The 55,578-nt window shown below is 39.1% G+C and overlaps 3 protein-coding genes and 1 pseudogene across 3 annotated transcripts; all 4 read left to right on the plus strand.

Moving 5' to 3' along the window:
• The first annotated feature begins 2,562 nt into the window (after positions 1-2,562).
• Positions 2,563-6,244, plus strand: LOC131314325 (putative receptor-like protein kinase At3g47110). Its single transcript, XM_058342876.1, has 2 exons — positions 2,563-5,406; positions 5,581-6,244. Exons 1-2 carry the CDS (start codon positions 2,706-2,708, stop codon positions 5,943-5,945), a joined length of 3,066 nt encoding a protein of 1,021 aa, XP_058198859.1. The 5' UTR covers positions 2,563-2,705; the 3' UTR covers positions 5,946-6,244.
• An 8,305-nt stretch (positions 6,245-14,549) lies between these two features.
• Positions 14,550-18,521, plus strand: LOC131314324 (putative receptor-like protein kinase At3g47110). The gene is made up of 3 exons (XM_058342875.1): positions 14,550-17,352; positions 17,820-18,244; positions 18,331-18,521. The coding sequence occupies exons 1-2, from the start codon at positions 14,646-14,648 to the stop codon at positions 18,239-18,241; spliced, it is 3,129 nt and encodes a 1,042-aa protein (XP_058198858.1). The 5' UTR covers positions 14,550-14,645; the 3' UTR covers positions 18,242-18,244; positions 18,331-18,521.
• A 9,649-nt stretch (positions 18,522-28,170) lies between these two features.
• On the plus strand, positions 28,171-28,689 carry LOC131313838 (probable LRR receptor-like serine/threonine-protein kinase At3g47570). Its single transcript, XM_058342340.1, has 2 exons — positions 28,171-28,305; positions 28,520-28,689. Exons 1-2 carry the CDS (start codon positions 28,185-28,187, stop codon positions 28,687-28,689), a joined length of 291 nt encoding a protein of 96 aa, XP_058198323.1. The 5' UTR covers positions 28,171-28,184.
• Positions 28,690-29,554: 865 nt separating this feature from the next.
• On the plus strand, positions 29,555-33,247 carry LOC131313839 (putative receptor-like protein kinase At3g47110; annotated as a pseudogene).
• Positions 33,248-55,578: the final 22,331 nt, after the last annotated feature.

A 55,578-nucleotide genomic window follows, 5' to 3' on the forward strand; every position in this document is an offset into this window, starting at 1 on the left:
CTGTATTCTCTCTATACACATCTCCCTAAAATATCTGTACTTTTTACTCCTAATATTTAGAAAAAGGAGTAACAGAGAGGCCATTAAATGGCTAGTGAGTCTCCTCCAAGGTCTCCTCAGGTCACTTCCGTAGTCCCCTCACAACTTGGGAACAAAAAATTCTTTCTGAATGGCAGTGAATAAACGTACACACTCGCGCAATTGGCTTCCATGCGCAACCCTCCTGAAGCTCTTTCCTATTCCACCAGCCTTGTCAACATGAGAAAACTAACAAGAAGCTTCATCCTTGCTTGCATTGTCTTGTTCATGTACCCAAATCATTCAAAACCTTCTACAATAGACCACACTGTCGTGATGTAGCCGCTAGAAAATTTGATGGAATCTGTATGACATCATCAAATCCTAATTACAACCAACCACACTGTTCTTTTGTTGCTTGAGAGAGGTTGCAAAGGTGAGAAATTAGCCTTTTCAGAAGTAGAAAAAGACACGTTGGTCAGCTCTAATTAGATAATGATACACAAATTCCATCGAACGACCTGGAGGCTGCATTATGACAAGGGAGAAATTTGTTTGGAGAGAGGGGGTATTTTGTAATTTCTCAAACGTGAGGTGGGCAATCTGTAATTTGTAGAAACCTCAGGGTAGTTTTGGTAATTTTCTCAAAATAACTACGTAGGGTACTTTTGTTGGAACACGGAAGTGCCAAGATCATTACACAACACGCGTTTCACTCCTGTGTTTGTGAAATTTTCGAAAAAAATAATTTTTCCGAGAAGTTAATAGAATGGCATAAACGGAACTTCAATGAATTTTACAGAATATGGCATGGGCAGCGAGGTCTCAACTCTAGGAGATGTATGTACGTACAGCTATGGAGTTCTCTTGTTTGATCAGCTTTTCACCGGACGAAGACCCACACATGATTCATATAAAGATAATCTAGACCTCCACAAACTTTGTCAAAATGGCATTGCGCAGTAAAATAAGGGAGATTGGACCAATCAGCTGAACATAATTCCGAAGATACCGAAGTTGGATGTTCGACTGACCTGAGAAGTGAACTGAGCGATCTTGCTTGCTCGGTTTCAGTTCCCCAAATTGGACTTGAGTGCTAGCTCATCAAATTCTCCACACGACAGATTAAACATGAGAAATATCATTCTATAGTCTACTTCGAGTGGCATATCTGTGGACTATATTCATATATCTTCTTGCATAACCGATCGATAGAGAATGATATCGATACGCGTCTTTTACTTAAACCTTTTGGCCTGCGTGAAACTTGGAAATGGTATCAAACCGAGTCTTATGCTTCAATCAATTGGAGTCGGCTACATGAATTTTTTTTCTCCATTGAGCTCTGTCCAATTGCTACTTGTTCACTCAAACCCATTAAACTCATATCTCTATGCACAACAATAGGCCTCTCAATGGTTCGGATCTTACAAATCTGAATCCGATCCGAATCCGATAAGACTCGAATCCAATAGTGGTAATTCGAGTCTCAAAAATTCGGATCCGATCCGAAAACTTTTTTACTTCAAAAATTTTAGCCAAAAAAAATATATATTTCCCAAAATAAAAATAAAAATAAAAATACAACTTCTTGAACATTTTTTTTCAAAATAAAAAATTTACAGTTTTTTTAAAAGAATTTAAAAAAATTCGGATCGGATTGATAACGGATTTAATCCAATCCGTATTTGGATTACCGAATTCGGATTATCAAATTGACGTTATCGGATTCAGATAGGATTTTTCGGATCGGATCCGGATCAGATCCGATCCATTGACAGGCCTACACAGCAGCATCTAATGTCAATTTAGGTCTAAAATTATCCTATTAGCTCACTTAACTATTGCATCTAACAGTCTACTGTAGACATGCCAAAATCACTTTAGCCTATTTTTTCTCAACTTCTCATCTATAAGTGATACATCTACTATCTCACAGACCTTTTCATTTATAATCATGTCTCGTCTAGTCTTACCATATATCCACCTCAATATTCTTATTTCTGCTACGCTCATCTTGCTAATTTGTTTCTTAATAAGCCAACATTATGTCCTTTTCATTTACAATCATGTCTTGTCTAGTCTTACCATACATCCACCTCAATATTCTTATTTCTGCTACGCTCATCTTGCTCATTTATTTCTTAATAGGCCAACATTATGTCCCTTAAAACATCACTAGTTTTATGATGATCAAGAAAATTTTGATATTTTTCAGTTGTTACAGGCATTTTTTTGGACTGATTGAATGAGTTTCTTGCAAAACACATTGTGGCAGAAGCAAAACCAACTGCCAAAAAAAATCTTCGAAAAATTATTCAAATGAGGAGAATCTTTGGTGCAAAAATTTCCAATAAAATCTTCCCCGCTTTTTCCAACTCTAGATTGAAACAACCCTTTCAAATGTTGAAAAACAGAGTGCCAACTTTTTGATCGTGGTCCACTTTGAACTCATTCGATGATTTAAAAGTCAAATTTGCAGCCTCTTGCAACCATTCGCACTCCATAATAATATGATAGTTAGACTCTGGATTTAGTAGTCTTATCAGTACTTAATACATAGTCCAATACAATTACATACCGTACAAGTGTATACCTACACACAATTGCGTGAGCAGTTGGCTTCCACGCGCAACCTCCTCTCTCTAGCTCTTTTTCCCACTCCACCAGAGATCAGCCTTGTCAAGATGAGAAAACTAATAACAAGCTTCATCCTTGCTTACATTGCCCTCTTCCTATACTCAGCAAATTTAAAACCTTCTTCAGTAGCTGCTGCATTGTCAATCGGGAACGAAACCGACAGACTTGCGTTGCTTGCCTTCAAGGACAGAATAACCCAAGACCCACTCAATCTCATAACCTCATGGAACGCCTCAACCCATTTCTGCAAGTGGCAGGGTGTTTCATGCAGCGTCCGACATCCCGGCAGAGTCACCGTCCTAAATTTAGCAGGCATGAAGTTGACGGGATCATTACCTCATCACTTGGGAAACCTCAGCTTTCTCAGACGGATCAATCTCCAAAACAACGGTTTTCAAGGCATCATTCCACAAGAGCTTGGTCGTTTGTCGAGGCTCAAGGATCTCGATCTCACAAGCAACGCATTCCAAGGGGAGATCCCAACCAACTTGTCCTACTGTTCTGAGATTCAAGTCATCCGCTTGGCCTACAACAATCTAGTTGGCAAAATTCCGGAGGAGCTGAGCTCTTTATCAACAAACAAACTCAAGAGGTTTCAGGTATCTGTTAATGGACTCACCGGCAGCATTCCACGTTGGTTAGGAAATGCGTCTTCTCTGATTTTCTTGTTCATGTCAGTAAACTACTTCCAAGGAACCATTCCATCCGAACTAGGGAGACTACTGAATTTGACATACTTACAGATCAGTGAAAACAATCTATCGGGGGTGGTTCCTCCTTCTATCTACAACATTTCATCTCTCGGTCATTTAGATTTCACCTACAACCAATTTGACGGGAAAATCCCACAAGATATCGGCTTCACTCTTCCCAATCTTCTCGGCCTCTATCTTGGAGGAAACCAGTTCACCGGTCACCTGCCGATTTCTTTATCAAATGCCTCTGGACTACAAGAATCTAATTTTGCTGAAAATAATTTTACAGGAACCATGCTTACAAATCTCGGAAGCTTAAAAGACCTAGTAAGGCTCACAGTTGCCGGAAATCAACTAGAGATAGATAAGGCAGAAGGATTCAGCTTTCTAACATCTTTAACTAACTGCAGCAACCTACAAGCACTAAACATAGCAACGAACAGGTTCCAAGGTGAATTACCTGCTTCAATCGCTAATTTTTCATCTGCTCTACAGCAGCTCATCGTAGCAACAAACCCGATATCAGGGAGCATACCAGAAGGAGTCACAAGTTTAATCGGCCTCACAAGATTGGTGATTTCCCAAAGCTCCATTACCGGAGAAATTCCTGCGGGTATAGGCACACTTCAAAGACTGGAGGATCTTCAAATGTATAGTAACAGAATTTCAGGGGCAATTCCTGAAACAATTGGAAACATCACACAACTGTTGCAATTATATTTGTTCGGAAATAACTTGAGTGGAAACATTCCTCCTAGCTTGGGAAATTGCAAGCGACTTGAGGTACTACACCTGTTCGGCAACAACTTAACCGGTTTCATACCAGAGGAAGTTGCTAGAGTTTCTACTACTGTTTCTTTCAAGTTGGCTCAGAATTCTCTGACTGGACCCTTGCCCATGGAGGTCGGTAACATGAGCAAACTCATCGTACTGGATGTTTCGGATAACAGATTGTCCGGAGAAATTCCAAGTACTCTTTCCAAGTGTATAATGTTGGAGTCCCTTAGTTTGGGGGATAACTTCTTGGAAGGGAGAATTCCTCCATCTTTGAGCACTCTAAAGAGCCTTCATTTCCTCAATCTTTCCAGAAACAAATTGTCAAGTCAAATTCCAGGCTACTTGCAGAATTTCACTCTTCTACAATATCTAAATTTGTCTTACAATAACCTCGACGGTGAGGTGCCACAAGGAGGGGTTTTCAGAAACATAAGCGCGTTTTCAATTGTTGGGAACAGAAAACTCTGCGGAGGCATAAAGAGTCTAGGACTTTCTTCTTGTCAAGTACTTGTAAAACAGAAAAGAGGAACATCTCTTGCTGTCAAAATAACAATTCCAGTAGCTATTTCATGTCTAGTTCTGCTGGCATTTTTGTTAGTCTGTTTAAGCAGGAAGAAGGGATCTGAGAGCAGCCCTTCGATCATGTTGCCAACAGATGAGCAGTTTAGACAGGTTTCTTATTTAGAGCTTGTCCAAGCAACTAACCAGTTCTCTTCATCTAACTTGATTGGTGAAGGACATTACGGTTTTGTCTATAGAGGTGTTTTGGGTAATGAAGGAATGGCTGTGGCGGTGAAGGTGCTCAAGCTTACGGAGAAAGGAGCTGCCAAGAGTTTTATGGCTGAATGCAATGCACTGAGAAATATTCGACACCGGAACCTCATCAAGATAATTACCACTTGTTCAAGTATCGATTCCAAAGGGAACGATTTCAAGGCGCTAATTTTCGAGTTCATGCCAAATGGAAGCCTTGACGAGTGGCTGCACCAAAGTGAAGGTGATCAAAATGAACACCCAAGAAGTTTAAGTCTGACTCAGAGACTAAGCATAGCAATTGATATGGCATCTGCGCTAGAGTATCTTCACCATCACTGCCAAGCAGCGATTATTCACGGTGATCTGAAGCCAAGTAATATTCTGCTTGGTCATGACATGACCGCTCGTGTGGGTGATTTTGGATTAGCGAGCTTTTTATCAGATGGCCTCCTACCCACTGTTTCTCAAACTGAAAGAAGTTCAACGGGGATAAGAGGAACCATTGGCTACGTTGCTCCTGGTAACTAAGCTAATCTATCTCATACACATGGAATGATTATTTCATTTCTTTTCTTTATTACAGATGCTTATGATATGTCAAAATCATTGTTAATTAATTTAAACCAACCTGAAGTCTAAAATCCTATGGCAACTAACATGATTTGTCATGATTGTTCGTTGTGTATATACATAGAGTATGGCATGGGAAGTAAGGGATCGATTCGGGGAGATGTCTATAGCTTCGGAATTCTCTTACTGGAGATGTTTACAGGAAGAAAACCTACAAATACGACATTTGAGGATGGTCAGAACATACATCAGTATACTAAAGCTGCATTGCCCGATAGAGTGATGGAGATTGCTGAACCTTCTCTGTTTTCAGAAGTTAGCGGTGAAGACGATGACAACAAAACGAGGGAAGGAAAAATCAAGGATTGCTTGGTTGCAGTGTTGAAAATTGGAGTTTCTTGCTCAATGGAAGCACCAGGGGAACGAATGGACATGAGAGATGTGGTAGCAGAATTGTGTAGAATTAGGACCAAAACTTTTTGCCATTAGGAAATTGATTGTGATGAAAGAGAAAAGAAGGTAACAAGGAAAATGATTTTCTCCCTCTTGTTCTGATGCCGGTCAAAGTCCTTGAAGCCATTGAGTCGATCGATGAGTCTATGTAAGTTTCTAAGTGTTTCAACTTTTCAAGAGTCTTCCTAGTTTTTTCAAAGTCAATTGTCTTTATTTTTCATTAAGTTGTAATCTTGAAAATCTAAGTTTATTTTCCCTATGTTGGAGGGATGTTCCAACAAGTCCTATATATATCATTTGCTATGAATGAAATATGTAGTTTTGAGTGTGTTTTGGGAAAGTCTTTGGCTTATCTTCTTGTTTACTCTTATCTCTTAGGTGGATTCCTTGGAGTGACAAGTATATCCAGCTCTATATCCCTCGTTAAATCCCAATGAACAGAATCACAATCATACCCACAATTACAAGAGAAATTTCTAATACAGTGAGCAGTAATGGAACTCAGCAGTTAAAGACACTTAGCATATGAATCTGATCAATTTCTTTTTAACGAGTTCATTGAGTTCTCAAAGCAAAGTGAAAGCCAAAAAGAGTCCAGGTGATGATCAATCATGAACCAAGAAACTGGACTTCATTTATTAATTTTTTTGGTTCACGTTTGGAGGCGATGGCCGTGATGTTTATGGTTCACTTCAGTGATTTCTATTGCCCTGCAAGATATCATTCTACTGTCTGCTTCGAGTGGCATATTTGTGGACTATATTTATATATCTCAAAGCAACAAACTCTTTCATAACTGGTAGAGAATGATATCGAGACACGTATTTTACTTAAATCTTTTGGCCTGGGTGAAACTTGGAAATGATAATCGAGCAAAGATCGATATTTTGCAGTTGTTACAGGCACTTTTTTGGACTGATTTAATGAGTTTCTTGCAAACACAAGGTAGCAGATGCAAGACTGACTGCGAAAAAATCTTTGGAAAGTTAATCAAATGAGGAGAATCTTTGGTGCAAAAATTTCCAATAAAACCTTCCCCTGTTTTTCCAACTCTAGATTGAAACAACCCTTTCAAATGTTGAAAAACAGAGTGCCAACTTTTTGATCTATCTACACTGCTCCACCTTGAACTTATTCGGTGATTTAAAAGTCAAATTTCAAGCCTCTTGCAACCATTCGCACTCCATAATATTGGTGCAAAAGATCACAAAGCATCTGAAGAAAAAAAAGAAGAAGAAGAAAGAGGTGGTATCATTGGATTAGACATGAATATGATAGGTACATATGACTCGATTAGTCAAGGGAAAAATCTCCTTAAAAATCATGATTTTTTCCCCAAGCATCAGGAAAATATCTTATTGCTAATGGAAGAGCCTCCACCACTACCACTCGCACTTTGAAAGTCCTAATGGATGAACATTTCTTCTTTCAGTCCAAAATGGTGGCGGATCTCATGGCTAGTAACGCTTGTTACTTTGTGAACCAAAGTTGTTAAGAAAAGCGAAATGATGTATTATTGATCGTGTTCAAACCATAACCCTAACATTCCTTTATATAGGCTACAAAACTTGGTGACTAAGAAACTAATTAACCAACAAGGAAACTGACTAATTAGGAAACATAAATAACAATCTGCCTAAACAGAAAACATAATAATAATAAACCCCCTAATCCTGCTGGTTTTACTGTGTTTTCTGCTTTGGAGGCTATCAAACTTAAACTCCCTCTCCAGCCATGGGCTAGTGTTGTCTGGTATAGTAGAAATGTTCCTCGATGGTCTTTTGTGTTGTGATTAGCTGTGCAGCAAAAATTAAGTACTACGGACAGGTTATTGAGCTGGGGTACGAGTGTGGAGGATGGTTTTGTGTTTTGTAGTAATGCCCAGGAGTCCCATAGACATTTGTTTTTCCAATGTGCATTCTCTCAATCAGTTTGGAAGGCTGTTTTGCAAAACTGCTTGACTGATCAAATCCCTTCCTCCTTACCTGTTGTGGTTGAATGGTTTACCGTATATTCAGAATGTTAAAGGGTCTGGTCTTAAAAGTTGGCTTTTGAAAAGTGTGTTAGCTGCTTGTATCTATAACCTTTGGCTGGAGCGGAATTAGAGGATTTTTCAGCACAAGGTTTCTTCCCATGATCAAGTCATCCTCAAGAGTGTAACTTCAATTTGGGACTTGCTGAACTTGAAAAGGGGTGTTAAGCAAACCCACAAGAACATAGAGTTGTGTTGTAGTTGGGCCTCTCAACTAGAGTTTTTTTGAAGTCCCACTAATTGGTATAGGAGAACTTGTATAGAGTTGATTGGTTCCTTATTTTCTTAAATGTCTCTTGTCAGTCTTGTGGTGTACTGAGGCTTTGAGGCTTGTCTCAGTTACCATGTTTTTTCGGGGGAATGCTCCTTAGAATTTGTACATGAGTTTTGAGCTTCATAAAAGGAAAATGCTTATCCAAAAAACAAAAAAAACATCCACACTGAATTTTCTCAAAAACAAAAGGTCGTATCAATAATCAACGGGAAATTCCTGGCCGGTCCCATATTTTGCTTAGAGTTCCATGCAAACCCCTTTTTGTAGAGCTATTCCATCCAACCCCTTTTTAAAGATGTTTTTACTATTTTATCCTTGTCACTTTTCAACACTCTTAGAATTCACACCCCTCATATCCACAGAATTCACACCTCATAGAATTTTTTTTTTTTTGATCTGCACCTCATAGAATTCACACCCGACAAAATTCACACCTCACAGAATTCACACCTTTGGAATTCACACCACTTTGCAGAATTTACACCTCATTTTTACTATTCATTTCTCTTTGCAGAATTCACACCCATTTGCAAGAGTTCACATCCCCGAATTGACACTCCTTTGCAAGAATTCACACCTCACAGAATTCACACCTCCAGAATTCACACATTTCAAAATTCACACCATTTGCAGAATTCACACGCAAAGAATTCATACCACTTTGCGTGTGAATTCTTTCTTTTTCGAAAGTGTGAATTCTTCATTTGGAGAATTCACGCCTCATTGCAGAATTCACACACATCTGCACAATTTACACCTCTCAAATTACACAATTCACACCAAAAAATTCACAATTCACAATTCACACCCATCCTTTTTCTTTTTCCTTCATTCAGAACTTTAACAAAGTAGGAGTAAACCTATTTTTCGTCTAACCAAAAAAAGCATCCAAATAAAGCAAAAAATCCACTCCTTGTGTGTTCTGTCAATGATCGGAGCCTTAGCCCTCGTCGCCGCCAACTTCTTCCTCACCAGACTCTTCCACCACTCCTCATCCTTCTTATCTTTCTGCAACTCCTCCTCCGCCGTCGACGGGCCCCGACGTAGATACGGGTCTTAACTCTCCCTCAAGATCTACATCTGCGACGATCGAGCTCGAGATTGGCAGCCTTACGTCGTTGATGTACAACCGCGACGGCAAGATCTCCCCCGAGACGATCACATCGCAAATTCCAGTGCATCTTCCATTGTTCATTAATAACACTTGGGACAAATTCACAAAACACAAAAAATCCTAAACACATGTTACAGGTAAACACATGTTACGCGCACATATGTATGCAGATTCAAATACGTGTGGATGTCTGTATGTATACGTGTGGCGGCGGCCGTCGCGAATATGGAGGTGGAGGAGGGAGACGAGGGGAGATTAGCGGTGGGGCGATGGCTGTTGTGGCCAAGAAGAGCGGAGCCACAGTTGTGGCGGAGAAGGGCGGAAGGCCGAGAACAAGAAACAAGAAAGAAGAAAGAATCTGGGGGAGTGGAAGGCGAGAAGGAGGAGAGCGGGGGTATACTGGACAGATTACTTAAAACGGGGCTTACATGGATAGGATTTGACATTGGATGGGACTGGACGGACAGGCAAAGACCAAACGGGGCCGGCCTGTCAGAACCCCAATAATCAATGGATTAGGCATGAATACAATAGGTACATATGACGCGATTAATAACAAGAAAAATCTCCCTAAAAAGTCGTGGAACTATCGAAAGACTTCCGCTCGCACTTTGAAATTCGGAAAATCCTAATGGTAATGGATGCAAGTTACATGGCTACGTTCTTATAAACTTAACTTAAATCTAAGAGTTTTGTCTTTATTTGAATTTTTTTCGTATTTGTTAATTTTGTGCCAAATTTTTGTGTGTTATTGATTTGTCTCGATGAGAGGAATCGAAAAAGTAAAATCTTTTACTTTTACCCAAGTATTTTAAGAAATAAACACTTTTTAGCACACACAAAAAAAGTCAGTTTTTGAGCTAAAAAGTGGTTATTTCTCAAAATATTTGAGTAAAAGTAAAAAAAAAAATACTTTTTCAATTCCTCGTTGAGCCGAATCAATAACCTACAAAATTTGGCGCAAAATTAACAAATGCGAAAAAATTCAAATAATGACAAAATTCTCAGATTTAAGTTAAGTTCATTAGAACATAGCCTCAGTCCAAAATGGTGGTGATTCTCATGGCCAATATTGCTTGTTACTTTATAGCACCAGTAAAAATCTTTAGAGATTTATGCATAATGCATTTTACAACAGGAATAGTGTTTGAGAGATATGTGCAAAATACATTTTTGTAGGTCATTTATGTTACCAAAATAGAGAAAGTGGAAAATAAGAAGTTAAAAAACTCTTCTCCCCCTATTTTTGCCTTTTGTTCTCTAACATCAAAAATCAAAAATGCATTTTCATGGAGCCTCTCTAACCCATGGCTTCAAATTGGAGATATCAAATTTTTTTTAAGGCTTATGTGGCATTTTGATATCTCCAATTTGACATCAAGCTCTCCCACTCTAACCCTTATGTCAAATTATTTTATTTTTTACATTTTGAAATTTTTTGAACTCTAATAATTGTATTTGCCAAAATTTTATTTATACATGCAAACTTAACCATTATATGCAAGTGTTTGACATAAAACTTTAAAAATCAAAGAATTTCTACAATAACTTTTTTATTAACTAAAAAACAGAATCTCGCTACATCAAGTATTTTAAATAAAAACAAAAAAAATAGCAATAAATAATGCCATAGTGAATCACATGGCACTAATTGGCCCCCCGAAATCGCCACAAATGCTCTACTAGATCTTCTTTGAGATGAGTATGTGTTTCTTTATCACGAATGCACAAGTGATTGCGGACCAAAACTTGAAATTCCGGAGTATGATCATGTGAAACCTCAAAGGCACTATTTTCGCCCTCTCTCACATCACAAGTAAGTTGTAGACTTTTACCACGTTCATCTTCAATAATCATGTTGGGTGCATAATAAGACATGTCTTCATTATATTTTGAAGCGTATGTCGATCCCAGAAACGAGCAGGACCACGAACAATTGAAAACAAGCTTGAAGCACTCCAAATGGTCGCTCCGTCCTTTCTTGCAGACTCCTTTCATGCCGTTTGAGATTGTGATATCTCAATAGAATATTGAGACTGTTACGTGGAAAAGAAAGAAAATTGAGAGTGTGCAGAATCTATAATGTGAATTGAGTACATTGTGGCACCAACAAATTTGTATAATTCTCTCCAAATATTAAACCTTATGTTTAACACATGAAAATATTCTTGCGATCACGGATTTGTGGGAGTGATGGTAACTCCCTGCACAAATCCTGATCTGAACACGATCTAAGAAAAATAATGGAAGCTCATTGGATGTGCAGAATATGGAATGGGCGGTATGGTTTTGGCTCAAGGAGATGTGTACAGCTACGGAGTTCTCTTGTTGGAAATGTTCACCGGTAGGAGACCCACAGATGACCAATTCAAAGATAATTGTAACCTTCACAATTTCATCACACTCTCGTTGCCAGATCAAGTAATGGGGATTGTGGATCAAGTCTGCTCTGCATAATCAAGTAGTAGGAGAAGCTGCAAGTATTACTTCATTTTGGAGTGGCCTGAGAAGTGAACAGGTTAATAAGTGCGTGGTTTCTGTCTTTCAAATCGGAGTTGCATGTTCAGCAGAATTTCCGCACGACAGAATGGACATGAAGCAAGTTTTGATGGAACTGCTTTCATTTGCTTGGAAATAGATCGCTTAATATAGCAAATTGACAGTCCTGTTATCATATTGGTTATATGTCACAGGCACTGTTTCTAAACGTAAGGACAACATAGTATTCTCAATTATTTTGAAATTCAGGAGTTAAATATTTGTATAGCTTGTAGTCACTATGTACGTTAATTTAAGTATTTAATAGTAAAGATTAGGTCTACAACTAACATACGGACTTTCGTGAGGGAAAAGAAATAAAAAAGAAGAAGAAGAAGAAGAAGAAGAAGCGTCTGCATCCAATCTACCCACTTGCTTCTGCCTTGATCTTCTAGATATCATATACGTGGATACTATCCGTTTTGGAATCTCAAAATCCTTGGGCACGGTCTCCGTTAAATTTTCTCTATCCATCTCTCTTCATTCGTTACTCTCAAAACTCAAATCGGACGGGGACATTTTGGGTTGAAGTTATTGATACGGTTGGCAGCCTCAACGACACATCCTTCTCATTCTCTTCCCGTTGAAGTCTAAAGCCTACATAAAAGTCTCTCATTTCTGCTTGTCGTATATACATGTACACATATACACTTTCTCATTTCACAAAGCATACAAAATCAATATGGACAGTCGGACACAATCAGTGTGATTCTAAGGGCAAAGAGTGGGATGGGGGTTATCATTTGGCTTTGTTCGGTTTTGTTTTGTTTTGTTTTTCAATCATTACCCTACTTCTTTCTTCAATCATTACCCTATTTTTCTAATTATTACTTTCTCATCTCTCTATATCTCTCTCCAATCGTTACCCCTCTCTTTAATCATTACCCTATTTATCTCTTTACCCACTACCAAAACTATGCATGGTGTGTGTGCTCTAAGAGCTCTTAGAGCCCACATACCATGTATGATGGAAAAAGTCTTTGGAGCACAATGTGACAGTGCTTAAGACACAAGAGTTCTTCGTAGTTCTTGTCAAAGACACATCGAGAATATTGCATCAAGAATTTTCACAAATCTGGTCACCCCTCGGGCCATGATATTAATGGCCAGTCGCCGCTGCAACTACCCACCCATAGACACCGCCACACCGCAGTCAATATCTTCCCTCTCACCCAAATCTGATCAAAGTTATTGTGTTGGATTTTTTTGAATTTGACCTAAACTAATAAGTGGAACCACTTGGGAGATTCTACACCACCACTGATTAGTGAGGTCAAATTGAAAACAAATCGAACCCAATAACGTTGATCCTTTGTGGGTAAAGGAGAATATAATTTTACGCATCTGCCGCATTAACTAGCACTATAGTATATGTCTCCCGCTACATAATAAGATGTTTGAAATTATCAGAGATAATGCTAATGACTATAATAGCATGGTAGACCATCTGAAATCAACACTATCATGTCCTCTTAGTGGAGAGGACCCGGAGTCCCTGCAGTGAGGAGGAAGCGCTGCAAATTGCAGCCCCAAAACGACGTCGTTTTGGGGTGTATAGGGAATAATCACGTGAATCTCTCTTCCTCTCCCTTTGATCCCTCTGTCTTCTTTAGTCTTCGTTCTTCTTCTTTCTTCTTTCTTCGTTTTCTGATCTTAATGCCCGTCCCCCAACCCCACGCAAAACTTCCATCCCCATGCTCCCTCTCTCCGTTCCTCCCTTGGTGCTTCGATCTCCCCTGACGCCTCTTTACAAACAAATTCCATTAATACCTTTTTTTCAGTTGACTATTTAACAACTTGTTCAATTCTAATTTCTACCTCTAAACCCACCGCTATGTCTGGATTTGTCCAAACTTCGGGGCCAAATGGGATTACACCACCAAAATCAAAAGCTGCTCTTCAAAAATAGTGAGAGGGATTTGAAAGTTTTTTGGGTAATTTTGGGATTACAGGACCGATAGAGGATTGTGTTGGTTGAGGACCCAAATAACCAGGAGAGGAGGACCCAAACACTTACAGTTCAATGGAGAGAGAGAGAGAGAGAGAGAGAGAGAGAGAGCCAATTATTTCCTGCATGCAGCGTTAAGCTGCTCTTATGGTGAAGGACAGAAGAAGACTGAGGGGTCAGAGGGAGAGAGAAGAGATTCCCGTGAAATTCTCAATACACCTCAAAACGGTGTCGTTTTTAGGGGGCTGCAATTTGCAGCTCTTTTCCCTCACTGCAGGGACACCGGGTCCTTAGTGGAGATGCCTATTCAAGTTCGTTATGCTGTGCTCTTGTTTTAAATTTGACGGTACAAGATGGTTTAATTCTAGCAGTATGTATGGTTTAATTTGTCAAATCAAATCAAATCAAATCTTAGGTCCTAGTCAAAGGAATTGATAGCGGGCCAGCTTGCAAAGCATTTTCTTGCCCTCTGTTGACAAAGATATGAATTTGAGTTGCTTTTGCCCATTCCGCAATCAAAAGTCTAAGGGGTTACAAAGAGATAAATTTGACTTGCTTTTGCCCATTCTGCAGCCAAAAAGTCTAGGAATACACTTTTAAAACACAATTTCGGACGCAACCCTGTTTGAAAGACTGAAACCTTTAGACGTATGTGAATCCATGTATATCTAACAGTTTTAGACAGGGTTGTGTCCGAAACTATTTTTAAAATGTGTGTTCTCTTCTGCAACGTGCAACTAGGCCCACAGAATTGGCATTATAAAGACTCAATTCAGCTTAAGTGTGACTACCACCAGTGCCCATATCAATCCATACTTTCTCTATCCAAAATGGCTCTTCCGATATCGATTTCAACCCTTCTCATCCAAGTAACCTTTCATGGTATCATCTTGATCCCACTCTTCCTCTCTCTCTCATTTCCAAGCAATGCTTCAGCCCTTGCGCTTGGTAATGACACGGATATAGCAGCATTGCTTGAATTCAAGTCACAAATGTTTGAAGACCCCAACGGGGTATTCTCCTCTTGGAACAATTCTCTCCATTTCTGCAATTGGGTTGGAGTCACTTGTGGCCTTAAACACCAAAGAGTCACCAGTTTAGATCTCCAAAATGACAATTTGGTAGGGACAATATCGCCCGCCATTGGGAATCTCTCTTTTCTTCGGACCCTTAATCTCGGAGCCAACTCTTTCCGCGGTGACATTCCCCAAGAGCTCGGTCGCTTGTTCAGGCTTCAAAACCTGAACTTGAGCTTTAATTTTCTAGAAGGGGAAATCCCTGCCAATCTGTCTCACTGTTCAAACCTTGTATATCTTTTGTTGGACCATAATTATCTAATCGGCCACATTCCTCCTCAACTTGGCTCATTGCCTAATCTAGTAATGCTATATTTGAAAAACAACAATCTCACGGGAAATTTCCCAGCTTCTATAGGCAATCTCACTTCTCTCAGAGAACTATACTTATCGTACAATTACAATTTGGAAGGAGAAGTTCCGGGTTCGATTTCCCAATTGACAAGCTTGACAATGCTGGGATTGTCTGTAAATAGATTCTCTGGTGTCTTTCCTCCTTCGCTTTACAATCTCTCGTCCCTTGATCTTATAGGTTTGTCATTCAATAATTTCACTGGAAATCTCCCAGAAAAAATAGGCCTTTCTTTCCCAAATCTCCAAAGACTTTATTTGGCCAATAATTACTTCGTTGGTCCAATTCCAGTGCCTTTGTCCAATCTTTCGCAGCTTCTTCGGCTTGATATCCCTCACAATAGTTTCACTGGGAATGTCCCTATGAGTTTTGGAAGTTTGCGAAATTTGTTGTGGTTCAATATTCTAGATAATAATCTTGGAAGGGGTGAATCAGACAATTTGAGTTTTCTCACTTCTTTGTCCAACTGCAGCCAGTTACAGTTTCTGGACATAGAAAATAATTCCTTTGGAGGTGTGTTGCGAAGCTCAGTTACCAATCTCTCAACCCAACTGACGAGGCTACTAATTGGCGGAAACAGGATTCATGGAAAATTACCTGAGGAGATTTCAAATCTCATCGAGCTAAATGTACTCAGCGTGGAGGGAAATTTCCTAACGGGTAAAATTCCGGATTCCATTGGAAAGCTATCGAGCTTGAAACTCCTTCAATTGGAATCAAATCTATTCACTGGGGAGATACCCATTTTCCTTGGCAACAACACTCAATTGTTAGTTATTTATCTCCACAATAACAGCTTAAGCGGAAGCATTCCTTCAAGTTTAGCTAACTGTCAAAGCCTGCTAGAAGTGGACCTTTCTCAGAATAAACTCAACGGAGCCATACCTAAACAACTATTTTCCCTTTCCTCGGTCTCAATAATTCTTAACGTTTCACATAACTTTTTGATTGGTCCCTTGCCGAAGGACATTGGAAACTTGACAAATCTTGCCGCTCTTGATGTTTCCAACAACAAATTTTCTGGAGTTATTCCAACCAATTTAGGAAATTGCATTGGATTGGAATTACTCTTCATGCAAGGGAATTCTTTTGGAGACAACATTCCTTCTTTGAGTGGTTTGAAAAATATTCAGTTCCTAGACCTTTCTCACAACCACCTTTCTGGCCAAATTCCGCAGTACTTGGCCATGCTTTCTTCATTACTATCTCTGAACCTGTCATTTAACAATCTCGAGGGTGAGGTGCCTGTCGAAGGTGTATTCAGAAGTCCAAGTGCAATTCATGTCTCTGGCAACAAAAAGCTTTGTGGGGGAATCCAAGAGCTGAAATTACAACCGTGCCCTATCCAGTCTCCAGAAAAGCCAAAGAAGAAGGCATCTCTTACATTGATAGTGGTGTTGACTATTGTTGCCTCTTGTTTAGCATTAATGGTATGTTTAGTTTCATTTTTTTGCCAAAAAAAGTTGAAGAAGAAGCCGCATTCAGTGCCTTCCTTTGGGCATGTACACCTGAAAATTTCTTACGAAGAGCTCCTCAATGCAACGGGTAGATTCTCTCCGAGCAATTTGATTGGTTCAGGTAATTTTGGGACGGTGTATAGAGGAGTTCTTGGTCCAGATGAAACAATTGCAGCGGTAAAGGTTCTCAACCTTCAACAGAAAGGAGCTTCCAAAAGCTTTTTTACCGAATGCCAAGCCTTGAGAAACATCCGGCACAGAAACCTTGTGAAGATCCTCACTGCTTGCTCAAGTATCAATTTCGAGGGGAATGACTTCAAAGCTTTGGTATACGAGTACATGCCAAATGGGAGCTTGGAAAAGTGGCTGCATCTAGAAGAGGGACAACCACAACAGAGAAGATTAAGCATTCTCGAGAGACTAAATATTGCAATAGATGTGGCTTCGGCATTGGATTACCTTCATAACCAATGTCAATCACCTGTGGCTCACTGTGATCTAAAGCCGAGCAATGTGCTTCTTGACGATGATTTCACTGCTCATGTGAGTGATTTTGGCCTGGCACAACTCGTATGCAAATTTAGCGAGGAAGCAACTATGAACCAGTTCAGCTCACTTGGGATTAAAGGAACCATTGGCTACGCTGCTCCAGGTAAGAGTTTCTTTTTTTGCATAGCCACAGCCCACAGTTTAGAGCAATATCTTTCACAAATTCCAGTTTTGCATAACATTTTTAATGAATTCATCAATCAAAAGTATATGATATAGTGATAACTAACCACTACTAATGTTTCATAGATGACTTCAAAATCGCCCATATCTACTCTCTTTTTCCTATCCTCATAGGATGAAGTCATAGATATGCCGCCCTTGTCTTTGAAATTTTTCGTTCGTTTTTTCTCAAATGGATTAATTGCCGTAGGCTACTTCTGTAACTCCGTGTTTAGAAGACGAAACAAGGAGTCTCATTAGGGAAGACAGGAGTACCAGAATCATTACGAATTATGCAGTCAATGTGTCTAGTGCACTTTTATGTTTGCAAAATTTCAGACTTATATTTTCTACTGAAGTCTGTACAATGGCATGCAGTATAAATAGAAATTTCCGTGAATTCTACAGAGTATGGCATGGGCAGTATGGTGTCAACTCTAGGAGATGTGTACAGCTTTGGAGTTCTCTTGTTGGAGCTTTTCACTGGACGACGACCCACTGATGATTCATTTGAAGATAATCTGAACCTCCACAACTTCGTCAAAATGGCATTGCCCAGTAAAGTACTGGAGATTGTGGACCGATCAGCTATACAGATTGCCGAATATACAGAAAAATTAATCGGAGTTGGATGTTCGACTAATTCGAGAAGTGAACTGAGCACGTGCTTGGTTTCGGTTTTCCAAATTGGAATTGGATGCTCATCAGATTCTCCACATGACAGATTAAACATGAGAAATGCCGCCATTGAACTGCTTTCCATCAGAGAGACATTTCTTAGATCTAGAATGCACAAAGAACATAATTACAGTCACGCCCACAATGCATGACAGGTGAAATTTCTGATATAATGCGTAGTATTGGAACTCCCCAGTTAAAATCAATTAGCATATGAATCTGATAAAATTGTTTTTAACAGGTCCATAGAGTTCTCAAAGCAAAGTAAAAGCGATGAGTGCAAGTGATGATCAATCGGGAACCAAGAAACTGGACTTCGTTTGTTGTTTTTTGTTTCAGTTTTGGAGCCGATGCTTATAGTTTACTTCAGTGATTTCTATTGCCCTGCAAAAAATCGTTCGAATGTATACTTCAAGTGGCATGTTTGTGGATTATATTCGTATATCTCATTCTTGCTTCATGCGAAAAATTCGTGCATAACCAAATGAGAATGATATCTTGACATGAATTTTACTTCAACCTTTTGGCCTGTCACCTGTGAAACTTGGAAATGATTGAATGAGTTTCTTGCAAACCCTTTTTCTTTTGTTAATTTATTTTTCTCATAGTTTCTTGCAAATCTCATTGTGGCAGAAACAAAACAAAGGGTGGAAAATTCTTTGACAAACTATATAAATGAGGAGAATCTTTGGTGCAGAATCCAACAAAATCTTCCCCAGTTTTCCCAACTCTAAATTGAAGAAACCCTTTCAAATGTCAAAAACCAGAGTGCCAACTTTTTCATCTGTCTACGCTGCTCCACTTTGAACTCATTTGCTGATTTCAAAGTCAAATTTGGAGCCTTTCACTCTTTGAAACATTACTACATTTATTGCAAATGGAAGGGCCTTCACCACTACCACTCGCACCTTGAAAAGTCCTAATGGATGAACGTTTCTTCTTTCGGTCCAAAATGGTGACGGATCTCATGGCCAGTACTGCCCTTGGGTCTATTTGTTTGACCGGATATGCATATTAGAAAAAATTAATCAATAAGGGCACCATCCTTTCTCTACCATACATTATGGTGAGACCCAAGGCAAAATGTGTGGATCCCACCATAATATGTGGTGAAAAAGGGGCTTGGGGCACCAGGTGCGGTGCCCCAAGGCCATTGAATAATTAAGCACATATTAGATACTCACTCCGTCTCAAAATTTTAGTCCCTCTTTGGGAATCCAACATTTTAAGGGAGCATAATCATCACTCTTTGAAACAATTGTATTTCCAAAAATTGCCCTCTTTGAAATGCAATGATGGTTTGTTAAACTCGAAAACTCCAAAATACAAAATGGATTTTGTAATTATTCCCTCTTGTCTTCTTCTTTTTTGTACTTTATGAGAGAATTTTGAAGGGACTCATTGTCTTTTTTAGAGATTTGGTCTACAAAATTTTTTTGGGTCTTCAAAAATGAACACTACACCTCTATTTTGGAGAACAAATCTCTAAAAAGAACGATGAGTTCCTCCAAGATACCCTCTTAAAGTACAAACGTTGAACAAAAGAGAAGATAAATTATAAAATCTCCTCTTAATATGTCACATTCATTCTTCATGTTGAAGTTTTAGAGATGGATTGGAGAAAAAGTAAAGAATGGTTGAAATGGAGATGTAAAAGAGGGATATAGAGATTTGTGGTAGGAGATTGGATGAAAAGTAAAATCCTCTAATTACTTTTTTTTATCATAAAACACTATTTTGATAATCTAAAATGGAGTTTTAGAGGGTATTGGGTTGGAGATGCCCTAATGAATTTTTCCCTTCATTTTCTTGTTTGAATTTGAGTACGGTATGTGTCGAGAATGCCTTGTATTCTTTTGTCCCATATTGGTTAATTATATTGTTCTCGTTTTTGTAGCCAATTATAAATAGGGCTTTTGGGGGACTTCTAAGAATTATCTTTTGGGCTATCATATTGTGGCCTTTCTAGAGTTACGGATTACAGTTGGCTCTTTGTATCTCTTCTTTACGTTGGTTAGTGAATCCTCTCTCTCCTTGCCCGTGGACGTACCCATCTTGGGGAACCACGTATATCTTGTGTCTTTGTGATTTCTTGTTTAGTTTTTAATTTCTCGTTCTTAGCTTGCATTCATAGCGTTCGTTACAACAAACTGGTATCAGAGTCTAAGGTTGCAAAAATTAGGGTTTCGTTTCTGATTGTGGCTATGGCGGCTAAATTCGAGATTGCGAAGTTTGATGGGCAGAGTAGCGGTTTCAGTCTTTGGAGAGTAAAGATGAAGACTCTGTTAACCCAATAAGGGTTGCATAAGGCTTTGTTAGGCAAGACTAGTTTTGGAATCAAAGAGGAAGATTGAGATGATATGGATGCCAAAGCTCTGAGTTCTATTCAGTTGAGTTTGGCAGATGACGTTATTCGTGAGGTGGAAGAAGAAACTTCAGCAGCAGAAATTTGGCTAAAGTTGGAAGGCATATACATGACGAAGTCGCTCACCAACATGTTATATCTCAAACAACGTCTTTATACATTGTGTATGCGAGAAGGTATACATGTTAAGGATCATTTAGATGAGTTCAATCATATTATTATGGATCTGAAAAATATTGACAGTAAAATTGAGGATGAGGACCGAGCCCTAATTTTGCTATGTTCTTTACCACTTTTGTAAGAGCATTTTGTTATAACCCTATTGTATGGCAAATACACAATATCCATGGAAGATGTTAAGGCCAGCCTATATTCGAAAGAATTGAGGAAAAAAGTGTCAGGTGAGGGTGATACACATGCAGAGAGTTTGTTTGTTAGGGGAAGAACAATAGAAAGGGAGGAGTCGAGTAATAGGGGAAGATCTAGGTCATCAGGTAAGAAGAAGGGAAAGTGCAATTATTGCAAGAAACCCGAGCACTGAAAAAGTGACTGTTTAAAACTTAAGGAGAAGGAAAAAGAAGACCAGAAAGGGGGTAAAGTAATTGCTGGAATTGCTGAAAGTTCAGATGAGCCAGATAATGTGTTATCAGTTACAGAGGGCGATTCTCGCTCTAATACTGAGTGGATTATGGATTATGGATGTTCATACCATATGTGTCCGCATAGAGAGTGGTTTTCTACTTATGAGGCAGTCAATTATGGTACAGTTTTGATGGGCAACAACATGGCCTGTAAGACTGTTGGTTCAGGAATGATTCAGCTTAGAATGCACGACGATATTGTTAGGACTTTATCTGAGATTCGACATGCTCTGGATTTGAAGAAAAATCTTATCTCTCTGAGTGCTCTTGATTCTCATGGCTACAAATTGCTCAGTGAATGTGGAGTTTTGAAAGTCTCAAGGGGTGCATTAGTACTGATGAAAGGTCAGAAGCGTGGTAACTTCTATACACTCCAGGGCAGTACAGTTATAGGTGCTGCAGCAACGATTGCTTCATTCAAGATTTCAGATTCAGACTTGACTCGTTTGTGGCATATGCGCCTTGGGCGTATGAGCGAGATGGGGATGATAGTTTTGAGCAAATAGGGTTTGCTATATGGCCAGAAAATTGAGAAGCTGAATTTCTGTGAGCATTGTGTCTACGGCAAGCAGTGCAGGGTGAAATTCAGTACAGCTGTTCGTCGCACCAAAGGCACGGTGGATTATTTTCACTTTGATCTTTGGGGTCCCACAGAGGTAACTTCTAAAGGTGATTTTCGCTATTTTATGAGTATTGTCGATGATTTCTCTCGTAAGGTTTGGGTGTATATGTTGAAACATAAGAGTGACGCCTTTAATACATTTAAACAGTTTAAAATTTTGATTGAGAATCAGACTAGTAAGAAAATAAAACATTTGAGAACTGATAATGGTATGAAGTTTTGTCTTGGCGAGTTTGATAGGTTCTGCAATGATGAGGGCATTGTGAGGCATCACACAGTGAGAAAAACCCCTCAGTAGAATGGTGTGGCTGAACGAATGAACATGACTCTTTTAAAGAAGGCACGTTGTATGTTGTCTAATCTAGATTGGGCAAAGAATTTTGGGCTGAAGCCGTTCCACAACATGCTATTTGGTGAATAGATCTTCGTCGAATGCTATTGAGTGTACAACTCCGTTTGAGGTATGGTCAGATCATCCAGCTGATTATTCTGTGTTGCGTGTTTTTGGGTGTCCAGCTTACGCTCATGTGAATGAGGGTAAATTGGAGCCGCTGGCCAAGAAGTGTATTTTCTTGGGTTATGTAGTAGGTGTCAAAGGGTACAGTTATGGTGCTCTAATAATTTGAAGTTTTTGATCAATAGGGATGTGACTTTTGATGAAAATTATCTGATTAAGGGGTCTAAGCAGGTTGATGATATAGTTCAGGAACAGAGTGTTCCAAAACAGGTGGAGTTTTTGAGTGAATCTTCCGATTCAGGGAAGAAGTACATTGAGAAGCCAATTGAAGAGGAGTTCAAGAGTTCAGACACATAGGTTGATGCGTTAGTTGAGCAAACCACGCACTATTGCTAAAGATAGGCCAATGAGGGAGATTCGGCCTCTCGAAAGGTATTCGGCTTATTCTGAGATGGTGGCCTATACTTTATCAGTTGCTGAAATAGTTGAGTATGAGGAGCCTTCAAGCTATACTGAAGCTATTTTGAGCACTGAGTCTGTACAATGGTTTGTTGCAATGAATGAGGAGATTGAGTCTCTTCAGAAGAATCAGACATGGGAGTTAGTAGAACCACTGAAAGGGAAGAGGATTGTTGGGTTCAAGTGGGTCTTCAAGTGCAAACCAAGTATTCCAGGGGTAGAAGACACTCGGTTGAAAACTCGGCTAGTGGCGAAAGGATACAACCAGAAGGAGGGTGTTGACTACAATGAGGTATTTTCACCAGTTGTAAAACATAATTCCATTCGCACTTTACTTGCTATTGTTGTATGTTATGATCTTGAGTTAGAGCAATTTGGTGTCAAAACTGCGTTTTTGCATGGCGAGCTTGAGGAGCAGATTTATATGCATCAGCCTAAGAGATTTGTTATTTCTGGTAAGGAAGATCACGTTTGTTTACTTCGTAAATCTTGGAATGGCCTCAAACAATCCCCAAGGCAGTGGTATAAGTGATTTGATACTTTTATGATAAGCCAGTCATATTCAAGAAGTAAATATGACAGTTGTGTGTATTTTTGAAAACTTTTAGATGGTTCATTTGTTTATCTACTGTTGTATGTTGATGATATGCTTATTGCTGCTAAGAGTGTATGAGAAATCAACAAGTTGAAACAACAGTTAGGTGGTGAATTTGAGATGAAAGATTTGGGTGCGGCAAAATGTATTTTGGGTATGGAGATTTCAAGAGATCGAGTAGCTGACAAATTATTTTTTAATAAGAAGTCTTATGTTCTTAAAGTGCTTGAGCGTTTTGCCATGCAGAACTTGAAGCTAGTCAGTACCCCTTTGGCGGCACACTTTCGACTTTCAGCTGAGTTGTCACCACAGTCGGAGGATGAGAAGAAGTATATGTCTCAGGTTCCATACTCGTGCTGTCACGCTCCAAATCCGGGAGCATGACCGGCCGTGCACCATGAAGCAATCATGGGACACGAAGCCTAATTAAAAATATTTTTACAATTCGAACTACTAAGAGAAAGATTGGATATTTTATTAAAGCAAAATGTGTAAACTCAAAACCAGTATTTTTGTTAAAACATCTCATATTCTCCAACTCCAAACTCGACAATGAACTGCCAATTAATAAAAGTGCGGAAGCTTTTTGATAATAGAAAAGAAATAAAAATGCAGACGTCCTAGAGGTCCAAACAGAAGGTCTCGACAAAGCCACAGAGTCCACTATAGCGCTCCATGAACTAACCTGAAAAAAAAAGGTGGAATAAATCGGTCAGCTGACGGGCTCAGTGAGTAGTTAAGCATGCTAAGGGTGATAATACAAAGTGGCATACTTTTGAACGAACGATAATGAGGGTTCCAAGAAGTGGTTTCAAATTAATAAAGGAGTTAGATGGTTCAACGAATACTAACAGCAAACCAAATACTGAACAAAATGATCAACAGCTCAACAAAGAGTATCCACCAGTTGAATAACAGATTAATGAATAATATGAACAATCCTCGAATCACCAGAATAATTATACCAAACAATGAGTCCAATAATATCCAAAAGATGAACAACAATAAACGGGAGTCTATACCAAAGTGGGAACCATAATCACCAATTACCAAGTACCAAATGCCAAATATTTTCTCAGGGCTTAACCCGTTGGATCCAACACCATACTTAGAGTCACCACAGGATGGCACCTGGGACCTTTTCCCTAAGCCGATCCGGAATAGGGTCACAGGGTATTTCATAAGTCTTGTCCCTATCCGTTGAGCACTAGAGTCACAAGGTATTTCATGAGTCTTTTCCCTAGCGGCCAAAGTCACCACGATATCTCACGGGTCTTTTCCTTGGACTTTAATAATTACAAATATAGTCCATGGTCCCAAACACAAATAGAACAACGGCGAGCCGGAGGCACCTGCACCAGGATTATTCCCCGTGCCATTGCAGAGTCACAATAATATCATGGAGTCAATGCATCGACGACAGTAAAAATGAGAGCAATTAATCACTCACACAAATAATCAAATAACCTTGTATGCCAAAGGGTACGTCAATCGTCAATAAATATGAGAGTACGAATCAGAATATCAATTATCGGATCGCAACGAATAACTAATTGTCAATGATAGATTGGCTCAAGAGGATTTCAAAAGAAGGGATCACATGCTTAATCACTCACCTCGGATCCGAAAAATGATATCACGATTGCTATGCAACTGTAACAGCGCCTGATCTGAATAGAAGTATACAAAATCATAATTAATCATATGTTGCCGAACTGCTAAATATAATACTCCAAACCTATACTAGCATTAACTAAGTACTAGAATTGCTAAAGCCTAAACCTAGAATTACTAAGTCATCAGAATCATGATCACTAACTAAACCCACGAGCAAATCATATATACATACACCACTGCCACCCGTTCCTCTCGGCATGCAGCCGAACAAAAACCCACCTAAATTATTACTATAGAAGGCCGTACATCGAGAATCAATAACAATAAAAATAATAATGTTTAGGAATAAAGAGGAGACTGACCCAAGGTATTGAAATGCTATTCGAATCCGCCGCAACGCTCTACACTTCAGTCCCTTCTCTCTCGTCTCTCTCTGATTCTGATGTATAAACGCTAGGTCTCTCTTAACGTTGAAATAATATACCCTAGTTCTCAATATGAATAAGAATAAAAGAAAGCTACATCCTATAAAATATACTCTCGCTACAAGGCCCATCCGGAATTTTAAGATTAAGTCCGACCCAAATAAAAAAAAGTGGCCCAAATGATATAGAATACGCGTAGCTCCACATTGTACATAAAATTATAAATTATTCGAGTTTAGTTTTTATTAGAAAGAAGTTTGAAATAGAAAAATGAAAGATTTAATTATTCACGTCAAAAATATTATCTTTTTTTTTTATTGAAAAAGTGGGATGTCACACGTGCACAGTTGGGAGCCTTATGTAAGCTATGGTATGTACTCGTCGTGATATTTCACATGCAATTAGTGTCGTTAGTCGTTATATGGGGCGTCCAGAAAAGGCACATTGGGAGGCTAAGACATGGATACTACAGTATTTGTGCGGAACTGCAAGTGTTGGTCTATTATTTGGGGTTGCCAATTCTGGTGATCATGTTGTTGGTTATGTTGATTCGGATTTTGTCGGTGACCACGATAAGAGGAGATTTCTGACAGGTTATGTCTTTACTTTGTCCAGAAGTGTCATTAGTTGGGAAGCTACTTTACAGGCTACAGTCGTGCTGTCTATAATAGAAGCAGAGTATATGGCCATTGCTAAAGTTGTGAAAGAGACATTGTGGATGAGAGGTTTGCTTTGTGAGCTTGGTCTTGCACTGAGTGTGAATTCAGTATTTTGTGATTCACAGAGTGCTATGCATTTGACTAAAAATCTAATGTATCATGAAAGGACCAACCATATCGATGTCAGGCATCACTTCGTTCGGGATATCATCTCACAGAAACAAGTTGAGGTGAAGAAAGTGGGTACGGCAGATAACCTAGCAGATATGTTGACTAAACCGGTTCTGGTTGCCAAGTTTAAGTATTGCTTGGGCTTGCTTGGTATTTATAGTTGATCGCCCCTCGGGGGCATTTTGGTAGTGAGAGGTTAGAAGGGGAGAGCTATATTTGGTGACTTGGTTCAGTGGAATTCAAGTTAAGGTGGAGAATTGTTGAGAATGCCTTGTATTCTTTTGTCCCACATTGGTTAATTATATTGTTCCCATTTTTTGTAGCCTATTTATACATAGGGCTTTTGGGGGACTTCTAGGAATTATCTTTTGGGCTATCATATTGTGGCTTTTCTAGAGATACGAATTACAGCCGGCTCTTTGTATCTCTTATTCACCTTGGTTAGTGAATTCTCTCTCTCCTCGCCCGTGGACGTACCCATATTGGGGAACCATGCACGTATATCTTGTGTCTTTGTAATTTCTTGTTTAGTTTTCAATTTCTCGTTCTTAGCTTGCATTCATAGCGTTCGTTACAACAGTATGAAGGTCAAGAAAGAAAATAACTTAATTTTTTTTCCTTGACTAGTCAAAGTGGACAACTTAAGTAACATGCGAGAAAGGAAAAAATGACCAAAATTTTAGGGTGGGAATACATTGTATAGAATTCAGAGGGATCACATATTCAGTGTTTGATTGACACTTAAAAGAATAGTATTACGTACGGGTCATATTAAATCGCCATCGGTTATTTTATCTCACAAAGTGGGGATATGTTATACATGGGGGATTTATTGCCCAACGAGTGGACGGACTCTCCAATAATTACATACACAATTCTCAACAAAAAATGTGTCGGGTTCGTGGTTTACACACGCACAACACAGACACCAAATGTACGTAGTTTGGCCAGAATGACCGCTCCATGAGGAAACAACGACTCGCAACTTTCAATTGCCCCGCAAAATATCATTTGGCTGTCTGCTTTGATTGGCATACTGTATTTGTGGACTATATTCATACATGGTTCTTGCTTAATGTGAAGAACTCTTGCATAACCGATAAAGAATAACATGAAGACACATCTTTTATTTAAACGGTTAAACCCCTTTTGCCCTGGGCGAAACTTGGAAATGATAATCGAGCAAATTTTGATATTGTGCAGTTTTTACAGGCATTGTTTTGCAAAACTCAGAGTGGCAAACAAAACCAATTGTGAAAAAAACTTTGACAAATTAGTTCAACGAGGAGAAGAAATTTTCCATTAAAATCTTCCCCGGTTTTTCCAAAGCTAAATTGAAACAACCCTTTCACATGTTGGAAAACAGGGTGCCAACTTTTTTATCTATCTACAATTCTACACTGCTCCAGGAAGGGTCTCCACCAGTACCAGTCGCACTTTGAAAAGTCCCAATGGATGACCGTTTTGTTTTTTCAGTCCAAAATGGTGGCTGATCTCATGGCCAGTAATGCTTGTTATGGTGGAAAATGCTAGCCGCCATTATCTTGGTCTATTGCAAAAAACTGTGTTTGAAAAGTAAATAAATTGTACAAAAAACAACTGGCCGTGGTGGAGCCGACGATGCCATAATTGGAGATGCTAAAGACACAGGAGATGCAAAGGTAGAAGATTAGAAGATTGACTGATGGAGATTCTACTCTGTTGGATGGAGATGGGTCTTATACGGAAATGGGTTTGAGCTTTGAACCAAAATGGTGTTTCTGTTGGTGTGGAAGTTCACGGCTTGGAAAGAGTAAATGAGAAAGCCAAAAATTGTGGGTATGTTGATAACTGTCTTGCTGAAGATGAGGGAACTCTAGGTGAGGAGGTTATAAAAATTAGGAGAGAGAAAGGGCAGTATGGGGTTTATTTGAATTTGAGGATGCGAACTTAATGATTCAAACCCACTAGGATGGTGGCATAAATAAGTTCTTCAAATAGGATGGCTATTTAATTTCTTCAACAATGAATACGAGTATGTGAGATATGCATTATGCCAAGTAATATTGCATATTATGCCAAGTAATATTCTGATTGACCGTGACATGACTTCTTATGTGGGCAATTTTGGACTGGCAAGGTTTCTATCTGATAGCCTACTCACTATATCTCAACCTCAAACAAGCTCAATTGGAATAAGAGGAACAGTTGGCTACGTTGCTCCGGGTAACTAAGTTCGTCTATCTTCTATTTATATTGATTTTTTTCCCTATCATGTATTTATTGCAAATGGTTATGCATCCATCTTTTATTTTTTGTTATGAAATGTCAAAAATCATTCCTTATCAAATGTAAATGAATTGAAACTTAACCTGAAGTCTATAGTCCTGCAACAACTAACATGATTTGACACGATTCCTTGTTTTATGCATCCACATAGAGTATGGTATGGGAAGTAAGTCGTCGATTCAGGGAGATGTCTATAGCTTCGGAATCCTCATACTAGAGATGTTCACAGGAAAGAGACCTACGGATATGATATTCACGGACAGCTGGAACCTCCATCAGTTTTCTAAGAGCTCACTTCCCGAAAGAGTGATGGAAACATAACGACAGAAAATGGCCAAATAAAAAGGAGTGTTTCATGCTCAATGGAATCACCTGTGAAGCGAATGGACATGAGAGATATGGTTGCGGAATTGTCTAGAATTAGGACCAAAACTTTTCCCCGTTAGCAAATCGATTGTAATGAAAAAATAATTTTCTCCCTCTTGTTTTACCTTTCCAAGCTGTATGAAGGTGTGTTAAATCCCACGTCTAAGTGGCGCATTCAGTTGTTAAATATTTTTGGTCTATGAGACATGCATTATGTAAATGAGGAGAATCCTTGGAGTATAATTTTCAATAAAATCTTTTCCCTTCTTTCAAATCTGAATTGAAAATGGACAAGGTCGGTGTCAGTGGATAAGCATCAGGGAAATATTTTATTGCTAATGGATGGGCCTCCGCTGGCACTTTTGAAAGTCTCAATGGATGGACCTTCTTTTTCCAGGTGTGGTAATGCTTGTTATAGGTGAACCAAATTATGCTGGAAAATGCTAGCCGCCGTAGTCTCGGCACCCTAGACGGTAGCAGCGGTTTTAAAATTTCAGTTCAACGATGATAAAAAAACCGTGCAGAAGTTTTTCGCAATGCAAAACTCTATCTTAAATGCAGATTTTTATTTGATTAAAAATAAGTTGAGCTTGAATAATTTTATTTTGTTGTCATAAGTAGATTTTCACTTATATTAATATATTGGCTATGCACCAATAACCTAGTACAACAATAGCTAAGAAAAATCAAAATATATAGGAGTATAAAAAAAAATTACAAAATCTTAGTGTATTTTTCTTTTAATCCCAATGGGTTCGCTTGAACCCCACAAATACTGGTAAAGCTGACCAATACAATTACAAACCGGTCAAGTTTATACATACACACAGGTGCATGAGGCAGTTGGCTTACATCCGCAATCTGCTTTAGCACTTTCCTATTCCACCAGTCTTGCCGGCCATGATGAGAAAACTAATGATAAGCTTCTTCCTAGCTTACATTGCCCTCTTCATATACCCAGCAAATTTAAAACCTTCTTCAGTAGCTGCTGCATTATCAATCGGGAACGAAACGGACAGACTCGCATTGCTTGCCTTCAAAGACAGAATAATCCAAGACCCACTCAACCTCACATCCTCATGGAACACCTCTATCCATTTCTGCAAATGGCAGGGTGTTTTGTGCAGCACCCGACATCCCGGAAGAGTCACCCTCCTTGATTTACAAGGTAAGAAGTTAACAGGTTCATTACCCCCTCACTTGGGAAACCTAAGCTTTCTCAGAGGGATCAATCTCGAAAACAACGATTTTCAAGGCATAATTCCACAGGAGTTCGGTCGCTTGACGCAGCTTAGATATCTCAATCTCAGCACCAACGCATTCCAAGGGGAGATCCCAACCAACTTGTCCTATTGTATGGATATTCAAGTTATCAGATTGGCGTACAACAATCTAGTTGGCATCCCACGTTGGTTAGGAAATGCGTACAACAATCTAGTTGGCGTACAACAATCTAGCTCTTTATCAACAAACAAACTCAAGGGGTTTTTTGTATCTGTTAATGGACTCACCGGCAGCATCCCACGTTGGTTAGGAAATGCGTCTTCTCTGCTTCACTTGAGAATGTCACGAAACTACTTCCAAGGAACCATCCCATCCGAACTAGGGAGACTACTGAATTTGGAAAGTTTCCAGATTGGTACAAACAATTTATCGGGGGAGGTTCCTCCTTCTATCTACAATATCTCTTCGCTCCTTCTTTTAGGTCTCGCCGGCAACCAATTTTATGGCAAATTCCCACAAGATATCGGCTTCACTCTTCCCAATCTTTTTGGCCTCTATGTCAGCCATAACCAGTTCACCGGTCACTTGCCAATTTCTTTATCAAATGCCTCGGGACTACGAGACGTGAATTTCGGTTTTTGTAATTTTACAGGAACCATGCCTACAAATCTCGGAAGCTTAAAGGGTTTGGAAAATTTATCAGTTGCCGAAAATCAACTAGAGACGGATGAGGCAGAAGGGTTCAGCTTTCTAACTTCTTTAACTGACTGCAGCAATCTCCAGGTACTGGAATTAGGATCTAACTGGTTCAAAGGTGCATTACCCGCTTCACTTGCGAATTTTTCAACTTCTCTACAATGGCTTAGCATAGGAGCTAACCAGATTTCAGGGACCATACCTGAAGGAGTAAAAAATTTAGTCGGCCTTACAAGATTGAGGATTTTCATGAACTCGATCAGTGGTGAAATTCCTGAGGGTATAGGCAAACTTGAAAGACTGGAGGAAATTTACCTGTCTAATAACAGAATTTCAGGGGCAGTTCCTGAAACAATTGGAAATATCACAAAACTGCGGCGATTGTATTTATACACAAATAACTTGAGTGGAAACATTCCTCCTAGTTTGGGAAAGTGTAAGCAACTCGAGGTTCTACACCTGTTCGGCAACAACTTAACCGGTTTTATACCAAAGGAAGTTGTAAGCCTTTCTACTATTCTTTCATTTAGTTTGGCCCATAATTCTCTGACCGGACCCTTGCCCGTGGAGGTTGGTAACATGAGGAATCTCGTCCTCTTGAATGTTTCGAATAACAGATTGTCTGGAGAAATTCCAAGTAATTTTTCCAAGTGTATAATGCTGGAGTCCCTTAGTTTGGGGGATAACTTATTCGGAGGGAGAATTTCTCAGTCTTTGAGCGCTCTAAAGAGCCTTAATTTGCTCGATCTTTCCATAAATAACTTGTCAGGTCAAATTCCAACCTACTTGCAGAATTTCACTCTTCTACAAAGTCTCAACCTATCTTTCAATAACCTCGACGGTGAGGTACCACATGAAGGGGTTTTTAGAAATATAAGTGCATTTTCAATTGTTGAGAACAGAAAACTGTGTGGAGGTATAAAGAGTTTGGGACTTCCTTCTTGTCAAATAGCTGTAACAAATAAAAGAGGAACAACTCTTGCCATCAAAATAGCAATTCCAGTAGCTATTTCGTGTTTGGTTCTTTTGGCATTTTTGTTGGGCTGTTTATGCCGGAACAAGAGATCGGAAAGTAGCCCTTCAATCATGTTGCCAACAGATGAGCTGTTTAAACAAGTTTCTTATTCAGAGCTTGTCCAAGCAACTAACCAGTTCTCATCAGCTAACTTGATTGGTGAGGGACACTTTGGTTTTGTCTACAAAGGGGTTCTAGGAAGCGAAGCAATGGCTGTAGCAGTGAAGGTACTCAAACTTAGAGAGAAAGGAGCTGCCAAGAGTTTTACCTCTGAATGCAATGCGTTGAGAAATATTCTGACACCGGAACCTCGTCAAGATAATCACTACATGCTCAAGTATTGATTCCAAAGGGGAGGATTTCAAAGCACTAATTTTCGAGTTCATGCCCAACGGAAGCCTTGAGGAGTGGCTGCACAAAAGTGAAGGTGATCAGAATGAACACCCAAGAAGTTTAAGTCTGACTCAGAGACTAAGCATAGCAATTGATATGGCATCTGCACTAGAGTATCTTCACCATCACTGCCAAGCAGCGATTGTTCATGGTGATCTGAAACCAAGTAATATTCTACTTGGTGATGACATGACCGCTTGTGTGGGCGATTTTGGATTGGCAAGGTTTTTGACGGATAGCTTGCTTACTATTTCTCAAACAAGTTCAGCTGGGATAAGAGGAACGGTTGGCTACGTTGCTCCAGGTAAGTAAGCTTATCTGTCTCATACGTGCATTTATACTCTTTCCTTTGTTTTGTTTACTGCAAATGCTTATGAAATTTCAACATCATTTCTTTTAACAATTGAACTGAAACCAACGTGAAGTTTAAACTCCTATGGCAACTAACAAGATCTGTCACGATTCTTGGTTGTGTATATATAGAGTATGGCATGGGAGGTAAGCCATCGATCCAGGGTGATGTCTACAGCTTTGGAATTCTCTTACTGGAGATGTTTACAGGAAGGAGACCTACTGATACCATGTTCGAGGATGGTCGAAACCTCCATCATTTTACTAAGACCGCATTGCCCGAAAGAGTGATGGAGATTGCTGAACCTTCTCTTTTATCAGAAGTTGGAGGTGATGATGACAACACAACGGCGAGGGAAGGCAAAATCAAGGAGTGCTTGGTTGCAGTTCTGACAATTGGAGTTTCATGCTCAATGCAATCTCCTGGGGAACGAATGAGCATGAGAGATGTAGTAGCAGAATTGTGTAGAACTAGGACCAAAAATTTTGCGCATTAGCAAAAGAGCAACGCCAGGAACCCAACTTCAAAACTCAACTCCAGACACAGCTATGTATAGAGTTGTTCGGTGAACGTGGACCCCCATACATCTCCGAACACAATTGAGTCCGGGGTTGTGTTCTTAAGTTGGGTTCCTTGACTTTTTGGTTGCACAATGATTGTAATGAACAATAAAAGAGAAGGGAACAAGTAAATCCCAAAGGCATCTGCCTTGTTTCCTTTTTTGCGTTTTCATCCCTAACAGTCGTTTACAGAGTGACTCTCTCCTCCACCTTCACATCAATATTTTACTCTTCCTCAAAATAAGGAATAAAAACCCTTTAATGTTGGAAGCACGTTGCAATTTCTCTCTTTCCAACATGCCCGATCGTGGGGTTGTGTATTTATGTTAATACAAAGATACTCTCTGTCCCGATTTGTTTATTTATTTTTTGACTTTGCCTTGTCTCAATTTGTACGTCCGTTTAACTTTTAAATGGATAAAATAAAATTGTCCTTACTTTTTTGAAATATAATGTAATTTTTCAAAAAAGTGTAAGGATAAATATTGGAAAGTATACTACTATTAGGCGTAATTATTATACTTCCTAATAAATAAATTAGATTCTAAATATTAGATAAACAAATTGGGATGGATTATGGTCAGAATGTACTCTTGAATCTATAACTTTGAAGATTTGCACAGAATGTATTTTGCAATAGAAGTAGTGTTTGAAAAATATGTACAAAATACATTTTGTTGGTCATTTATGTTACCAAAATAGGGGAAGTGGAAAACGAGAATTCAAAAAGCTTTTGTCCCCCTACTTTTGCCTTTTGCTCTCTACTATCAAAAATCAAAAATACATTTTCATGGAATGTGTTGTGGGAGTCTCCCAAACATCCAAAAGTAGATAAGGTAAAAAAGAAAATGCAAACGGTAAGTATCCAAACACCCCCTTTTCCTCCCCTACGTTTGCCTTTTGCTCTCTAAACATCAAAAAATCGAAAATGCATTTTCATGGAATGTATTGTGGGTAGAGTCTCCCAAACAGCCAAAAGTAGAAATGGTAAAAACAAAAATGCAACCAATGAGTATCCAAACACCACCCCCCCTCAATCTCTCTCCTCTCTCTTTCTCTGTTCCAGTTTCTCTCACTACTTCATATTCAAGATTTTTTTTTAACAACAAAGAAAGTAAGGAAAGTAATATTTCATTGATAATAACAAAACATTAATTCATATTTAAGATGGTGTAATTTTTGCATATGTCGTCATGACATCGATTTCATAGACACTTTGGGCCCTCGATCGCTACTACTCTGTCAATGGTGTGGTGAAGCTTAAATGGGTGGTCAAAAAAGGCTCTCCAATCCCGCATACTATCTGCAATTTCTCAGTCTTTGGACCCGAATTGTTTGAAGGGAACATGGAGTGGGGGGAGGCATTCATGTGTAAAATATAACCGATCCACTAAAAATAGATTCAAGCTCAACGAAATCATGGAGCAAGGGATGTCTGCCACTGGGCAATGGATCATTTACTTTGTTGAGGGAGACGATGCATTCCAGAAGGGCAAACACGCCATTTGGAATCAATGATCGTGGCTCCAACAATTGGAGTCGTGGCATTAACAGCTTTTAAAGAAAAAAGAAATAACAGTACATACGAGTATGAGAAATGCGTATTAGGACTCCAAATTTTTTTTGGGGTTCTTCCTGGCCGGCCCCGTTTTGTTTCTGCATACACGTCCAGCTCCACCTGCGTCGCACCATTTCTGCCCAAGCCCCATTTCAAGTGATGTACCAAAAATACCCCACCTTTATTACTGGTGTGCATATCAACGGCCATGGCGTCGACAGCACCTATCATCATCGCCTTGTCCCACCGCCCCGAGCTCCTAATCCGGTGCCGCACCACCAACGCCGCCCTGTGCACACCAGTGCCACGCACACTGCTGTGGTACACACCACCACCTTCCCCATCACGGCCGACAAATCGAGGCCGAGGAACAACGAGAGGCCCAGTACGAGTGATCATTTATCTATTTTATTATAGTTGACAATTACTTGAAGCCGTTCGTGATACCTGAACTGGAAGTAACCGTAACGGATTGGACGACGAAGGACAAGGCCCTTATTCTGGCGAGCGACGGGCTGTGGGACGTGGTGTCGAACGCTTGCCGCGTCGCTCAGATTTGCTTGCAGGCGCAGAAGCCGTCGTCGCCGCTTCAGTCGCTGGGGAGTGAGGTAAATCTGGCCTTCGTCTCCGGAGAGAGCTCCGACAAGGCTTGACGCTTCGATTTTGCTGATTAAGTTGACCTTGGCTAGGCACAGTGTGGACAACGTGAGCGGCGTCGTCGTCATCGATTTAAGAAGGCGATCATGCCTACATCTAATCGTAAAGTTTAATTCGTCTCATAGTATTTCTGATTTACTACTTCTTTTGTAATGATAAAATGAGCTAAATTGTTTTTCTCTCATATATTGATTTTTTCTTTAATATTATTTGCATTTTGGATGTGAATTCTGTATTTATAGCTGTGAATTCACACATATTTTCAGAATTTACACCAAGAATTCACACTCCTAAGAATTTTGGATGTGAATATCTAAAAGGATGTGTGAATTCTTTAAAGGGATGTGAATTCTTCAATGAGGTGTGAATTCTACAAATAAGTGTGAATTCTAAAAAAAAGTGTGAATTTTACAAAGTGTGAATTCTGAAAAGAGATGAATTCTGCACAGGGGTGTGAATTCTGAAAAGATGTGTGAATTCTGGAGGGTGTGATTTTCTGCAAAATGGTGTGAATTCTGAAAAGAAGTGCGGATTCTGTGGGTGGGGTGTGAATTTTGGAGGGTGTGAATTCGTGGAGGTGCGAATTCTGTAGGGTGTGAATTCTGTGGGTGGGGTGTAAATTTTGGAGGGTGTGAATTTGTGGGGGTGTGAATTCTGTGTGTGAATTCTTAAGGTGTGAATTATATGGGGTGTGAATTCTGTGGGTGGGGTGTGACTTCTGGGAGTGTTGAAATAGTGACAAGGATAAAATAGTAAAAGCATCTTTAAAAAGGGGCTGGATGGAATAGCTCTATAAAAAGGGGTTCGCATGGAACTCTATGTTAAAAGGAACCGGCCAGGAATTTCCTGATTTTTTTTCATATTCTTCGCTCCTGGGCCACCCCATAGAAGGTAAGAGCCCATCAATCCACTTGAGGTCTATTTGTTTGACCGGATATGCATAGGGATCGCATGCATATTTATTGTTTGGTTAAAATCGTTACGGGTGAGAGTAATACATTGTCATATAATCCCACAAACTTTCGAGTCCATATGAATTTGCAAAAAAGGGAAGAGCAAACAGAGGCCATGAAAGGCCCATCTCAATCAGCTACTCTTGGCACAGCTAATGTGAATGAGATGGCTGGTGGGCACGAGAAGTCTCCTCCACGCCGATCGACAAAAAAGAAAAGAAGAAGTCTCCTCTCAACATTGGAGAACTAAAAGTCAACAAAAAGTCTCTCTGAATCAGCCGTGAATAAACATGCACATAATTACGCCAGCAGTTGGCTTTCATTCCATGCGCAACCTCCTCTAGCCCTTTCCTGAGCTGATATGCATATTTAGATACTAACGTATCTAATTTTAAGGGATCGTAGATTCATTGTTTGGTTAAATTCTTTTTGGGTCAGTCCATTTGGTTAAATTGTTTACGCTGAACCCTTCATCTTAATGGTCTTTTTGACAGAAGGGTGTTGATTGATTAACGGTTATAGTTGAGGGGGTTTGTATGGGCGATTTTAAATCTTAGGGGATCTCTGTGGGAAAAATTGATAATTGAGAGTGTCTCAATGTACTTTTACCATTATACGGAGTATATTGGATGGAGCTATGGTCGGGTAAGATTAAACATTTTATTGAAAGTGTTTCCGTAATATTGTTCCAGTAAAGGAGCTGTTGTTTCGCGAAAAGGTGGTTGCTGATCCACTATGTCCAGTTTGCTGGGAAGAGATTTGTGGACCCGTATGAAAGAAAATGATCTCTATGAAAGGAATGAAAGTGATACGTTTGAATGAAATAACTGAACTCAAATGCAGACCATAAAAGCCAGATTCATATCAAATACATTCATGAGCATTCTACGCATCCAATATACAGGTGTTCTGCATAGATCTACAACCAATCCTCATCTCTGCCACTAATAGTTTTTAAACTGCAATGATTCATTTATTTCCCACTTTTAACTGACCTTCTCCCTTTTGAAACAAAACAACAAGATTTATACATCCGAAAATTATAGCCATTTCGCACATTATGTTTTTACCTCTACACATTATTAAAGGTTGGGTTGGAGAGTTATTAGTTAATACCAACTTTCAACAGAAGCAAACATTGCAATTTCTACAATTTAGATCAAGGCCTAATATATCAAGATGAGTTGTAGGAGAGCCTTACATTAAGGAAGTGTTATTTATCAAACAATGCATTGGCCGCGCGAGCGTTTTACAAGAACAATTCACTTTTGGACTCAGTGAGGGTAAAATAGTCATATATTTTGATGGACAAAAAAAATTACATCCAAACTAATTAGGATAGAAAGTAGACTTAACAAGCTTTTTAAAGGTTCAAAATTTGCAAAAATCGGAGGTCGGTAGTGTCCGGAAGAAGGACGTGAAATTTAAGAAATTCTGAACTTTCAATGCGCCTGAGGCGCATTTCTTTGCGCCCGGGGTGCACTACATTGCGCCTGAGGCGCCTAGGAACTCCATAATTTGTCAAACGTGGCTAGTTTGTTCCGAACACTCCCGAACTCCGATTTTTGCAAGGTTTGAACCGTTAAAAAGCTTGTTAAGTCTACTTTCTATCCCAATTAGTTTGGATGTAATTTTTTTTGTACATCAAAATATATGACTGTTTTACCCTCACTGAGTCAAAAAAATGAATTGGTCTTGTAAAACGCTCGCGTCTCCGTCATTTTAAAACGGATAAAGACCTTCTTTATATCGATAAAGAGGATTTTCAAAGTATCGAAAGATTGTGGAATACAACTATACAAATAATAAAGTTGAGTTTATGAAAAGTGTGTAGAAAATAGACAACTACAAAGATCGTGGAAGCACTACCACCCCTCTGCCACAAACACTGTCACTGTAATACCACCCCTCCACCCCCATCACTTGACAAAATATACCACCATAACTTCACCACTACCACCACACTTCCACTCTGCTACCACCATTGACACCACACCTCATCCCTAGCACCTACGCCTTCCTTTTACCATAACAACCAACACAAACACTTCATCGCCACGGCAATCAAACCGTAACATGTGACTCTAGCACGAGTACAACTCCTCCACCACCACCATCATTTTGGCACATCACAAGAACCACCACTCCACTCCACCACCAATGTCATGACCACCTCAATTTCGGTTCCTAAATGTATAAGCCTTGTCAAGCCTACCTCTTAGGCATATTCAGGTGATTAAGCTGTTTTTATGTGCATTGGTGAAGTGAGGAAAATCAAATGAAATCTCTAGAACTCATAAAATATGAAAGAGTACCATAGAACTATGAATTGGAGTAGCAAATGGAAATTAGGATGGGTGGAAAGGGCGTGAAAATATGTTTTAACTTAAGTGGCTCAAACGATGTTTGAATTGGTCTACTCTCGACAAACTCTTCATAAATCAACATCCATTAGTTTATATGGTTTGACCCCACCATCTTTTAGTACTCTGAGAATTCTATTTATCGATATATAGAAGGTTTTTATCCGATTTAAAATGACGGAAACGCGATTGTTTTACAAGAACAATTCACTTTTGGACTCAGTGAGGGTAAAATAGTTGTATATTTTAATGTACAAAAAAAATTGCATCCAAACTAATTGAGATAGAAAGTAGACTTAACAAGCTTTTTAAAGGTTCAAGCTTTGCAAAAATCGGAGTTCGGTATTGTCCCGAAGAAGGCCGCGAAATTTAATAAATTCTGAACTTTCAATGCGCCTAAGGCGCATTTCTTTGCGCCCGGGGTGCACTACATTGCGCCTGAGGCGCCTAGGAACTCCATAATTTGTCAAACTTGGCTAGTTTGTTCCGAACACTCCCGAACTCCGATTTTTGCAAAGTTTGAACCGTTAAAAAAGCTTGCTAAGTCTACTTTCTAACCCAATTAGTTTGAAGGCAATTTTTTTTGTACATCAAAATATATGACTGTTTTACCCTCACTGAGTCAAAAAATTAATTGGTCTTGTAAAACGCTCGCGTCTCCGTCATTTTAACACGGATAAAGACCTTCTTTATATCGATAAAGAGGATTTTCAAAGTATCGAAAGATTGTGGAATACAACTATACAAATAATAAAATTGAGTTTATGAAAAGTGTGTAGAAAATAGACAACTACAAAGATCGTGGAAGCACTACCACCCCTCTGCCACAAACACTGTCACTGTAACACCACCCCTCCACCCCCATCACTTGACAAAATATACCATCATAACTTCACCACTACCACCACACTTCCACTCTGCTACCACCATTGACACCACACCTCATCCCTAGCACCTACGCCTTCCTTTTACCATAACAACCAACACAAACACTTCATCGCCACGGCAATCAAACCGTAACATGCGACTCTAGCACGAGTACAACTCCTCCACCACCACCATCATTTTAGCACATCACAAGCACCACCACTCCACTCCACCACCAAAGTCATGACCACCTCAATTTCGGTTCCTAAATGTATAAGCCTAGCTTGTCAAGCGTACCTCTTAGGCATATTCAGGTGATTAAGCTGTTCTTATGTGCATTGGTGAAGTGAGAAAAATCAAATGAAATCTCTAGAACTCATAAAATATAAAAGAGTACCATTGAACTGTGAATGGGAGTAGCAAATGGAAATTAGGATGGGTGGAAGGGGCGTGAAAATATGTTTTAAATTAAGTGTCTCAAACGATGTTTGAATTGGTCTACTCTCGACAAACTCTTCGTAAATCAACATCCATTAGTTTATATGGTTTGACCCCACCATCTTTTAGTACTCTGAGAATTCTATTTATCGATATATAGAAGGTTTTTATCCGATTTAAAATGACGGAAACGCGAGCGTTTTACAAGAACAATTCACTTTTGGACTCAGTGAGGGTAAAATAGTCATATACTTTGATGTACAAAAAAAATTGCATCCAAACTAATTGGGATAGAAAGTAGACTTAACAAGCTTTTTAAAGGTTCAAACTTTGCAAAAATCGGAGTTCGGTAGTGTCAGGAAGAAGGACGCGAAATTTAAGAAATTATGAACTTTCAATGCGCCTGGGGCGCATTTCTTTGCGCCCGGGGAGCACTACATTGCGCCTGAGGCGCCTAGGAACTCCATAATCTTTCAAACTTGGCTAGTTTGTTCCGAACACTCCTGAAATCCAATTTTTGCAAAGTTTGAGTCGTTAAAAAGCTTGTTAAGTCCAACCCAATTAGTTTGGAGGCAATTTTTTTTGTACATCAAAATATATGACTGTTTTACCCTCACTGAGTCAAAAAAATGAATTGGTCTTGTAGAACGCTCGCGTCTCCGTCATTTTAAAACGGATAAAGACCTTCTATATATCGATAAAGAGTATTTTCAAAGTACCGAAATATTGTGGAATACAACTATACAAATAATAAAATTGAGTTTATGAAAAGTGTGTAGAAAATAGACAACTACGAAGATCGTGGAAGCACTGCCACCCCTCTGCCACAAACACTGTAACTGTAACACCACCCCTCCACCACCATCACTTCACTAAATATACCACCATAACTTCACCACTACCACCACACTTCCACTCTGCTACCACCGTTGACACCACACTTCATCCCTACCACCTACGCCTTCCTTTTACCATAACAACCAACACAAACACTTCATCGCCACGGCAATCAAATTGTAACATGCGACTCTAGCACGAGTACAACTCCTCCACCACCACCATCATTTTAGCACATCACAAGCACCACCACTACACTCCACCACCAATGTCATGACCACCTCAATTTCGGTTCCTAAATGTATAAGCCTTGTCAAGCGTACCTCTTAGGCATATTCGGGTGATTAAGCTATTTTTATGTGCATTGGTGAAGTGAGGAAAGTCAAATGAAATCTCTAGAACTCATAAAATATGAAAGAGTACCATAGAACTGTGAATGAGAGTAGCAAATGGAAATTAGGATGGGTGGAAGGGGCGTGAAAATATGTTTTAACTTAAGTGACTCAAACGATGTTTGAATTGGTCTACTCTCGACAAACTCTTCATAAATCAACATCCATTAGTTTATATGGTTTGACCCCACCATCTTTTAGTACTCTTAGAATTCTATTTATCGATATATAGAAGGTTTTTATCCGATTTAAAATGACGGAAATGCGAGCGTTTTACTAGAACAATTCACTTTTGGACTCAGTGAGGGCAAAATAGTCATATATTTTGATGTACAAAAGAAATTTTCATCCAAACTAATTGAGATAGAAAGTAGACTTAACAAGCTTTTTAAAGGTTCAAACTTTGCAAAAATCGGAGTTCAGTAGTGTCCGGAAGAAGGCCGCAAAATTTAAGAAATTCTGAACTTTCAATGCGCCTGAGGCGGATTTCTTTGTGCCCGGGGCGCACTACATTGCGCCTGAGGGGCATTTCTTTCCTAGGAAGTCCATAATTTGTCAAACTTTGCTTGTTTGTTCCGAACACTCCCGAACATTGATTTTTGCAAGGTTTGAACCGTTAAAAATCTCGTTAAGTCTACTTTCTAACCGAATTAGTTTGGAGGCAATTTTTTTTGTACATCAAAATATATGACATTTTTACCCTCACTGAGTCAAAAAAATGAATTGGTCATGTAAAACGCTTGCGTCTCCGTCATTTTAAAACGGATAAAGACCTTCTATATATCGATAAAGTGGATTTTCAAAGTACTAAAAAATTGTGGAATACAACTATACAAATAATAATGTTGAGTTTATGAAAATTGAGCAGAAAATAGACAACTACGAAGATCGTTGAAGCACTACCACCCCTCTGCCACAAACACTGTCACTGTAACACAATCCCTCCACCATCACTTTACGAAATATACCACCATAACTTCACCATTACCACCACACTTCCACTCTGCTACCACCAATGACACCACACCTCATCCCTACCACCTCCGCCTTCCTTTTACCATAACAACCAACACAAACACTTCATCGCCACGGCAATCAAACCTTACCGTGCAACTCTAGCACGAGTACTACTCCTCCACCACCACCATTATTTTAGCACATCACAAGCATCACCCCGCCACTCCACCATCAATGTCATGACCACCTCAATTTCAGTTCCTAAATGTATAAGCCTTGTCAAACGTACCTCTTAGGCATATTTGTAGGCTTTGTTACTTCTAAGAACTAGGCTAGGCTTGGATAAAATGTTGAAGCTTAGTGGGTCAATTCAAGTCTTTGGCCAAGCTTGGGCATGGGCTTGTGATAACGAAATTTTAGACATCAATTTGACCCAAGCCTTTGCAAAATTCCATTCAGTCAATGGCTTCCAAACTGGCCCAATTTTGTGGGCCACTAATTGTAAGGCTTTTCAAGGCCAGAGACTGATCTTCAAGGCCACCTTTAAACCCATAAATTCATTTTCTAATTTTTGGCCGAAAGTGGGTATAAACAGTACTACAACGATCTAGTTGGTAAAATCCTAGAGGAGTTGAGCTCTTTATCAACCAACAAACTCAAGGGCTTTTATGTTTCTGCTAATGGACTCACCGGCAGCATCCCACGTTGGTTAGGAAATGCCTCTTCTCTGCTTTACTTGTACAATTTATCGGGGAAGGTTCCTCGTTGTATCTACAATATGTCTTTTCTCCTTTATTTAGATGTCGGCGACAACCAATTTTACGGGAAAATCCCACAAGATATTGGCTTCACTCTTCCCAATCTTCTCGGTCTCTATGTCGGACGAAACTAGATCTCCAGTCACCTGCCGGTTTCCTTATCAAATGCCTCTCGACTACACAAATTTGATTTTGCTAGTAACAATTTTACAGGTACCATGCTTACAAATCTCGGAAGGTTAAAAGACCTAGTAAGGTTCACAGTATCCGAAAATCAACTAGACAAAGATGAGGCAGAGGGTTCAGCTTTCTAACTTCTTTAACTAACTGCAGCAATCTCCAGTTACTGGACATAGGAGTTAGCAGGTTCAATGGTGAATTGCCCATTTCAATTGCTAATTTTTCAACTACGCTACAACAGCTTTGGGCCGATTTTAACCAGATATCATGGCGCATACCTGAAGGAATACCTGAAGGAATCACAAATTTAATTGGCCGTACAACATTGATAATTTCCGCAAACTCGATTACCAGTGAAATTCCTGAGGGAATAGGCAAACTTGAAAGACTGCAAAAACTTGGCCTGCATGATAACAGAATTTCAGGGTCAGTTCCTGAAGTTATTGGAAACATCACAAAACTGCAGCGATTATACTTGTTCACAAATTACTTGAGTGGAAATATTCCTCCTAGTTTGGGAAATTGTAAGCAACTCGAGGTACTACTCCTGTTCGGCAACAACTTAACCGGTTCATACCAAAGGAAGTTTTAAGCCTTTCTGCTACTATTTCTTTCATGTTGAATCAGAATTCTCTAATCGGACCCTTGCCTATGGAGGTCGGTAACATGAGCAAACTCGTGGAACTGGATGTTTCGAATAACAGATTGTCCGGAGAAATTCCAAGTACTCTTTCCAAGTGTACTGCTGGAGTTTCTTAGTTTGGGGGATAACTTATTCGGAAGGAGAATTCCTCTGGCTTTGAGCGCTCTAAAGAGCCTTCAATTCCTCGATCTTTCCAAAAACAAATTATCAGGTCAAATTCCAGCCTACTTGCAGAATTTCACTCTTCTAGAAAGTCTCAATCTATCTTACAATTGTCAGGTCAAATTCCAGCCTACTTGAAGAATTTCACTCATCTAGAAAGTCTCAATCTATCTTACAATAAACTCAACAGTGAGGTACCACACAAAGGGGCTTTTACAAATACAAGTGCATTTTCATTTGTTGGGAACAGAAAACTGTGTGGAGGAATAAAGAGTTTGGGACTTCCTTCTTGTCATTTACCAGGGGAACGAATTGACAAGGGAGATGTGGTAGCAGGATTGTGTAGAATTAGGACCAAAACTTTTCTGCGTTAGCAAAAGAGCAATGTTAGGAACCCAACTTCAAAACGTAATTTCAGACATCTCTGAATATAATTGAGTTCGGAGTTGTGTTCTAAAGTTGAGTTCTTTGACTTTTTGTTAGCATAATAATGATTGTAAAAAAAGAAGAGAAGGGAACAAGGAAAATAATTTTCTCCCTTTTCTTATATACAGAAAAGGGTAGAAAAGAGGAAACTCTCCCATCTTTCGTTGCACTATATTCTTTCCATTTCGTTTCAGGAACAAACCAAGAAAGGAAGGAAAGTAGTTCTTTCCTTTCTTCAAGTGCAAAAAGTGTGTACAGAACATATTCTTGTCACACCCCAAAAATGAAAAGTGACCGGCCGTGTATCAGAAGGCTAACTCATGGAACACGTAGCTTAAAATAAAATAAGTTGTCGAACAATAATGATTTTTTATTTATTAAATAAATGTAAAGCCAAATAAATCCCAATCATAAACATGGGGCAAAACCATCCCATGAACCAACCAATAAAAATTTACCACCAACAATATAGTAATCCCATTTTACTCAAAAGTTATACAAAGTGCGGAAGCGATGATTAAAATCTTTATACTAAATGCAACATCCTATGGAGGTCAATAAAAAGGAATCCCCGAGATACCGCCAGAGTCCTTGCCTAACTCTCTAACTTGCCTGAAAGAGAAGTTGGAATAAATCCGTCAGCTGACGAGCTCAGTGAATAGCAAATATGTATATTAAATAAATTTGAAAACAATGATCAAAATAATTTACCATTAAATCATAATTTGGCATACGAGGTGTCCAATAGAATAATAAATTAATCAATGAAGCATTTAACCAAATAAATATTCTTGGTGGTGATCACAACAATAACTCCATCAACAATGGGGAATCACAATCAAACAGTACCATGGCCAAAATAAATCTCATCAAAATTGGATCTAATATTATCGAACTTAGAGTCAATAGGGTTGGCAGCCCATGGTACTTTTCCCTAAGACGATCCGGCAGAAGAAAGCCGTTGAGCATTAGGGTCACCGGCCTAACATGGTATTTTCCCTAATGGCCAGGGTCACCCCAACACGAGTAGGAATAATTTCCCTGGACTTCCGAAATAAATGTTCCCATTAATATCCACCAAGTTCTCACCAAAAAGAATATTATCAATTGATTTCAGAAAATTCATCGCATGCCAATTTATAGAACAACTTATAAACAGTTTTGAGTCTCCGAATAACATTCATATAAATTTCTGAAGAAAATACTTTTAAGGGACATAGGGAACTTTTGAAAATACGTAACATACTTAACTGCTCACCTGAATCCAAAGCTAATGCAATCAAACAATGCAAAATGAGGTTAACCTGCTACAAAAATAAATCACGTTTAATTACTAGTAACCCTATAAAATAATATTACCATATAGTTACAAGTAAATTTCCTAAGTCTAACTCATCAGGGCCATAATTACCCACCAAAATCATCTCTGAAATCCAACCCACTTATTTCCACGCATGACTCCCATTGGATCCACCAATTGCATAAATCCCCAACTCCTCTATTTTACTGTCTAATCCAATACGAACAATTAAACTATTTAAAATTGCAAAAAACTCCATTCACCATGCACCCCACACCACCTGCATCGAACTATCACTGCCAAGACACAAAATCCACGCCACACAGTACACCTCCAAGCACATCTCGCTCAATAGTCTACCGATGCCCATGACCAAAAGCGACCAGCAATAAAATTAATACAATGGGAAGAATATTACATCAAGTTTACCTTCAAGAGAAGCCGACGAAATCGTTGAAGTTGACCGCCACTTCTCTCTCTCTCTCTCTATACCTTTTTTTTCCTTTTTCCCAGATCCAAAACCCTAACCTATAATTCAACGTACGTGTATGTGTGGACTAACCAAAACCCACGTTTATAGCCAATGGATTATTATAACATTCTAAATAATAAATAAAGATATTGACACTATCCACCCGCACTATATATAAATCAGTAAACTTATACAACTAAACTCACTAAAATAAATCTTATACCTCCGAAACCACAATAATGCCATTACTGCAAATCGACCCCAACAATAAAAGTCAAATTTCTAAACGGAAAACTAAAGATAAGGAAATAAAAGTCAGGGCGTCACAATTCTACTATCAATTACTAAATTGGGCATATGGTGACAGAACACAACTCTGGACAGAACATATTTTGGCATTATGGTGACCCATTTAATTACCATGCATGTCCTACTATCAATAAAGTAGTACTAAATTTCGTTGTATTTGGAAAATGTCGAAATTTTGCACCAAAAATTTCGTCGTATTTTCGAAAATGTCAAAATTTTGCACCAAAAATCTCATTGTATTTTCGAAAATGTCAAATTTTTTTTTGCACCAATAGTGATGGGCTATCGAAAGGGTAGCTCCTTCCGTATACATCTCGTATCCACTCCAAGCTAGGGTTAAATAACTTAAATCCCACGACACAGTGGCGCATTCAGTTCTTTTTTTCTTCTTGTTGATCGGCCAATGGCACATTCAGACTTTGACAAAGTACGTAAATGGGGAGAATATTGGGTGCAGAAATTTCCCATACCTAGTTAACCAAAAAAAAAAAAAAATCCCACACCTCCCCGATTTTTTGCCTATTAATTGAAAATTTCTTCCAAACGTAATGATGAGTCATAATTTAGTCTTCCAGTGATGTGGGGATCACTCGATTGTGCCAGGCAGCGCATGATCCGGTATGAAAAGACGAACATATCCTAATACGGATCACATAGAATCCCTGTAATCACGCAATTGTAATCACATAAAATCTCCAATAATCTCTACCACATACCGCATATATTTATGTATCTATACGTCTCAATGTCATGTTAAGAAGGTGCACACTCTATAACCCTAATTTCAGAGTTCCTATATACACTTCTATCTCATTCGACCAACTTGATCGTCAAAGAGTCTCTGGTGCCAAAACACTGTCGGTCCTTGGACGGTTTGAAGGTTTCACAGGGATTGTTTTGGCTTGATTGAATGAGTTTGTTGCAAAACTCAGAACTTATTGCGGAAGTATCCGCCCATTTAGTCGTCTTGCATCTCCTCTTCTACTGACTACTATCAATTACGTACTGAAGGTGGTGTTAAATCCCATGTCTTAGTGGTGCATTCGGTTGTTAAATATTCTTGATAGTTAGCAAATTGAGAGAAACTTATTCACGGCTCCGCACAATCTCGGCTGTCCATTTCGGCAATTAATGGTTGAGATCTGCCTTTCAATTTTGACCGGTAACAATTAATTTTTTATCCCATGGTGTCGTGTCTGTTTTCCCATCTAATTTTTATGTGTGTGTGTGTGTTGGGCATATTATTGGAGACAAAAAACTATAAGGTCGTATGTAGCCAGAGTGAAGTGGTTGGGAGCATTGAAAAGAGTATTGTCGGCAAAGGAAAAAATCTGAGGAATTGCCACATTTTAGTTGTGCACTAAAATATATGACTATAAATGTATGCTTCTGTTGTTTTGTTGTATGTAGAAGCATAAGCCTGAGGTATTCAGGCCTTAAGGCTGTGATCAAGGTTCTCCCATATTACTCCATATATTGTGTTTATAGAGAGATTACCCAGCAAAAAATGGAAGGGTGTTTTTTCTGTGGTGGAGCTTTGGGCTCAAATAACTTGTGCAGGGTTGTTCGAGCCAACAGGAAATATAGTCGGGCTCAGGCCCGGCTCATGGGGCAGGCGAGGGAAGCAGATGCTTCCGGCCCCCCAATTTGTGATCTATACTAGGGCCCTAAACAATGGTATTCCGTCCATATAGTGGACGGGGCGTGAAAATATGTTTTAACTCAAGTGGCTCAAACGATGTTTGAATTGGTCTACTCTCGACAAACTCTTCATAAATAAACATCCATTAGTTTATATGGTTTGACCCCACCATCTTTTAGTACTCTGAGAATCCTATTTATCGATATATATAAGGTTTTTATCTGATTTAAAATGACGGAGACGCGAGCGTTTTACAAGAACAATTTACTTTTGGACTCAGTGAGGGTAAAATAGTCATATATTTTGATGTACAAAAAAAATTACATCCAAACTAATTGGGATAGAAAGTAGACTTAACAAGCTTTTTAAAGGTTCAAACTTTGCAAAAATTGGAGTTCGGTAGTGTCCGGAAGAAGGACGCGAAATTTAAGAAATTTTAACCTTTCAATGCGCCTGAGGCGCATATTTTTGCGCCCAGGGCACACTACATTACGCCTGAGGCGCCTAGGAACTCCATAATCTGTCAAACTTGGCTAGTTTGTTCCGAACACTCACGAAATCTGATTTTTACAAGTTTTGAACCGTTAAAAAGCTTGTTAAGTCTACTTTCTAACCCAATTAGTTTGGAGGCAATTTTTTTTGTTCATCAAAATATATGACTGTTTTACCCTCACTGAGTCAAAAAAATAAATTGGTCTTGTAAAACGCTCGCGTCTACGTCATTTTAAAACGGATAAAGACCTTCTATATATCGATAAAGAGGATTTTCAAAATACTGAAAGATTGTGGAATACAACTATACAAATAATAAAGTTGAGTTTAGGAAAAGTGTGTAGAAAATAGACAACTACGAAGATCGTGGAAGCACTACCACCCCTCTGCCACAAAACACTGTCACTGTAACACCACTCCTCCACCACCATCACTTGACTAAATATACCACCATAACTTCACCACTACCACCACACTTCCACTCTGCTACCACCATTGACACCACACCTCATCCCTACCACCTACGCCTTCCTTTTACCATAACAACCAACACAAACACTTCATCGCCACGGCAATCAAACCGTAACATGCGACTCTAGCACGAGTACTACTCCTCCTCCACCACCATCATTTTAGCACATCACAAGCACCACCACTCCACTCCACCACCAATGTCATGACCACCTCAATTTCGGTTCCTAAATGTATAAGCCTTTTCAAGCGTACCTCTTAGGCATATTCGGGTGATTAAGTTGTTGTTATGTTCATTGGTGAAGTGAGGAAAATCAAATGAAATCTCTAGAACTCATAAAATATAAAAGAGTACCATAGAATTGTGAATGGGAGTAGCAAATGGAAATTAGGATGGGTGGAAGGGGCGTGAAAATATGTTTTAACCTAAGTGGCTCAAACGATGTTTGAATTGGTCTACTTTCGACAAACTCTTCATAAATCAACATCCATTAGTTTATATGGTTTGACCCCACCATCTTTTAGTACTCTGAGAATCCTATTTATCGATATATAGAAGGTTTTTATCCGATTTAAAATGACAGAAACGCGAGCGTTTTACAAGAACAATTCACTTTTGGATTTAGTGAGGGTAAAATAGTCATATATTTTGATGTACAAAAAAAATTGCATCCAAACTAATTGAGATAGAAAGTAGACTTAATAAGCTTTTTAAAGGTTCAAACTTTGCAAAAATTGGATTTCGGTAGTGTCCGGAAGAAGGCCGCGAAATTTAAGAAATTCTGAGCTTTCAATGCGCCCGAGGCGCATTTCTTTGCGCCCGGGGCGCACTACATTGCGCCTGAGGCGCCTAGGAACTCCATAATTTGTCAAACTTGGCTAGTTTGTTCCGAACACTCCCGAACTCCGATTTTTGCAAGGTTTGAACCATTAAAAAGCTTGTTAAGTCTACTTTCTAACCCAATTAGTTTGGAGGTAATTTTTTTTGTACATCAAAATATATGACTGTTTTACCCTCACTGAGTCAAAAAAATGAATTGGTCTTGTAAAACGCTCGCGTCTCCGTCATTTTAAAACGGATAAAGACATTCTATATATCGATAAAGAGGATTTTAAAAGTACCGAAAGATTGTTGAATACAACTATACAAATAATAAAGTTGAGTTTATGAAAAGTGTGTAGAAAATGGACAACTACAAAGATCGTGGAAGCACTACCATCCCTCTGCCACAAACACTGTCACTGTAACACCACCCCTCCACCACCATCACTTGACTAAATATACCACCATAACTTCACCACTACCACCACACTTCCACTCTGCTACCACCATTGACACCACACCTCATCCCTACCACCTACGCCTTCCTTTTACCATAACAACCAACACAAACACTTCATCGCCATGACAATAAAACCGTAACATGCGACTCTAGCACGAGTACAACTCCTCCACCACCACAATCATTTTAGCACATCACAAGCACCACCCCTCCACTCCACCACCAATGTCATGACCACCTCAATTTCGGTTCCTAAATGTATAAGCCTTGCCAAGCGTAACTCTTACTCATATTCGGGTGATTAAGCTATTTTTATGTGCATTGGTGAAGTGAGGAAAATCAAATGAAATCTCTAGAACTCATAAAATATGAAAGAGTACCATAGAACTGTGAATGGGAGTAGCAAATGGAAATTAGGATGGGTGGAAGGGGCGTGAAAATATGTTTTAACTTAAGTGGCTCAAACGATGTTTGAATTGGTCTACTTTCGACAAACACTTCATAAATCAATTTCATTTAGTTTATATGGTTTGACCCCACCATCTTTTAGTACTATGAGAATCCTATTTATCGATATATAGAAGGTTTTTGTCTGATTTAAAATGATAGAAACGCGAGCGTTTTACAAGAACAATTCACTTTTGGACTCAGTGAGGGTAAAATAGTCATATATTTTGATGTGCAAAAAAATTGCATCCAAACTAATTGAGATAGAAAGTAGACTTAACAAGCTTTTTAAAGGTTCAAACTTTGCAAAAATTGGATTTCGGTAGTGTCCGGAAGAAGGCTGCGAAATTTAAGAAATTATGAACTTTCAATGCGCCTGAGGTGCATTTATTTGCGCCCGGAGCGCACTACATTGCGCCTGAGGCGCCTAGGAACTCCATAATTTGTCAAACTTGGCTAGTTTGTTCCGAACACTTCCGAACTCCGATTTTTGCAAGGTTTGAACCATTAAAAAGCTTGTTAAGTCTACTTTCTAACCCAATTGTTTTGGAGGTAATTTTTTTTGTACATAAAAATATATGACTGTTTTACCCTCACTGAGTCAAAAAAATGAATTGGTCTTGTAAAACGCTCGCGTCTCCGTCATTTTAAAACGGATAAAGACCTTCTATATATCGATAAAGAGGATTTTAAAAGTACCGAAAGATTGTGGAATACAACTATACAAATAATAAAGTTGAGTTTATGAAAAGTGTGTAGAAAATAGACAACTACAAAGATCGTGGAAGCACTACCACCCCTCTGCCACAAACAGTGTCACTGTAACACCACCCCTCCACCACCATCACTTGACTAAATATACCACCATAACTTCACCACTACCACCACACTTCCACTCTGCTACCACCATTGACACCACACCTCATCCCTACCACCTACGCCTTCCTTTTACCATAACAACCAACACAAACACTTCATCGCCACGACAATCAAATCGTAACATGCGACTCTAGCACGAGTACAACTCCTCCACCACCACCCCTCCACTCCACCACCAATGTCATGACCACCTCAATTTCACTTCCTTAATGTATAACCCTTGTCAAGCATACCTCTTAGGCATATTCGGGTGATTAAGCGGTTTTTATGTGCATTGGTGAAGTGAGGAAAGCCAAATGAAATCTCAAGAACTCATAAAATATGAAAGAGTACCATAGAACTGTGAATGCGAGTAGCAAATGGAAATTAGGATGGGTGGAAGGGGCGTGAAAATATATTTTAACTTAAGTGGCTCAAACGATGTTTGAATTGGTCTACTCTCGACCAACTCTTCATAAATCAACATCCATTAGTTTATATGGTTTGACCCCATCATCTTTTATTACTCTGAGAATCCTATTTATCGATATGTAGAAGGTTTTTATCTGATTTAAAATGACGGAGATGCGAGCGTTTTACAAGAACAATTCACTTTTGGACTCAGTGAGGGTAAAATAGTCATATATTTTGATGTACAAAAAAAATTGCACCCAAACTAATTGGGATAGAAAGTAGACTTAACAAACTTTTTAACGGTTCAAACTTTGCAAAAATCGGAGTTTGGTAATGTCCGGAAGAAGGCTGCGAAATTTAAGAAATTCTGACCTTTCAATGCGCCTGAGGGGCATTTCTTTCCTAGGAAGTCCATAATTTGTCAAACTTTGCTAGTTTGTTCCGAACACTCCCGAACTCCCATTTTTGCAAGGTTTGAACCATTAAAAATCTTGTTAAGTCTACTTTCTAACCCAATTAGTTTGGAGGCAATTTATTTTGTACATCAAAATATATGACATTTTTACCCTCACTGAGTCAAAAAAATGAATTGGTCATGTAAAACGCTCGCGTCTCCGTCATTTTAAAATTTACATTTGCTAAGTGGATATTCTGTCTATTTTCGTTTGTGCAAACGCAAACAGAAAGAACCTAGAGTTCGGATTCGATTTATCTTGAAGACGGATTTGCTGTAATCCGGTGTATGCCTTCTATGGGGGCAAATACTGTCTTTAGGAAAGCGTTCTCCTAATGTAACTCGAATGGTTTCTTCCGTTTCCAGATTTGAAGAGACGATCCTATCACTTTCATAATTTTGAAGACCGGATTTCCAACAGTCATGATATCTATTTCATAGACGCTTTGGGCGCTCGATCGCTACTACTCTGTCAATGGTGTGGTGAAGCTTAAATATGGGTGGTCAAAAAAGGCTCTCCTATCCCTCATACTATCTGCAATTTCTCAGTCTTTGGACCCGAATTGTTTGAAGGGAACATGGAGCAGTAGGGGAGAGGCATTCATGAGTAAAATATAACCCATCCACTAAAAATAGATTCAAGCTCAACGAAATCATGGAGCAAGGGATGTCTGCAACTGGGCAATGGATCATGTACTTTGTTGAGGGAGACGATGCATTCCAGAAGGGAAAATACGCCGTTTAGAATTAATGACCGTGGCTCCAACAATTGGAGTCTGTTGAGGACAGCGGAAGTGTGAATGGATGAGCGTGAGCAAAAGATGTGACGGAAAAATAAAAAAATGAGAATAGACTTTGATGCTAAGTAGAAAATCTAGAATTGCAAGGATTTTATTCAATATCAAGCTTTGGGATTACAATGAATTTTTTGGACATGCAGTGCTGCTGCTCCTGCACATACAAACTGATTTTTGGGATCTTTTGGAATGATTTCGTGTGTATATTCTGCACAATCAGCACCTCTATTTATACTTGCTGTAAGACATCTCCAGAATTTTCTCCACATAGACTTTTCATCTTCCAAAGCTTCTTTGGGAGTTAAAACATGACCTTGGACTTATCTCTTTTGACTGACCCTTCAAGAGGATAGAATTCCAGATTTTTCCATCACTTAAGACTCTTGGAAAAATACAAATTAACTTCCAACACCCCCTCTTAATTTGTAATTTTCAATTGTTTCTTGAATTTATCAAACTTTTCGGTAGTTACCGCCTTTGTGAGGATGTCAGCAGGTTGATAATTTGTGTTGATGAATTCAAGACAGATTTCTCCTTTATTCTCCAAATCTCTGATGAAATGATGCCTTAGCTCAATGTGTTTTGATCTTGCATGAAACACAGGATTTTTCGTCATGGCGATTGCGGACATATTGTCACAATGAATGGTACATTAGATTGCAGACATTTTTACAAAGCCGCTTAAGTACGAGGACTTTGGAAGGCTTCGGGCACTACTTGGAGTTTCTAAGAAAGTCAAGTTTAAAGGGGAGTGTTGAAAAGATAAACTTGACTTGTGTCTTTTGGAATTTTCTACACAGTTTCTAGAATGTTTTTTATGTGCTAGGTTCATTCATGTATTTGGAAGTTCATGTATTCCTAGGATCATGAATCTATGAAGGTTCATGTATGATGCTTGGGAAGTAGAAGCCTATTAATTTTAGTCTTATCTATTAGAGCCTATAAAAACCTAATGTACCACCTGGTTTTATGAAAGTGGAATACAAGAATTGAGTTCCTAGTATATTCCTCTTCCCATCTCTCGAACATCTTGTAGACAGTTTTGGAAGGCTTTGGAAGGCTTCGGGAAGTAGTGCCCGAAGCCTTCCAAAAGCACTCTATGGCTTGAAACAAGCTCCTAGAGTGCCTCTCGAAGTCGGAATACTTTGTCCTCATGAGCTTGCGAAGATCCCAAGAGTTGGTCAATATTCATAGAGTCTTAAGTCTTTTGACTCTTCAACCACCACAATAGGCAGAAACTTTGGTTGCAATGAGCGAAAAATTTTCTCCACCACGCGAACATCTGGCAAGCTTTCACCATATCGCTTCATCTGATTCACAATGACCAACATTCTTGTGAAATAATCTGAAATAGACTCAGATTCCTTCATGCGAAGGGCTTCAAACTCTCCTCTAAGAGTTTGAAGTCATATTTTCTTCACTTTTATCAACTCCTCTGAAACAATTTTGGAGGATTTCCCACGTCTTTTTCGCGGTGGTTTCACCTGCCACTTTTTCGAACATTGAATCATCCAAGCTCTGATGGATGGGAGTAAGAGCGTTTTTATCCTTCGTTCTTAACTTCTGTAAGGCATTCTTTTCAGTAGCATTCAAGGTGGAATCATCTCGCTCTTTATAACCTTTCTCTACAATCTCCCAACATCTTGCAAACTGAGAATAGCCTTCATCCGTAGCGTCCAATCGTCGAAGTTATCTTTGGTGAGCCAAGGATATTGAAATCCTATCCAACCATTCGCCATTTTCTAGACCTCTAGCAAGGTGGCTCTGATAGAGTCATGGCATTAACAGCTTCCAAAGAAAAGATAACAGTATATGCAAGTATGAGAAATGCGTTTGAGGACTCCAATTTTTTTTTCATATTCTTCACTCCCAAGCCACCCCATAGATGGTAAGAGCCCATCAATCCACCCAAGGTCTATTTATTTGACCAGATATGGATATTTTCCAATCCATAGGGATCACATATTTATTGTTTGGTTAAAATTGTTAAGGGTGAGAGTAAATATACATTGTCATATAATCCCACAAAATTTCGAGTCCATATATATGAATTTGCGAAAAAGAGAGAAGCAAACAGAGGTCATGAAAGGCCCATCTCAATCAGCCACTCTTGGCACAGCTAAGATGTGAATGTGATGGTTGATGCATGTGTATTCGGAAATCAATTAGAGACAGATGAGGTAGAAAGGTTCAGCTTTCTAACTTCTGTAACTAACTGCAGCAACCTCGGGTTATTTGACATAGGTATTAACAGGTTCAAAGGTGAATTGCCCACTTCAATCGCTAATTTTTCAACTACGCTGCAACAGCTTTTCGCAGATTTTAACCAGACATCAGGGAGCATTCCTGAAGGAATCATAAATTTAATCGGCCTTACAAGATTGGGTATTTCCAAAAACTCGATTACAGGTGAAAGTCCTGAGGGTATAGGCAAACTTGAAAGACAGGCAAATCTTTACCTGTATGAGAACAGA

The sequence above is a fragment of the Rhododendron vialii genome, chromosome 13a (genome assembly GCF_030253575.1).
Source record: "Rhododendron vialii isolate Sample 1 chromosome 13a, ASM3025357v1".
Lineage (NCBI taxonomy): Eukaryota > Viridiplantae > Streptophyta > Magnoliopsida > Ericales > Ericaceae > Rhododendron > Rhododendron vialii.

What these genes read in the sequence shown, in the direction of transcription:
- LOC131314325 (XM_058342876.1), top strand. Translation starts at nt 2,706, where the DNA reads ATGAGAAAACTAATAACAAGCTTCATCCTTGCTTACATTGCCCTCTTC. An exon ending in CATTGGCTACGTTGCTCCTG is followed by an intron (nt 5,407 to 5,580) that starts GTAACTAAGCTA and finishes GTATATACATAG; the next exon opens with AGTATGGCATGGGAAGTAAG.
- LOC131314324 (XM_058342875.1), top strand. Translation starts at nt 14,646, where the DNA reads ATGGCTCTTCCGATATCGATTTCAACCCTTCTCATCCAAGTAACCTTT. An exon ending in CATTGGCTACGCTGCTCCAG is followed by an intron (nt 17,353 to 17,819) that starts GTAAGAGTTTCT and finishes TGAATTCTACAG; the next exon opens with AGTATGGCATGGGCAGTATG.
- LOC131313838 (XM_058342340.1), top strand. Translation starts at nt 28,185, where the DNA reads ATGACTTCTTATGTGGGCAATTTTGGACTGGCAAGGTTTCTATCTGAT. An exon ending in AGTTGGCTACGTTGCTCCGG is followed by an intron (nt 28,306 to 28,519) that starts GTAACTAAGTTC and finishes GCATCCACATAG; the next exon opens with AGTATGGTATGGGAAGTAAG.